The 72,089-nt window shown below is 37.8% G+C and overlaps 2 protein-coding genes across 2 annotated transcripts; one reads left to right on the forward strand and one right to left on the reverse strand.

Moving 5' to 3' along the window:
• Positions 1 to 21,114: 21,114 nt before the first annotated feature.
• Positions 21,115 to 24,384, forward strand: LOC107779564 (heat shock cognate 70 kDa protein 2). The gene is made up of 2 exons (XM_016600015.2): positions 21,115 to 21,666; positions 22,485 to 24,384. The coding sequence occupies exons 1-2, from the start codon at positions 21,453 to 21,455 to the stop codon at positions 24,221 to 24,223; spliced, it is 1,953 nt and encodes a 650-aa protein (XP_016455501.1). The 5' UTR covers positions 21,115 to 21,452; the 3' UTR covers positions 24,224 to 24,384.
• A 932-nt stretch (positions 24,385 to 25,316) lies between these two features.
• Positions 25,317 to 27,774, reverse strand: LOC107779565 (uncharacterized). The gene is made up of 2 exons (XM_016600016.2): positions 27,647 to 27,774; positions 25,317 to 27,540 (listed from the first exon to the last, which is right to left on the reverse strand). The coding sequence occupies exon 2, from the start codon at positions 27,077 to 27,079 to the stop codon at positions 25,574 to 25,576; it is 1,506 nt and encodes a 501-aa protein (XP_016455502.1). The 5' UTR covers positions 27,080 to 27,540; positions 27,647 to 27,774; the 3' UTR covers positions 25,317 to 25,573.
• Positions 27,775 to 72,089: the final 44,315 nt, after the last annotated feature.

The raw sequence follows: 72,089 nt of genomic DNA on the forward strand, positions 1-72,089 counted from the left end.
AATATATGATTTACTTTACCTAAAATAATTAATTAAGAAATAGGATAGTACTGCTTGTTTGGATGGTTGTTACCTATTGTATTGTAATGTATTATATTGTTATTTTAAATATAATATTTGTTTTGATTGTTACTTAAATTTTATTGTATTGTAATATTATATCCTTCATTACACAACAATGAAAAATGCCAATTTGTGTAACGATCGATCGGTGTGACCGCATCATTACCTTATTTTTTTCCTCTTATTTTGCACTTTCTTATGATGAAATATCATATTTTATCATTTATTTTATTTTTTTATATAATAATTTTATCTCGTACCCTACTTTTTCTTTGTAATATTGCAAGTTTATTATTTATATTGTTGGCATAACATCATAAAGTAAACAAGAAACGAAACAATATATTCAAATATTTCATCAAAATAATATAGTACAATACAATATATTAATATGATGTAGTACGTCACATTATGAAATGATATATAACAACCTTACAAACAAGCTTTTAAAAGAACTAGTATCTACGAACGTGCGTTACACGTTAATAATGACACGCGATGGTTTAAACATTTAAATCATTTAAATGTCGAAAAATATTATTACATTAGCATAATACCTGAATTCAAAATGAAAAGACATCATCAGAAACTTACATAAATTATCAATTTAGTCATGTTAGTTAGATAACTATGTAATATAGCTTAAAAGTATTTAATATGATGGTATCTTACTGAATATTTCTTTGTAGACGATGTTTTTTAGTATACGTTTCCTTCTATTGCGGTAAATATAGTTCAATATTTAGGATTTTTGTCTTTGTGCTTTATTTATTACCGAAAATTATTTACACACAAATTTAAAGTATATTCTTTAGTTTAGGAAGACGAAAGTTGAATTAGGGGATAAAAATATACTTAGAGCACATGACCAATATCATAATTTTTGCATGTATGGTGTTATTGTCAAAACTTCTATATACTATTTGTGTGCTACTACATAACTATTCGACGGATCTAAGTCTTTCAGTACATGACAATCATATTTGTCTTCAAAATCTATCTATATGCAATAGAAGATCAATTTTAACTTAGTCTATTATATATACAGTGACACTAACATAGATAAGGAAAAATAAACTTGACAACAAACTTGTATGGTAAAAGGTCATTTCGTATTAAAGTATTCTTCTTGGTAGTAATTGTTGATATCATTTTCTGGTGAGTCAAAAACTAAAAACACTTTGTTTTTTATCATAAAACTTCGGAATCAACCTTTTATTTAGTTGACCGACATATTCATTTTTGCTAGCTAAAATAGTTTTTAAATTTCTATCATGCAATTTGCACAAATTGCGCTTAATCTAATGATGGAAATATTTCCGTTATTAAATACACTACTATTACCATTAGGGTTGATAACTAAGTGTTCTAGAAGAACCAATTAATCTTTTATGTGATGCTCTTCTTCGTTTCTGATACGAAGCAAGAAGTCACTGAATATTGGATTCGTTTTTACTTTATATTTCTTGTCAGTTGAATCTTTTTCATTTGATTCCATAAGTATAATTTTGGCAAGGTAGTACAATCTCTTCTTTTGTTGATTTTGGAACTACCGGTAGTACTTAACAAAAATCATCTTCCAAACCATTAGTTTTTCATCAAATGGTTTATTGATATTTAATATATCTCTAGAACTTTGTGCATTGTTTCGATCATTTGACATTTAAACATAAGCGCTTTATTCCATATTATCAATTATGCTTTCCTTTTAAATTTCACATCATTGCTCTGCTTTGTTATATTTGTGATGGTTATTTCAGTTGTTTGAAGAGGTATATCAAGTCTAAAGTGAGTGACCTCATAATAAAATCCTTATTGATACACCACTTGTTATTATTGTGAACAGTATCATGCCTCTTGATATGATATTTGCAAGTAATGCACGACATAGAAAAATTATTTCGATTCCGCCAGAGGCATCTACAAAGGATAATCCCCCTATACCAGAGTCGATTCTTTATAATATAGTCTTGAAAGCTTGTTCTTCTTCAAGATTTAGCTTTGATTGTGCTTCCTCAGGCACTTGTATGGCCGTTTGATTCTTAATAATATACTAACCTTTTTTACTATGTGATTAGTTTTTTTAATCTTTAACGCCCTTTTTTATGGAATAAATTTATGTACCCTAAGATTTTTTTTTAACTTGAAAAATAATTTTACTCATATTATGAATTTAAAAATAATTAAATTGGATTCTCTTGCTAAATAATTAATTGAAAGATTTAATTATTTGGTCTTAACATAAAAAAAAAAAATTATTTTTATGTTGATTAGATTCTTAACATTAGTTCATCTCTTCTTTTGAATATTTAATCTTAACTATAATTTTATCCACCATAAATTTTATTTTCAAAGAGTAAAAAGATCGATCTGACATTCCACTTTTAGATCTTTATATTTCCAGAATCATTAGTGCTATTGACTCTTACGAATCATTTTTCTTTCTCTTTCTTAAATATTCTAAAATAGTTTCTTAGTTGTTGTTTCATAATTGGTATATTTTTCAATATTACACAAAAAATTAATTAAAAAAATATTATTTGAGTAGAAAAATAGTTCAAATATAATATGAAAATATATCGTGGGAATTTTTTTCTTCTCAATTTCAAAGTTTTATGTACTCAATTTAACATTACTTTTATTTTTTCTTGCTATTGGATATTATGGAGTGGGAATGCATTGCCAAAACGGAGGATTCTTATGAAATTTATTTTATTAAACATTCCTACATATTTTTAATAAGAATGTAATAGACAAAATTTCACTAATTTTAAATATTATAAAACTTAACCTTCATGTTTCTGGACAAAGAGGGGCAGCTGTGAGCACGTGATTTTTGCCCTACAAGAACTACTCCCAAAAATTCAAAATAAAATAGTTTTGTGTTGCTTGTGATTTATTTGTACTTGTCTGTGCATGTTTATTTTTACTTTAATTAAGAAAAATACAAAAATATGTGTTGCATGTGCATTTAGGATTTAATTTTACAATTAGGAATTAATTAAACAATATTTGGATTTGCGAGAATGAAAATCACAAAAATATGTACTTTGCATTTAATCTTCAATTGTGTGATTTTATTTTAGTTGGTATTGTGTGTGATAATTGTTATTAGGAATTAATTAGTATTTTTAATTTGGTTTATAATTCAATTTAGAATTTTAGTTTTATTAATTAGGAAATAAAAGAAAAAGAAGAAAAAGAAACAAAATGGGAACCGGACCGGGCCAAATTGGCCACAGCCCAGTTCTTACCCAAAAAATCAGCCCAATACCCGCCCCAAATCCAGTCCACCTGCGACCAACCCAGAAAGACATCGTTTGGGCATTGTGAATCTGGACCGTCAATCTCATACGATCAAACGATCCAGTCCGTCTCCAGAATTATCCAAACGACGTCGTTTTAAGTCAGTCAATCTCAACCATTCGCTTGATTGGATCGAACGGTCCAGATCAACTCCTCCGTCACCCGACCCATTTCCACCAAAGACCAACCCAGTCTCAAGACAAACTAAGCGACGTCGTTCCGTTTAGTGATTTGATCCAAGTCGTCGATCTTAATTGATCCAACGGCCTGGATCTAATTTCGCCCCCAGTATATATTTTGCCAAACAAACCCCACCCCCCTCAGAACCCCCCCTCTCTCATCTCTTCAGAGACCAAAACACACACCACCACACACCACTGCCTTCCGCCCGCCGGAAATCGCCCACGGCGGAGGACAGTGGCCAAACAACCCCAGAAATACACCCTTGAACCACCTTGTTCCCCCCTCTACGATTCCACACTCCATTAGCCTCGAATCATACTATAACTCCTCGAATCTTCGATCGAAGATCCCCGTCCCAAACCCTAGCCTGTCCACTTAACCCCAAAATCATACCCAATAATTCCCTTGACCTCCTCGTCGCTAATCCCTAGCCAAATTGGCTCGAATCCGAGTAAAACTCGTCGAATGGCAGATCTAGGGTTCAACGGTTCGAGAATGTTTCGAAGCTGTCAGGGTGAAATGGGTTCTAGTTAGTATTATAAGCCTATTTCTGACGAAATAGACGTATAATACTAACTGGAACTCAAGTTCGAAAGGGCATGTTGGTGGGGTCCGAGAAAAGAGCAGTAAGTTCTTCTTAGCTTCTTCTTTTCCTTGTTCTATATGTTTATTTGTCTGTTTGAGTTGTAATTAGTCGCTTCTTTAGGTTTTCAGTTTAAGTTAATTCTTAATCCAGTAAATATTCTGCCTCTTTTTCTGATTCTGGTTAGATTAAATACTCCAATGTTCGTTTGAGTAGTTCAATCGATTATTGTTTGCCTAATTAGGTTTCGTTGTAATTTATCATTTTTGTCAAGTAGTTCTTCCTCCTCTTTCTGACCTTTTTCTTGGTCCAGTTTGCTTCTGTTGATTAACATATGTTATAAATAGTTTCGTCGATTAATTCATTCTCGTTTGTAGACCAGTAGCTTTCGTCAAATGGTTTGATGTCGAGTGTTGTATGTACTGATCCTTAGACACTTAGCTTCAGGTCTCATTGTCAATATACTGACAGTGATCCTGCATTTTGTATAGGTTTGACTTAGAATTGTGTTAGCTTAATCCCTGTATCAACGTGATTTTGATTCAGTTTCAGCTACAGCTTCAATAATTCTGTTGGGTTCTGTGTGGTGTTAATATGATTTTGATTTAAATTCAGGTCATTTGTTCCAATTAGAATTCAGCTTTAGTCATTCAGTTGTTAGGCATTTGATAGGCTGGATTGGTTATAGTTGAGGTGTTTAGAGTTTAAATTCAGTTCATTTAGATAATTGAATTAGGAATCAGTGTAGTTAATGATTAGTTGAATTGGTCATAACTGGGGTTAGGAAGTAATCACAGGGGTTCCATGGGGGTAATTTGGGAATTGAAAACTTGAAGAAATGGGTAGTTTGAGTGTTCTGTCCACTAAGTACTAATGTACCATTAAATAGACATTTGTTTAATAGTTAGTGGGAAACAAAATATAATGGTATGTGGAGGCTTAAAAGGAATTAATTAAAATATAGCATGACCCATACACCTTTGAATTAAACAATGAAATTAGACACTTACTAGTGGCTGTCAGGGAATGTGATGGAAGAAACACATTTCTTAATGATTTAAGTGTTAAAACAGGATGGAAAAGGGGTTTGTCTTAGGGTATAAAAAACAGGGCAGACCTTAGAATGAGGGGGGATCAGTTCAGAGAGTTTTGGAGAGTTCTTTGAAGAGGCAGTCTCAGACAACATTTTAAAAGCTAAGACATTCAGCTTTTTTAGAGTTCTGGAGAGTTTAAGAACAGAAAACCAAAAATATATTGTTTCATTGCATTCATAGGTGTAAGTCGAATTCTGGACAATGATTCTCATTGCTGAAGTGGTTCAGTAGTCTACTGATTAAGTTTTAGTTTAATTCAAACTCTATTGAGTCTGTTCGTTTTGATATTTGCTGTTGCTATTGGTTTTGTAACTTGTTCTGGGTTGTGGTTGAGTTGATTCTGGGTAAAAATTGGTCTTGAACTGTGATGGTTGCTGTTTGAATTCCTGGTTGCTGCTGTTTGTTCTTCTATTGCTAACTCCCCCTTCTACTCGATTATATTTCCAGGTACCTTGTTGTCTCTAATGCCTTGAAGTTTCATTCGATGTATCTAAACGATTATGAAATCAAATGACGAGGCACTGCTACCGTATGAATTCGCTTTTGTATTTCACTATTAGTATAGCTTGTAGTTATAGATTTCAAATACGCATTAGTAATTTCTGAAACTTGTCTTGTAATTAAACTAGAAAGATTGTGGATTAATGAATATATGACCATGAATCTGTACTGGACTGTATGAGCTACTCGGATTTGCTATAGTTAATTTAGTTAACTGTGACGTTAATGTGAAGGTGAATCTGGATCGTAATAGCCAATTTCTATAGCTTCCATATTTAGGGTGTTGGGATCACAAACGGGTATAAAATTAGACATGACTAATTGTACGAATAACATGATATAATATCTAATCACCTCAATAAGTTAAGTTTTTTTTTTCATGATTGTCCGTGTTAATTCCTAGCATGAACAACGTCTTTAAATCTGATAGATACGTGAACTCGAGTTGGTAATTTTGGTTAGCATAAGGGTTGGGTAAAGAATCAGAATAATTGTCCGTTTCATTGAGCTAGTTCATTAAACTTGATGGTTTAAAACTTTTAGTGAACACTTGTGCACATTGAACTGAAGCGTTGTTTAATTTAACGGCTGGGGCTCGATAGCCCCTTTGCATAAAGTGTAAGCTTCTGGGCCGAAATAAATGGCCCAGGCCTGGGTCTGACATGCATATCCGTTTGGGGCCTAGACCCATGTCTGCGATTGGTCCAGTTTGTGTTGGGTCTGGATTATGATTCCTTCACGTAGACTGTTTGGAGTTTGCAGATCTAGATGTAGTATTTCTTAAAAGATAATAATTAGTTAGGTTTTATTTTTACTATTAGAGACAAGTAAAAATAGAAAAATCACCATAGTTTTTAGGTTTGCCTTTTGAATAATAAAAATGAGATGAGCCTCGCTAAACAAACAAATAAACTACGGAGCCCTCATTAAATGTATATATAAAAATACTTAGATTTCGGGACGGGCCGTTAATGAATTTCACGGTTTTTCCCCAAAGTAATAGCGCGCTAGTCTCTGTAGGCGCGTATTTTAATAATGTTACCTTCCTAAACTCGGGTGCGCATTTATGTGACCCAAATCCAATTCTCAACGATGTTAAAATATGTCAAAAACCACAGGTGCATTTATGTGATGTGGTTCAAGACTTGCTTTAATGACGTTGCAATTTTCCTCAAAAAATAGATAAAAAGCGGTTGAAGTTAAAATTTGCGCATAGGTTCATCATGTATTAAAATCAAATAGATAAGATGAATATGATAGTTGAGTGACCGTGCTAGAACCACGGAACTCGGGAATGTCTAATACCTTCTCCCGGGTTAACAGAGTTCCTTACCCGAATTTCTGGTTCGCGGACTGTAATACAGAGTCAATCTTTTCCTCGATTCGGGATTCAACCGGTGACTTGGGACACCATAAATCTCCCAAGTGGCGACTCTAAATTAAATAAATAAATCCCGTTTCGATTGTCCTTTAAGTGAAAAAACTCCCTTACGCCCATGCGGGCACATGTGAAAAAGGAGGTGTGACAGCTCTGTTGACTCTGCTGGGGATCAGAGCCCAGAACTTCTGGTTCAGGGTTCAGAATTCGATCTTAGATAAATTGTTATATTTAGCTTTATCTGATTTTGTTACATGTTTGGGCCTAACGTGCTAAGTGATGCTTTTACCGCTTTGATATTATCTGAACTGTATATAAACTGTTACGAAACCCTTATCTTCTCATCTTCGGGGATGTGCTCGCTGGTCGAGACTCCCTATTCTGTTAGTGTCATACCTTGAAATAAGAAAGTGGCTCGGACAAGTTACTAAGTCGGATGGCCTTTTGGTTCCCGGTACGTAGCCCCCTCATCGACTCGAGTTGTCCGTTCGGGTATACAATCTAGAACAAATACCCCAGGTTATGAACCTAGAATAACTCAGCTTTATGCCGGATTCCTAGTAGGAACGTTTGTTTGCATCACGTGCATTTGACTTTGGAGGCTCAACACATGAGTTGGGTCTGTCTAGGACAGGTGTACCAAAAATGACAAAAGACCATCCTCATGCATCTTACTTGCTACTTGTGCATTTGTTTGTTTCGGACTTGCATGCTGACCGGCTTTTGAATATTTTGAGGAAAGAGAGATAGAGGTACGAGGGTTAAAAAGAGTTAATCGCCTGTTTTGAAAAAAACCAATGTCCAAATAGTGTCGAAAATCTGTCGAATTTTTGAGAAAATGAAAAAAAAAAAGAAAAAGAAAAAAAGGTTTTGTTTATGAAAAAATAGTTTTATTTGCCAATGAAAAAGAGTCTTGTTTTCAAAAGAAGTTTGTTTTATCTACCCGAACTACGCCAGTTTGATTCTCACAGGGTGTGAGATACGTAGGCAACCCCCATCGGGTCCAACTTCACTCTTTGCGAAAATAGCCAAAAGAACAAAAAATTTATTTGAAAAAAATTAGGGTGATTCCATTCTTGTTAGAAATAGCCGACTGTCCCTAAAAGGGCGCCGGAAGGCTATTTTTGCAAGAACAGCCGCCTATGGTCATGTTTTAGGCTTTCACAGGTTAGCCGACACAGCCTTAAAATCTTCGACCCCGAGGTGCTGAAAGGCTGTATTGGCAAAACCGGGTTTTATTTTAAATAGAAAAGTGTCCATGTTATCATTGAGTCAATTGAATCGTGATTTTTGCTTAACCACCCTAATAAATGTGCAGAATGAGCACAAGTCAGAATTTACATGTAACAATAGTGAACAAGATCCCTTTGGAGTTGCACATGTGGTGGGATGACTTGGGCGAATCAGGGCGCGACACGGTCAAACTATACCTGGGAGGCCTCACTGGGTTGCTGGAGATTAATACTAGGGGGATATCATAAAGGCTTTGGTTACATTTTGGGACCCGACCAATAATGTATTCCACTTCTCAGAGTTTGAACTCACCCCAACCTTAGAAGAGGTAGCAGGTTATATGGACTTTACTGAGGGGCTAAGGCACAAATATCTGATTGCTCCAAGAGCCGTCAATGCGCACCGGTTCATGGATCTACTGAAGATAAGCAAGGGAATCCCGTACTCTGAGTTGGATAGGGTTTTTTTTTTTACTCTGCAGTTCATGGGCATATAGGAGGGTTCGACGATTCAAAAAGCGGGGTTTGCAGCAAAGGAAATCAAACAAAATGGGATGAACATAGGCGGTTCGCCTTCATGGTAGCATTCTTGGGCATTGTGGTGTTTCCCCAGAAAGACAGAAATATTGATTTAAAGGTGGCGGGAGTCATCAAAACCCTGTTTACCAACAACAAAAGCACACTTGCCCCTATGATAGTATCCGAGATGTACCGAGCTCTCAGAGCTTGTAAAGCCGAGGCAAATTTCTTCGAGGGGTGCAGTTTGTTATTGCAGATGTGGATGATCGAGCACTTGTGTCATCATCCTCAGTACATAAGCTATAGATCTACAGACAAAAGCTGTAGTGAAGAATATAACAAGAGGGTTTCAGTGCTCAGTTTGCCGGAAGGGTTTGAAGACTAGGTATCCTATCTCCGTGCCATCACTGCGGTACAAATAGATTGGACATTGGGTTGGCTTCCTGTTGTGTATATGCCCGCCACTGGTCCTTACTTCCTCTTAATGGGACTGCGAGGTATTCAACCTTATGCGCCTTACCGGGTGATGAGACAATTGGGAAGATGTCAGGTGGTACACCCAGACGAAGATCTCAGTGTTTATGCAGTCGAGGTTGGCAACGACGGCCAATTTCATGAACAGACCGTTCGTTATATATGGAGCGAATGCCAGTATTTGCCGGCAAATACTCGAGTGCATGACCTATCCAGAGGCGAAGTCTCACCTGCTTATCTCGCTTGGTATTGAAAGAAGAGCATTGCAAGAGACAAACCAGAACGGCCAACCAAAAGACCTTACCTCCAAGATTTTGCTGAGTCATCGCAAGAACAGTGGGGTTGGCTTGCAAAAGAAGAAAACTACAGGGCAGAAATAGGCAAGCTGAAACAATAGATTAGGGACCTGGAGTTTGAAAACAGTGTCCAAGCTGCTGCCGACAAAGGGGAAAAGAACAAATTAGCCCAAGAAATAGGGGCGCTGAAGACCCAAAGCCGACAAATAAGAAAAGATGCTGACAACCAACAAAATAGTCGGTCGGACGAAAGGTTGATAAATGGGATAAAAAATCAAATCACTGAATGTCAAAAAGGTTTAGAAAGATCGGAAGCTAGCAAGAATCCGAGCCAGATGGGCAAGGGGTACAGAAGCGCGAGCAAAGAATATGCAGCAAATAAAGAGGGACTACGAAGGGAACATCACTATATTGAGAGAAACAATATCCACTCTCAAAGAGAGGATCTTTAGACAAGCCCGAGATGCCAGAACAGATAGGAAACGCTGCTATGATCTGATGGCCCGAATGGAGAAACAGATGAATGAGTTTCAGGATTAACTCTTTTACAATGCTCAAGTGCTGGGGATGCGGAATCAACAAATAGAGCGATTGCTAATGGAAAGGGACAGAATCAAGGGAAGAATCGACGATATCGGGCACTACATCACCATAAAGTGCCTAGCTTGTGAGGATATGTCCCGTACCACCTTTTGTTCTTCAATAATGATTTATGTCCACCAGATCATGGAAGATTTGAAAGATCTACAGAGGGGCCTTGCACCAAAGCCCGCGGCGAGGCTGAATGACGCCCCGCGGGCGCCAAAATTCAAAACTCTGAGACATTCACAGTTTGAAGTCTGTATGTTCCTTGTCTTCAGAGTCTGTTGTCCCTTGGAGTTTGTATTTCCCTTTTTGCATAAAGTCTGTAGTCTGTATCGAGTCTGTCAGTTTCCTTTCAAAAATGTTTTGCCTTGTAATAGAACGTTTTGCTAATGAAGATTAAAAAATCAAAAAATGGTGTCTTTATTTTTTGCACTTGTGGTCAGAACTACACACGGTCTGATTCATGCGGGGACATGATACGTAGGCAATCCACATAAGATTCTACCACCATCGAAAAGAAAATATATATATATATATATAGAAAAGAGAAAAAGGGAGAAAACAAAGAAAATAAAGGAAGGCGTTCAAAAGGAGCACAATTATAAGAAGCCGGAATGACGCACGTAACTGAAGCAAATGCATGATAGAAAGGGTTAACTGCCTAGTTGCATTGCATCCTCAATGTGTGTTTTCCTATCTGTTGAAAACCCTAACGCTAACAGGTTGCTCCCATTTTGTTCTCTTTCAATCTCCAGAAAGGTGGTTGGTTGTGGTTCTAAAGTAACGCTTCCCTGCAACACAAAAGCAAAAGACAATGGCAGAGAACAATAGAATTAAGTGGGTTGGTACCGATGCCTGAAAACAGCTGGTTGAACAGGACTACGGGTTTGTAGAAGAGGTAAAAATATTGAGACAGCATGTGGCAGACATGTATCGGGCATGGATGACTGGGAAAGCACCACCCCCACCACCACCTAGCTTCCTGAACTCTATCCTTACCCAAACACCTAACACAATAACGGATGATCCTCCATACCCTCCATATCTACCCACTTATGACAGCTTTCCCAGCCACCCGAGTAGCTCCATCACTCGTCGTCCAACTATATTTTTCCAACACTACTCCCCTCCCCAACGCTATTTCTCTCCACGGTACTCCCAAAGACATGCTTCACTTTCCAAGTACCCAGCTCCACAAAATGTCTATCCACCCCCACGAGCACACCAGAAACCCCCTGGATCAGGTTTTAGGCCAAATCAGGCATTTAGGAACGAGAGGTTGCTGAAACGAGAAAAGTCTCTCACCCCTATCGGAGAATCTTATGCAAGTCTGTTTGAAAGGCTAAAGCATGCTGGCCTGATTGAGCCGCTCCCCGGATATACTCCAGATCCATGTGCAAGAAGCTTTGATCTTACTGCACGATGCGCATACCACTCCAATGTCCCAGGGCATAGCATTGAGAGTTGTCATTCGTTGAAAAGGGAAATAGAAAGAATGATTCACGAAGGAGTGATTGTGATCGACGACAGTAATAAAGAGCATGTGAACCCGCTTGGGATATTGACTAAAGCTGAAGATGTTGAAGCGGATAGTGGTCTTGGCAATATTGATGCGAAGCTTAGTGGCTAAGATGTCGTGCTTGGTAATTGGGAAGACGCTTCATTCCTTGGTCAGCCGGAGTAGAGCTTTTGGTGGTTTATTTTGTTGTCATTTATGTTATCCGGGTTATTCTAGGGTTGTGATACGGATATTGTCTTGTGTCAAACCCTCTTATCCTTCCATTTTGTCATAGCGGTTTGCTTAGTTTTGTCCAGGTTTGTTCCAAGATTTCACTCTAGTTGCTTTACTTGTCTTGTTGTGCGAATCGTTTCACCGATTGTCTAATGCAAATTCTGGTCTTTTGTTACCTCCAGTCATCTTCTTTGTTTAGTTCTTTTTTATCCTTTTGTGTTTTCTTTTGTTCAAACGTCGATTCTAGTAATATGACATGCGCACACAGTTTAGGCCTAATCTTAAAAGTTAATTATAAAGCCATTGGGAGATGATCGGGACACTTAAGGGAAATAGGAACAACTTGAGATCATTTGAAGCCCGAGCCATGTGAAACTGGGGCAAGTAAAACATAAAGAAAACCATAGAAGCAAGTTAGCCATATTGGCAAGGGGGTCGTTCATGGTAACGAAAGTGAGAGTTTTGCCCAACGGTGCTTTAAAAATGACAAATGAAAAGGCGAATGTATGGATATGGTTATCAAGTCTGGCACAATCAGAAGATGTGGCGAATGTTTAATTCTGTTGTTTGTGCTTGGTATGTTTTGAAGATTGGAATTATGAAGGCATTTTATTCTTATATCTAAACACTTTATCCTTCGTTAACCCTTTGAGCCTTATTGGTTTTCTTTCATACCCCTCGTTCGGAATCAGTAGCAAAGATTAGAAAACACAAGCATGGAAGATAAAGAAAAAGGAAAAGGAAAAGAAAACAACATAAACAACAAAACAACAAAAGAGAAAGGAGAAAGGAGAAATGAGAAAAGAGAAAGAAAAAGAAAAAGAAAAAGAAAAGAAAATAATAAATAAGTGAAAAGGAAAACAAAAAAGGAATTGGGAACTACGTCTGACCTGATTCCTCAAAGAGGATACATAGGCGCTTCTCGGCTCGGTCATAGTGTAACAAAAAATCAAAAATCCCCAAGCAAGAAACTGGGGCAGAAGTTGTGTTTGATGTAAAGAAATCTGGTTCCGAAGGTTGTAAATTTTGAACCTAAATTGATTCGTTTTGAGCCGCTAATACCCTTTTTTTTCTAGCCCTATCCAAAATCCCATGTTACAGTTCCAAGAAAGACCTTTTGATCAGTCTTCGAAAGATGCCAAGTCATGCAAATGGAAGTCGAGAATAACACTCTGATCCCCGACAGAAAAGTAATAAAATGAGAGAGTTTTATCGGTGAAAACCTTCACGGGCACCTTGAGGCGGCTATAAGTTGAGAGAAAAACCAAATGAGAGAGGCTTGATAGTGAAAACCCTTCGGGCACTACAAGTTGAAAAAAGATTGAGAATCAGATAGGAAAGCACCAGACGAAGATTGTTAAAGGCGATTAACGACGGAGGATAGGCCACGTGTGCATGTCATGGCCAATAGAGTTGGTATCCACATCTGATAGGTTTTACTTTGTAGTTTTCTTGTTAGGAGTCATCTCTTTCTTTTGTCTTTTACTCCGTTCCTTTTACCTTTGTCATTTCCTCTTCTTGAGTCTCTTTGGTCAGAACAAGTGAGAAATGATTTCAAAATTTGCCATCAGCTTTCCAATTATGCAAGACGAGATCTGACTAGTACATCAAAGTGGTATAAGTCAGGAAAGAACAAGCGCAATGAGCTGGTAATAGTCAACATGCTTTGAGGTTCGCGCAAAATACCCAAGATTGGTCCATATCAATTCAGGGACAATGCAACAAAAGGAGGGCCAGGGGGATTGAACCAAGGGTATATTCGATGATGAGATTGACAAAAGGGTGGACCAGTGTCAAGAAGGATATCCCCAGCAGAAAATGAAGGTTATAAGGCCAAGGCCAGCGGAGAAATCAAGAAAGAACAACGCGGAAAGCGATGAACATAATTTGGAAATTCATAGGAGACTCAAAGGTTGGGGAAATGCTAGTTCACGAACAGTACCACAAAAGAAGATATTGGGTCTGCACGGGAAAAAGGTATTTCAGTAACACAGACGATGGAGAAAGTGGTTAATCAATAAACATGCAAGATCTTCAAGTGAAATCAGCTGTCATGAAATATACATGGGGTCAGATAAGGAGACTGGAAAAATGGTTGAGAGGTTTGTGAATAAGGAATCGTCAAGAAGGTCGGAAGGTATCAGCCAAGTTTCAAAATGGTCAGACAACGCATAACATGGAAAAAAAAGGAAACCCATCCCCAGCAGGAGTATCACAACCAACCACCACATTTTAAACTGACCAAATTCTTTCTTTGATTTGAAATAGGGACAGGAAATGCTATTGATGATGGAAAGGTATGATATAAGGAAAGTTATCAAATTGGGGCAGAAAAATTTTCGTTCATTTTTGAAAATTTTCCTGATGTCAGGTACCCACTTGAGGAAGAAGGAAGATAACACAAGTTTTAAGGGAGGTAGTCTTTGAAGGAAGAAGATAACAAAAAAAAAGGAAAAAGAGGGAAACAGTTTGCAGAGGAATGAAACACCAGTCTTAAGGGAAGTAGTTTTGAAGAAGGAAGACAATACAAGTTTTAAGGGAAGCAGTTCTGAAGAAAGATAATTCAAGTTAGAAGCAAAATGGTTCAGAAGGCAAGAGGGAACAATGGCGTTTTATTTTCTAAGTTGTTGTTGAAGTCAGGAGCCCGCCTGAAGAGAGGAATGACGTTTTATTTTCGAAGTTGTTGTTGAAGTCAGGATCCCGCTTGAAGAGAGGAATGACGTTTTATTTTCTAAGTTGTTGTTGAAGTCAGGAGCCCGCCTGAAGAGAGGGATGGCGTTTTATTTTAAGTTGTTGTTGAAGTCAGGAGCCCGCCTGAGGAGAGGAATGGCGTTTTATTTTCGAAGTTGTTGTTAAAGTCAGGAGCCCGCCTAAAGAGAGGAATGGCGTTTTATTTTCTAAGTTGTTGTTGAAGTCAGGAGCCCGCCTGAAGAGAGGGATGGTATTTTATTTTCTAAGTTGTTGTTGAAGTCAGGAGACCGCATGAATAGAGGAATGACATTTTATTTTCGAAGTTGTTGTTGAAGTCACGAGCCCGCCTGAAGAGAGGAATGACGTTTTATTTTTGAAGTTGTTGTTGAAGTCAGGAGCCCGCCTAAAGAGAGGAATGGCGTTTTATTTTCTAAGTGGTTGTTGAAGTCAGGAGCTCGCCTGAAGAGAGGAATGACATTTTATTTTCGAAGTTGTTGTTGAAGTCAGGAGCCCTCCTGAAGAGAGGAATGACGTTTTATTTTCTAAGTTGTTGTTGAAGTCAGGAGCCCGCCTGAAGAGAGGAATGGCGTTTTATTTTTAAGTTGTTGTTGAAGTCAGGAGCCCGCCTGAAGAGAGGAATGGCGTTTTATTTTCAAGTCTTGAAGTTGGGAGCCCGCCCATATAACAGAGGAATACATTTCAGTCTTTACATTTCAAGTTTTGAAGTTGGGAGCCCGCCCATATAACAGAGGAATACATTTCAGTCTTTACATTTCAAGTTTTGAAGTCAGGGGCCCACCCGTATAACAGAGGAATACATTGAAGTTTGAAGTCAGTAAAGCGGAGGGTTACAACGAAGATCCCCAGCATAAATTAAAGTTCAAAAGTCGGAAGGAAGGCAACACTAGTCAGAAGAAGGCAGTTCGAGCTTCGAAGGAAAAATAATTCGAAGCTCACAAGAAGGAAATAAGCAGTTAAAATTCGGCAATCAAGAGATAATACAAGTCAAGTCATAAGTAAAGAAACATCAGAGGAAACACAAGGCAACGGCAAGGCAATAAGGCAACAACGGTCACATGACCAAGTTTGAGAATAAATCTTTGTAATTCATAGACCATAGCTCAGTATAACTTCTTTACTTTTTATCAAGGTGTAATAAGGAGTTCAGTAAGCAGTATCAGCAACAGCAGTAACAGTGAAACCACAGTTCATGGTAGTCCCAGCTACCGAAACTTCCTGAACTATATTGACCTGATTCCCTTTTTAGCTAGGGATATGTAGGAAATCTTTGAAGCAGCGGTTCGGTGAAATCTTTCAAAAATGCTTCACACGGAGTAGCTGAACGGGCAAAAATCGCTCGTATCCGCTCACTTTATCTTTGCGCGAAAACTCTTCATGTTTCCGGACAAAGAGGGGCAGCTGTGAGCACGTGATTTTTGCCCTACAAGAACTACTCCCAAAAATTCAAAATAAAATAGTTTTGTGTTGCTTGTGATTTATTTGTACTTGTCTGTGCATGTTTATTTTTACTTTAATTAAGAAAAATACAAAAATATGTGTTGCATGTGCATTTAGGATTTAATTTTACAATTAGGAATTAATTAAACAATATTTGGATTTGCGAGAATGAAAATCACAAAAATATGTACTTTGCATTTAATCTTCAATTGTGTGATTTTACTTTAGTTGGTATTGTGTGTGATAATTGTTATTAGGAATTAATTAGTATTTTTAATTTGGTTTATAATTCAATTTAGAATTTTAGTTTTATTAATTAGGAAATAAAAGAAAAAGAAGAAAAAGAAACAAAATGGGAACCGGACTGGGCCAAATTGGCCACAGCCCAGTTCTTACCCAAAAAATTAGCCCAATACCCGCCCCAAATCCAGTCCACTTGCGACCAACCCAGAACGACATCGTTTGGGCATTGTGAATCTGGACCGTCAATCTCATACGATCAAACGGTCCAGTCCGTCTCCAGAATTATCCAAACGACGTCTTTTTAAGTCAGTCAATCTCAACCATTCGCTTGATTGGATCGAACGGTCTAGATCAACTCCTCCGTCACCCGACCCATTTCCACCAAAGACCAACCCGGTCTCAAGACAAACTAAACGACGCCGTTCCGTTTAGTGATTTGATCCAACGGCCTGGATCTTAATTGATCCAACGGCCTGGATCTAATTTCGCTCCCAGTATATATTTTGCCAAACAGACCCCACCCCCTCAGAACCCCCCTCTCTCGTCTCTTCAGAGACCAAAACACACACCACCACACACCACCACCTTCCGCCCGCCGGAAATCGCCCACGACGGCGGACGGTGGCCAAACAACCCCAGAAATACACCCCTGAACCACCCTGTTCCCCCCTCTCTGATTCCATACTCCATTAGCCTCAAATAATACTATAACTCCTCGAATATTCGATCGAAGATCCCCGTCCCAAACCCTAGCCTGTCCACTTAACCCCAAAATCACACCCAATAATCCCCTTTACCTCCTCGTCGCTAATCCCTAGCCAAATTGGCTCGAATCCGAGTAAAACTCGTCGAATGGCAGATCTAGGGTTCAACAGTTCGAGAATGTTTCAAAGCTTTCATGGTGAAATGGGTTCTAGTTAGTACTATAAGCCTATTTCTAATGAAATAGACGTATAATACTAACTGGAACTCAAGTTTGAAAGGGCATGTTGGTGGGGTCCGAGAAACGATCAATAAGTTCTTCTTAGCTTCTTCTTTTCCTTTTTCTATATGTTTATTTGTCTGTTTGAGTTGTAATTAGTCGCTTCTTTAGGTTTTCAGTTTAAGTTAATTTTTAATCCAGTAAATATTCCGCCTCTTTTTCTGATTCTGGTTAGATTAAATACTCCAATGTTCGTTTGAGTAGTTCAATCGATTATTGTTTGCCTAATTAGGTTTCGTTGTAATTCATCATTTTTGTCAAGTAGTTCTTCCTCCTCTTTCTGACCTTTTTCTTGGTCCAGTTTGTTTCTGTTGATTAACATATGTTATAAATAGTTTCGTCGATTAATTCATTCTCGTTTGTAGACCAGTAGCTTTCGTCAAATGGTTTGATGTCGAGTGTTGTATGTACTGATCCTTAGACACTTAGCTTCAGGTCTCATTGTCAATATACTGACAGTGATCCTGCATTTTGTATAGGTTTGACTTAGAATTGTGTTAGCTTAATCCCTATATCAACGTGATTTTGATTCAGTTTCAGCTTCAGCTTCAATAATTCTATTGGGTTATGTGTGGTGTTAATATGATTTTGATTTAAATTCAGGTCATTTGTTCCAATTAGAATTCAGCTTTAGCCATTCAGTTGTTAGGCATTTGATAGGCTGGATTGGTTATAGTTGAGGTGTTTAGAGTTTAAATTCAGTTCATTTAGATAATTGAATTAGGAATCAGTATAGTTAATGATTAGTTGAATTGGTCATAACTGAGCTGAAAGAAGTAATCACAGGGGTTCCATGGGGGTAATTTGGGAATTGAAAACTTGAAGAAATGGGTAGTTTGAGTGTTCTGTCCACTAAGTACTAATGTACCATTAAATAGACATTTGTTTAATAGTTAGTGGGAAACAAAACATAATGGTATGTGGAGGCTTAAAAGGAATTGATTAAAATATGACATGGCCCATACACCTTTGAATTAAATAATAAAATTAGACACTTAGTAGTGGCTATCAGGGAATGTGATGGAAGAAACACATTTCTTAATGATTTAAGTGTTAAAACAAGCTGGAAAAGGGGTCTGTATGAGGGTATAAAAAACAGGGCAGACCTTAGAATTAGGGGGGATCAGTTCAGAGAGTTTTGGAGAGTTCTTTGAAGAGGCAGTCTCAGACAACATTTTAAAAGCTAAGGCATTCAGCGTTTTTAGAGTTCTGGAGAGTTTAAGAACAGAAAATCAAAAATATATTGTTTCATTGCATTCATAGGTGTAAGTCGAATTCTGGACAGGGATTCTCATTGCTGAAGTGGTTCAGTAGTTTACTGATTAAGTTTTGGTTTAATTCAAACTCTATTGAGTCTGTTCGTTTTGATATTTGCTGTTTCTATTGGTTTTGCAACTTGTTCTGGGTTGTGGTCGAGTTGATTCTGGGTAAAAATTGGTCTTGAACTGTGATGGTTGCTGTTTGAATTCCTGGTTGCTGTTGTTTGCTCTTCTGTTGCTAACTCCCCCTTCTACTCGATTATATTTCCAGGTACCTTGTTGTCTCTAATGCCTTGAAGTTTCATTCGATGTATCTGAACGATTATGAAATCAAATGACGAGGCACTGCTACCATATGAATTCGCTTCTGTATTTCACTATTAGTATAGCTTGTAGTTATAGATTTCAAATACGCATTAGTAATTTCTGAAACTTGTCTTGTAATTAAACTAGAAAGACTGTGGATTAATGATTATATGACCATGAATCTGTACTGGACTGTATGAGCTACTCGGATTTGCTATAGTTAATTTAGTTAACTGTGGCATTAATGTGAAGGTGAATCTGGATCGTAATAGCCAATTGCTATAGCTTTCATATTTAGGGTGCTGGGATCACAAACGGGTATAAAATTAGACATGACTAATTGTACGAATAACATGGTATAATATCTAATCACCTCAATAAGTTGCGCTTTTTTTCATGATTGCCCGTGTTAATTCCTAGCATGAACAACGGCTTTAAATTTGATAGATACGTGAACTCGAGTTGGTAATTTTGGTTAGCATAAGGGTTGGGGTAAAGAATCAGAATAATTGTCCGTTTCGTTGAGCTAGTTCATTAAACTTGATGGTTTAAAACTTTCAGTGAACACTTGTGCACATTGAACTGAAGCGTTGTTTAATTTAACTGCTGGGGCTCGACAGCCCCTTTGCATAAAGTGTAAGCTTCTGGGCCGAAATAAATGGCTCAGGCCTGGGTCTGACATGCATATCCGTTTGGGGCCTGGACCCATGCCTGCGATTGGTCTAGTTTGTGCTGGGCCTGGATTATGATTCCTTCACGTAGACTGTTTGAAGTTTGCAGATCTAGATGTAGTATTTCTTAAAAGATAATAATTAGTTAGGTTTTATTTTTATTATTAGAGACAAGTAAAAATAGAAAAATCACCATAGTTTTTAGGTTTGCCTTTTGAATAATAAAAATGAGATGAGCCTCGCTAAACAAACAAATAAACTACAGGACCCCCATTAAATGTATATATAAAAATACTTAGATTTCGGGACGGGCCGTTAACGAATTTCACGATTTTTCCCCAAAGTAATAACGCGCTAGTCTCTGTAGGCGCGTATTTTAATAATGTTACCTTCCTAAACTCGGGTGCGCATTTATGTGACCCAAATCCAAATCTCAACGATGTTAAAATATGTCAAAAACCACGGGTGCATTTATGTGACATGGTTCAAGACTTGCTTTAATGACGTTGCAATTTTCCTCAAAAAATAGATAAAAAGCGGTTGAAGTTAAAATTTGCGCATAGGTTCATCATGTATTAAAATCAGATAGATAAGCCGAATATGACAGTTGAGCGACCGTGCTAGAACCACGGAACTCGGGAATGCCTAATACTTTCTCCCGGGTTAACAAAGTTCCTTACCCGGATTTCTGGTTCGCGAACTGTAATACAGAGTCAATCTTTTCCTCGATTCAGGATTCAACCGGTGACTTGGGACACCATAAATCTCCCAAGTGGCGACTCTGAATTAAATAAATAAATCCCGTTTCGATTGTCCTTTAAGTGGAAAAACTCCCCTACGCCCCTGCGGACGCAAGTGAAAAAGGAGGTGTGACAGTTATTACAATTATATCCTTTCCCTATGAGTTCTTTTGTTTAATATTTTATGGCTAGTTTGGTCTATTAATATTATATTCGTGCTTTTATAATAGTATACAGAAGATATAGACTCTCTTTATTTCTAAATGGATTTGAACAATATAATACATTATCAAATTATATTAGTAATAGGACATTATAATATGTTTTCAAATTAAATTAGTAATAGAAACTTCAAAAATACCTGAATAATATATATATATAGTATTGATCAAATTAGAGCATATTTCTTTGACGTGTTTTTGGTTTTCATGTTTTAAATGCTTAGGAAATAAACTAATGCATATACATCAATTTGATTTTTTGCTTGCTGGTAGTTTTTATATTCTAACAATATTTGTGAAGTCCAAAATAATAGAATATTATTTCTTTGAAATATTTGTCGTAAAACTACTAACATTTTTTAATAGTGCCAATTTAATGCTCATAGGTTAGGTGAGATCGTGAGATTCATCATGAAGGATTTCTAACGTGTAGTATATGTCCTAAAACTAATAGAATTATAAGGCTAATTAATGTCTAAAATTCTGATTATACTCTTTTACTATAAATTATTATGCTTAATATTATAAGGTTATTTTTGTAAACCGACATTGTATTTATGCTTTTATAATAATATAGATAAGCTAGAACATTAATCCAAGCATGGTGAACGTAACACGTGTAGTAGTATAGAGAAATTTCCAGAACTCACGAGAAGAGAAACTCAATTCGCCACCTCTCTGCCAAAAAAAAATTCATTCCAATTGCACCGTCTTTAATCTCCAATCGGTGGTTTTTTCATGTAAAATCAAGAAACTTCTAGAGACTCTCCAAACGGAACCAATCAATCAACTATTTATACCCTTCTCTCTTTTCTATCTCCATATTCTAATTACTTGATTTTTCTCTGCAAAAAATAAAATAAAATACCAGCTCTCGTCTTACTTAATTATTTACTCTTGTTTGTGTGATAATTGTTCGTTTTGAGCTCAGATTAATGGCTGGAAAAGGCGAAGGACCGGCGATCGGAATTGATTTAGGGACGACGTACTCGTGTGTTGGTGTATGGCAGCATGATCGTGTTGAGATCATAGCGAATGATCAAGGGAACAGAACGACGCCGTCTTATGTTGCTTTTACTGATACGGAACGGTTGATTGGGGATGCTGCTAAGAATCAAGTTGCCATGAATCCTACTAACACTGTCTTTGGTAAGCTCGCCTTCACCTTCTCGTATTTTTATATTTTACTAGTATTTCAGAGGTGAAAAGGGATTCTAGTTCTTTTAAGTTACGAGGTTCTAAATTAATAATATATATATATATATATATATATATATATATATATATATATATATATATATATATATATATATATATATATTAATGATTTTTAAAACAAATACAAGTTTCGAATCAAAGCTATTGGGTGAATCAAAGGCAAGGGATTATATCGCTCACAACACTCTCCGTCCCCGAGTATTTCGATATATTGGAAGTAACATGAATGTTAAACTTTTTGCGAAGATGTCAAATTTGTGTGGTTTGCGAGTTATAGAGCCGTATATATGATCATTTGATTTGAGCCTGCAGAAATTCTATTTTAAAGAAGAAAAAAAAAGTTTATCGAAATAAAAATGAATGTTGTATGTGCCTTAAGAACCATTAGTAGTGTTAAATTTAGCTCAAATAAATGCAATCTTCCTAATCCGGACATGGATTGGTGGAAATTTTGTAAGAAAATTTTGCTGAACAATTTTATTTGGAACTGAAAAAATTATTGAAACAGAATGAACTAATAAAAAGATAATTTTGAGTTAGGGTGTATATTGTTTGGTATTGATATATACTTTCAATGAGATGAATCATTGTTTGGAATACTGTAAAATTTATATTTGCCATTGTAAATGCCAAGTTAAATTTAAATCCTTACTTTTATGAATTAGATTCTGTCTGTCTTTTAACTATTACGGCTAGTACAATTTAATCATCCGTGCATTCAGGCTAAGCTCTGTTGTATTTGGTTCCAGATGCCAAGCGACTGATTGGTAGGAGATTTAATGACCCCTCAGTACAAAGTGACATGAAACTGTGGCCTTTTAAGGTCATTCCCGGCCCTGCGGACAAGCCCATGATTGTTGTCAATTACAAAGGCGAAGAGAAGCAATTTTCTGCTGAAGAAATCTCCTCTATGGTCCTTGTTAAGATGAAGGAGATTGCAGAGGCCTTTCTTGGAACAACAATAAAGAATGCTGTTGTTACTGTGCCTGCCTACTTCAATGACTCGCAACGTCAGGCTACTAAGGATGCTGGAACTATTTCTGGCCTCAACGTTATGCGTATTATCAATGAGCCTACTGCTGCTGCGATTGCTTACGGACTTGACAAGAAAGCAGGCAGTTCAGGGGAGAAGAATGTGCTTATTTTTGACTTAGGTGGTGGTACATTTGATGTCTCACTTCTTACTATTGAAGAAGGGATTTTTGAAGTGAAGTCTACTGCTGGTGATACGCATCTTGGTGGGGAGGATTTTGATAATAGGATGGTTAATCACTTTGTCCAGGAATTCAAGAGGAAGCACAAAAAGGATATCAGTGGAAATCCTAGAGCTCTTAGGAGGCTAAGAACTGCTTGTGAAAGGGCTAAAAGAACACTCTCATCCACTGCTCAGACTACTATTGAAATTGATTCTCTTTATGAGGGTATTGATTTCTATACGACTATTACTCGTGCTCGGTTTGAGGAGCTTAACATGGATCTTTTCAGAAAATGTATGGAGCCTGTCGAAAAGTGTTTGAGGGATGCCAAAATGGATAAGAGCGGTGTTCATGACATTGTTCTTGTTGGTGGCTCGACTAGGATTCCGAAGGTGCAACAGTTGCTGCAGGACTTCTTTAACGGGAAGGAACTTTGCAAGAGTATCAACCCCGACGAAGCTGTCGCCTATGGTGCTGCTGTGCAAGCTGCTATCTTGAGTGGTGAAGGAAATGAAAAAGTTCAGGACCTGTTGCTGTTGGATGTCACTCCGCTTTCACTTGGTCTTGAGACTGCTGGAGGTGTTATGACCGTCTTGATTCCGAGGAATACCACAATTCCAACTAAGAAAGAGCAAGTGTTTTCTACCTATTCGGATAACCAGCCCGGAGTCTTGATTCAGGTGTACGAGGGTGAGAGGGCAAGAACTCGAGACAACAACTTGTTGGGTAAATTTGAACTCTCCGGTATACCTCCTTCTCCTAGGGGTGTGCCTCAGATCACAGTCTGCTTTGATATTGACGCGAATGGTATCTTGAACGTCTCTGCTGAGGATAAAACCACCGGACAGAAGAACAAGATTACAATTACGAATGATAAGGGTAGGTTATCAAAGGAAGAAATCGAGAAGATGGTGCAAGAAGCAGAGAAGTACAAGGCAGAGGATGAGGAACACAAGAAGAAGGTAGAGGCGAAAAATGCGTTGGAGAACTATGCCTACAACATGAGGAACACTATCAAGGATGAGAAGATTGGTTCTAAGCTAAGCCCAGATGACAAGAAGAAGATTGAGGATGCTATTGATCAGGCGATCTCGTGGCTCGACGCCAACCAGCTGGCGGAGGCCGATGAATTCGAAGATAAGATGAAGGAGCTTGAGAGCATATGTAACCCCATTATTGCAAAGATGTACCAGGATGGAGGTGCTGGTCCTGATATGGCTGGGGGCATGGATGAAGATGGTCCTTCTGCTGGTGCAAGTGGTGCAGGTCCTAAGATTGAGGAAGTTGATTAAGTTGAAATCTAGTTCGTAGTAGTCAATAAAAGATGTAGTTTTAGAGGTCTTTGGTTGTCTGTCTATATTTTGTTGGTGTATCTGTGAGCGTTCAAACTTTTCTCCTGTTTGTTTTTGGGGTTGTGTTCGACTTTCTATCAAAATTTATCGCTTTTTTGGTATATCGACTGTTTTTATATTTTTGGTCACAGCTAAAAAAGTTAAAAGTATCAATTGTAGATACTGCAACCAGCAACGATGCAAATATGCATTTAGAGTATGCACAGGAACAAAATTAATCATAAAAATTTGTACCAGAAACTATTACCAGCACAAGAAACCACAAATAGCTAAACCAATACAGGAGAGTAACAGAAGTTGGTATGGCTTGAATGCACAGAAAGCATATTAAAGAGCAACAACAACAACCCATAAGTGGGATTTGACCTTTGGCTCAAGAAGATAAAAAGAAACAATAGAACAATAACAAGATAAAGAAAAATCGAAGATATAGTGATCGTAAGACCTTGTTCCTTTCTACTTGACTAAGTAGTATACCACTCGTGCAGTGGGTGTATGGGCTAGCCCATGGTGCGGTCAGCTATGATATACTCAACTTCTTCTTTAGTAGGTTTATCTACAACATCTGGTGGTGCCCTCGTGGGCACATTCCTCTCCGGGGCGGTCTGGTCTAATCGAAGTCAATAGGATCCGAAAAATAGATGGAAAAAGCAGTAGCAATATCCAGTAACAATGGCAAGATACTAGGAAACAAAGCATATCCCAAAATTTCTACCTTGTTCAAATTATAAATGACTTAGGCTGTGGCCTTGTTCTGTGAGATGTGGTAGAGAAAGAAAGTAATTTCTAAGCTTCAATGAAGTTTTTATTTAATACTGGAAAAACAAAGATTATTGTACGTCGCTACAATTCCAGTTATCTTGATAAAAATTGAACTTCTTCCTCTCAGGTTACAAAAGATGTATCACATGAATCTTAATGCAGTATGACACTCGTCAGTACTCGGAACGAGAATGCAAAACAAGCTAAAGGTTGGATTCATGCAATGGTTAGTATGTCACAGAAACAGAACACAAGACCTGAAGAATTGAGATAGAGATTGAAACACAAATATCATTTAATGATAAAACAGTATGAAATTGTTAAAGATGCCAATAAAAGATCCAAGACTAGCAGGAACAAAATGGTGTGGACATTGAGGGCATGCAAAAAATCAGCATCTTGTGTCCCATATTGGCTGAAGGGCGGAAAAGAAAAGAATATTTCCTGAAGAATTAGAAGAAAATATAAATACCATTTTCATTGAGGTCAGTAAATAATGACTACTACCTAAGAGAGCTTCCACAAATTTCAAGCCATTGCTTCTGTCAGATCAACGTATGCATGTGTAGTCCAAGGAGAGGGGCGAAGGCACACTAGAACCTCGTGCTCTTCAGGTCCTACACGCTGCTTTGGCACGAGAATTTCAAGCATAGTTCCAGTCTCATCTCCATATGCTTCTAGTTTAGCGTCTTCTGGAATGCGAGTCCTAAGAGGGATTTCTCTGACAAATTCCCCTGAAGGGCAGTGCTCGGGAGCTGGATCTGCTAGCTTGAAAGTCCGGTTTTGCCTTTTAATGATCGGTATACATCCCGTGCTGATACAAGATATCTTCACAATGCCATGAGAGATAGTGTTTCTCCAAGTAACTTTGACACTTTTTAGATCGACAAAAGGCATGCTAACAAGTATCAAGAACGCCGTGTCATCTTCATAAATAGTCTTTGCAGCCGTAACTGGACCTGATGCCATATGCATTGCACCGGAAAATGCTCCTAGCCAGGGTTGGCTAATTGGATGTTGACTATTAGGCAAACAGCAATCGTCATTGTTTCCACCGGAAAATCCATTTTTCTTCCTCTTATTGCAGACAGACAAAATGTTTAATCCTTCTCCATTTACATGGTTTGAAGACCGAGTAGATAGGTTCAGGCCGGAGCCATTTAATAATCTTTCTGGACGGGGAATTGAGTTGCTCTTCAATGCAGGAGGATGCCGCTCAAGCTCAAATTCTGTATTTGGAAGGCATCTCCATGACTCAAAGTCACTGGCTTCAGAAGGAATTGAAAAGTTCATGTCTCGGCCAGTAAGCTCCATCCACTTCTTTTGCTCCTCTTTATCGAGACCTGTAAGATTGGGCGACCTAACAACTTCAATTCCGTGAAGGCACTGAGGGTTGGAAAGACCTCGGTAATGTTTCCTTTGCATTTTGTGAGATCTAACGAAACCTTTATCTGCAGTGAAAGGAAAGGGACTCTCCCCTTGACGTGAATGCCCGTTCATGTAACTCCTCAATTGCATCTTGCCAAGTGCGTTTTCAGGCCTGTCCTTGAAAACCCACATGTACATATTCTCCATATCATGCTGAACAAGGAAAACATCCTGCCTCAAATCTGATTTATCATACGGAGATGCCCCGTTACTCTCGCGAATAATCTTACCCTTCGACTTCTCATTCAGAGCTGGCTTAAAGTAAAAAGTGAAGAAAAACCAAGCGCCCCAAATACTATCAAGCCGCTTGGCGCACTTCTTCCCAACTTTTGTGATACTAATATTTGTCTCAACCTCATAATGTTGGGGACCAAGGCCTACATCTAGCATATCACATGTATCATTCCACGATGGAGGAGGAGGACTAGGCTCGAGTGGGAGATTGATATCAGGCGGTTGTAGATGGTTAACAGTCCGGATCAACTCTCTCTCCATTTCATCATGAGAAGACGAACCGGAATCCATGGACAAAAGGGTGGACAAATGATTGCTTTCTATAGTTAAGGTTGTGAGGAGATCTTCACCCATTTTCCCCTTTGTTAGCATTTCCTTTCCTATTATTAGAGGTGAAGTAAAGGCGTCTCTAGCCTTTAGCAATGGGTTCAACTGAACCTATTGCTTTCAGCTCGAACCAAGTATACATATGAAAAAGGATCTTCAAAATGTATATACATAACATCCGGTATCCACTTCCAACTAACTGATTCTAAATCCTGGATCCGCCTCTCTGGAAGTATAATTCCACCACAACTAATATTCAAAAACATGACCATGACCACCTCCTCAACATATCCATACAAGAATCAAACAACCAAGATTCAATAACCCTGACTCAATTCATATAAAGAACCATATATAGCATTTCTTTATGCATTTTAAAACACACCAAAATCAGAAAAATTACAACTTTATCAAACAATTCATTGTATACCCATTAAAGATTTGACCTTTGCAAGATGAAAGCACCAATTCTTGATTCCAAACAACCCTTTGAATCTTTAAAACATCTGTAGAATTTAAAAAATAATAATAATAAGTAAAAAAGAATCCCAGGAAAGTATATACATGCAGAAAAAGTAAGATCCAAAAGGGAAAATTTTGAAGAGTATGTACCTGAGAGAATGGTGTGAATCTGCAGCAAAAGATATGGGAATTGTGAAGTAGGCGGTGACGTAAAAGGAGAATGAAAAAGGGTATTCAGAGAGCTTAAAGATAATTTGTTAAGGGTTGATGAGAACGACCTGCACTAGTTACAACCGTTTCAAGGGAGCAAACGCCGTCAAGATAACGGTGACGGTGTAGTAGATACAGCATTTCAATTATTAACCTGTCAATTATTAAATTATTGAAAGATATAGTATATATTATTTTATCATGATAGATTTATTAGTATTCATAGATTATATATTAATTATTCATATTATACATATATTTATATAAACTATACATATATTATATATTCATTGATTATTTTAAGTTTAAAAAATTAAGTAAACGACTATTTGAGTTAAGTCTTCTAAACAGTGGCCTTTGGATGTTCTTCCTTTTCTCCTCTAGGGGTCGTTTGATAATTAAGATTATGATAAGAATAAATAACTTAATAATTTAGGCATATTAGTTAGAGCTAATATTCACAATCAAACATCGGATAAATTTAATCTCGAATTCTATTTTGGATTAACACCCTAATCCCCGTTACAAAAAGGCCTATAAGAAAAATGGTAATGAATAAATAATTATTTTTTAAGAAATTGAAATTTACCTTTTTAAAAAAAAATTACTCAAATATTGCGGTGTTATATTTATTTCTTGTGCAATATCATTTAAAATGTAAGACAAGGTAAATTTGATTTTGCAAAATCTTTTCCCACCATTGAGATTTGTTGTTAAGAAATAGGTTTAATATCCTTAATAGTACTTTCTTTTTTAAAAGTAGGAGTAGTACGGTAAGAAAGAATGTACATTTGACTTTGCCATTTTCGTTTATAATTATCAATTTTTTTGTTCCATTTCCTTTTCATGGAATTTAAAAATTAGTCAAGGACCGACAAAAAGTTTGGTAGCTAAGCTGCAAAATAATCCATAAATATGTTACTTTAACATTAAACAAAATGACTCTTAAGCCTGAAAACAATTTTGTTGTTGTTATTGTAATATTACGAAAATGCAAAATCACTTTTGCAAATATAATTCTCGAAATAACAAGAAATAGAATACTTAGATTATTGAAAAATATTATTGGATCGGGTCCACATATAAAGGGTGCTAGATGACTCATAAGCCTATTAATAAGTCATCTTCCTAAATTTTACTTACAACCTATAAATATACCATTATGATTGTGTAGAAAAAAGGTTTTTCTAACATTTCTTAACGAGCTCAATATAGACGGGTGTTATTCCATGAAATAATTCGAATTTCAAATCATTCACTTGAAACACGACTAGACTTTATTTTTTGCTTCTTAGAGAGGAATAACTAGGCCGTAGAAACAGGGAGTCCATCCATCACGTTTGGATTTCCCACAATAATTTGAGTCGGGTTGTTGCAGATAATCGCTTCCGCTAAGAAGGAAATTCATAAGAGCCTGTTTGGCCAAGCTGTCAGAAACTATTTATTTTGAAAAGTGCTTTTGGTTAGAAGTGCTTCTTGAAAAAGTACTTTTTGCAAAATAACAATTTGTGTTTGGCTAATTCGTTTGAGTAGTATTTTTTGCAAACTCATTATGTTTGACCAATTTTTTAAAAAAGCACTTTTAAATATCAAATTACGAAAAAGAACAGTAAAGGTTCTATTTGCGATCTGTATTATTTAGAAAAAGAAATATAAAATTAAATATTTATTATAAAAGAATTCAATTAAAATATAAACGTAAAGTAAAAATACAAATTAAAATTTCCAATCAATATAAAATATAGTTATTTTAAAGCAATAACATTGAGTATTTGGTATTACTTATGTTTTACATGATATACATCATTTAATATAAATTTAAAATTTATTCTTATAAATAGGAGAAAGAGAATAAAAATATGATTAAAATATAAAGGAGAAGAAATGCATAGTAGAAATAAAAAGAAAAAGGAAAAGAAAAAAAATTAATTATTTTGGATCGAAAGAAGTATTACACATATAAGATAAGTTTATACTAAGATAAATAGCAACTTGACAGTACAAGTTGGGGTTTGAAGATATGACGTACAGAGATGGAATTGAACTTATCAAGATAAGAGGGAGACTTGAATGAATATAGTCAAGAATTCAATGGACAGCTCAATGTGACAAAAGCAAAGGAAGCAAAGTGGAATGGTCCTCCAAACTTTATTGTGTTCCCATATGAATAAGTGGACTTCCCTATCTTTTCTTTTTCTTTTATTAATAATAATAACTAAAGTTCTCTTCTCTCTCTTTTTTTTTCTTTTCTTTTTTTAATTGAAAAAGGGAAATTTAGGCCCCATTTGTCTCTCTTTTTCTCTCTTAAAAAAATAATAAGATGTTGAATTTGATAAGTACACATATGATTATTAAGATATCATTTTTAATAATGGTTAATCAATGCTGTTTTTTTTGGATAGCATCTCAATTTATATTATATATCCTCAAACTGTGAGCTAATTTTATCTATGGTCATTGAACTTTTGTGTTTGTTACACAAAAATCTTTTTTTTTATTACGTAAAAACCATTCAACTTTGTATTCATTACACAAAAGTCACGTTTCTTTCTTTTGTTACACAAAAAAATTATTTTACTTTGCTCTAGTTATCACAAAAATCATATTTTTACTTGAAAAGTCTATTATGCCCTTGATTTTATATAAACCTTCATATTTATGTAATACCTTCTATATTATATACTATATTATATATTTTTAACTATGTATTTTATTTATAAATAAAATAACTTAATATTATTTTATTTATTATTTTTATAATATATTCGTATATTTAGTTTTTTCTTAATGTTAATTTTCACATATATTAGTAGCGTTATTAAATTTGTCAGTAACTTTAATATATATTAGTAGAGAAATAAATCAGCAAGTACATTTTCGTGAGAAAATTTGCAGGTAAACAAACAAAGAAAATGAGGAAAAAATTATATGTTAATCTGAAGGAAAATCCCTAGGTAACTCTACACGTGAATTTAGCTGGGGATATTTTCTTGAGGATTTACCTGGGCATGGTTATTGAAAAATTATACTACTAGAAATTCGGGAAAAACGTCCGAAAAAATCGACCAAAGTTGGTCGGTAATGGTCAATAACCATCCAAAACACAACCAATAATGTGTAGACGGTATTTTGAAGGCCGTAAGGGTATACCGACCAAAGTTGGTTAGAAATTATCGGCCAACTTTGGCCGGTCAACTAAATTTTAAAAAAAATTATTTTTATAACGCTACTAATATATCTTGAAAATTAAAGTTAGAAATTTTTTATAACGCTACTAATATATCTTGAATTTTTTTATAATATATTTGTATATTTAGTTTTTTCTTAATGTTAATTTTTAAAATATATTAGTAGCATTATTAAATTTGTCAGTAACTTTAATATATATTAGTAGAGAAATAAATCTACAAGTACAATTTCGTGAGAAAATTCGCAGGTAAACAAACAAAGAAAATGAGGAAAAAATTACATGTTAATCAGAAGGAAAATCCCTAGGTAACTCTACACGCGAATTTTGCTGGGGATATTTTCTTGAGGATTTACCGGGGCATGGTTATTGAAAAAATATACTACTAGAAATTCGGGAAAAACGTCCGAAAAAATCGACCAAAGTTGGTCGGTAATGGTCAATAATCGTCCAAAACGCAACCAATAATGTGTAGACGGTATTTTGAAGGCCGTAAGGGTATACCGACCAAAGTTGGTTAGAAATTATCGGCCAACTTTGGCCGGTCAACTAAATTAAAAAAAAATTATTTTTATAACGCTACTAATATATCTTGAAAATTAAAGTTAGAAATTTTTTATAACGCTACTAATATATCTTGAAATTTTTTATAATATATTCGAATATTTAGTTTTTTCTTAATGTTAATTTTTAAAATATATTAGTAGCATTATTAAATTTGTCAGTAACTTTAATATATATTAGTAGAGAAATAAATCGACAAGTACATTTTCGTGAGAAAATTCGCAGGTAAACAAACAAAGAAAATGAGGAAAAAATCACATGTTAATCAGAAGGAAAATCCCTAGGTAACTCTACACGCGAATTTAGCTGGGGATATTTTCTTGGGGATTTACCTGGGCAATTGGTTATTGAAAAATTATACTACTAGAAATTCGGGAAAAAATCGTCCAAAAAAATCGACCAAAGTTGGTCGGTAATGGTCAATAACCGTCCAAAACACTACCAATAACGTGTAGTCAGTATTTTGAAGACCGGAAGGGCATACCGATCAAAGTTGATTAGAAAATAACGACCAACTTTGGTTGGTCAACTAAATTCAAAAAAAAAAAAGAATTGCAGAAAAAAAATTGTTTTTATAACGCTACTAATATATCTTGAAAATTAAAGTTAGAAAAAATTAAATATATGAATATTTTATAAAAATAATATTAAGTTATTTTATTTATAAATAAAATACACAAGTAAAAATATATTATATAGTATATAATATAGAAGGTATTACATAAGTATGAAAGTTTATATAATATCAAGGGCATAATAGACTTTTCAAGTAAAAATGTGACTTGTGTGATGACTAGAGCAAAGTAAAATGATTTTTGTGTAACAAAAGAAAGAAAGTAACTTTTAGGTAACAAACACAAAAATTCAATGACCATGGATAAAATTATCTCTCAAAGTGTTAGAAAAAAAATCTTAACTTACATATTGTTGTAAAAAATGTTTGTTTGTGAATCACATTATCGGCAATAGTGATTTGCGATAAGAGTTGTGAGTTGGGATTGACCTTGGCAGGTGGTAGTTGGTGTCACACCTCCTTTTTCTGCTGAGCCCCCGATAAGGGGGCGCAAAAGGGAGTTTTTCCAATTAAAGGACAATCGAAACGGGATTTTATTTAAAGATTCAGAGTCGCCACTTGGGAGATTTGTGGTGTCCCAAGTCACCGGTTGAATCCTGAATCGAGGAAAAGAATGACTCTGTTTAACAGTCTGCGCACCAGAAATCCGGATAAGGAATTCTGTTAACCCGGGAGAAGGTGTTAGGCATCCCCGAGTTCCGTGGTTCTAGCACGGTCGCTCAACTGTCATATTCGGCTTGATTATCTGATTTTATACAATTATGAACCTACGTGCAAATTTAACTGTTTACCGCTTTTGTTATTATTTATTCAAAGAATTGCAACGTCGTGAGAATGCATCTCGAATTGCGCCACATAAATGTACCCGCAATTTTCGATATGTTCTAACTTCGTTGAGATTTGAATTTGGGTCACATAAATGTGCACCCGAGTTTAGGAAGATAACATTATTAAATACGCGCCTAAAGATACTAACGCGTTGTTATTTTGAGAAAAGCCGTAAAGTTCGCTATGCGGCCTGTCTCGAAATCTAAGCATTTGAAATAACTGTCCGTTGAGGGCCCCGCAGTTTGTGTATTCTTGTTTGTCGAGGCTCGTCTCATTCATCATTTTTTTAAAGGAATTTGCAACGTCATGGAAATGCATCTCAAACCACGTCACAATCAATGTACCCGTGATTAACGACACATTTCGACTTTGTTGAGATTTAGATTTGGTCACATAAATGCGCACCCGAGTTTAGGAAGGTAACGTTATTAAAATACGCGCCTAAAGAGACTAGCGTGTTATTACTTTGGGGAAAAACCGTGAAATTCGCTAAACGGCCCGTCCCAGAATCTAAATATTTTTAACATATACATTTAACGAGGGCCCCGCAATTTATGCATTTTGTTTTGGCGAGGCTCGTCTCATTTTTATTTAAAGTCAAACCTAAAAGCAACTATGATTTTCTATCTTTGTTTGTCTCTAAAAAATGGAACAAAGGTCCTAATTAACTTGTATGGGCCGGCATTGAACGTATTCCATCATGATATGAAATCAAGCAAACTCTAATATACATCACACGATCTTCAACAAATTGGTCTTAATAACAGCCTTAAAGAAAAAAAAATTATTCAACTGTACAGGGGAAAATGGTGCCCGAGGTCGGGCTTTAAAAAAGTTCAGGCCCAAGTCTTAAAAAAAACAAACTATCTCGTTGGGACTCCTAAGCGTCCAAATTCCTTACGGATTTTTTCCTTGTGGTTTTGGTTATCAGCAGGTCTGATTATTGGGGAACACATGAGATGTCATAGGCCTGGGCAAGAATCATTTGGGCCGTAGGAATTACAACAGCCCAGTTTAATCAACTATTGTATGAATGTAACTAATCGGCAAATTTAATCTTTATACTTGCGTCAATTCAGAAATCCTGATTTTTGCATTTGACCTTGACATCATTTTAACCCATAGACTTTAACACAAGTTCAATTATCATTTCCAGCACATAACTCTTCACTGTTTGCTTGTTCCTATCAGATATGAAGCTACACATTTACCCTTAGCTTTTGATTTCGCATCCTCACGTAGCAATTAGAACTTAGGATCTTAAACCCTCTCACATTACCACTACTAGATATGAAACCCCTACAATCATAAGAAATAATTACACTACTTCGACATTCCACAGTCCACTGGATTACAATTTGCAATGTTTTTAGACTAATTTATGACACACAGAAATCTGCTAAAAAACCTAACAGGCACTATTAATCCAATAAGGAGTCAATTACTACTAGTACCCCACTAAAACACATAAGTATCTCTAAATACACAAACACAACAATTAATAGTTCAAACGAGCAAACTCATGTTCAACAATCCATCAGTCAATACAGTCCAGAGTTTACACAAATTATAAATGTTCAAATCGTCTAAGTCCCTATCACTACCACTGTGCATTTAATTGACTACTAAATGAGCTGAAATTAGATTAACAGAAGCCTTATGCCATTTCTTCAAATATCAACTATACATTGGCCTGATCCAGTCTTTCATACATCAATGGAGGTTGTAGAAAGATACCTGGAATTACAAGGATATAGAAGAAAGAACAGGGTCAGCAGCAGTTTTGACAGCTAACTGGAACAACTCAGCAAATCTCAACAACAATAACCAGCAAATAACCCCAGAATTAGCTCGGATAGACCAGTTTAGACTTGAAGATACCCAGCAAACACTTGAAAATGTCAACTAAACACTACTCGTACCAAAACTAGTTTAATTGGACCCAAGGCTACTTGAAATGAAACTCTGAACTTCAACCACCAGTGATTCAACTCAACAAACAACGAGTTATGGAGAACAACTAGCAAAGTTCACAATTTCTCAATGGAACAGTCTTTCTCAATAGAACAGTACCTCCCTCACAACTGAAAAGAACTTAAAGCACTTAAGAAAACAAACTCTAAAATCTGATTAAACTTTCAAGAACTGATCTTCAACTCTCAAAACTTACTTTTTTTTGTCAAGCTCAAAACTGATTTTTAAAGCTCTCCAAAGAACTCCCTTAGATTGATTAAAGAAGCCCCCTTCACTCTGTCCTCTCCCCCCATTTTATACCATAACAGACCCCTTCTCAGCCCTTATGAGTATTAAGACCAGTTAATTAAGTCATTCTCCCATGATATTCCCTGGCAGCCCTTATGAGTATTAAGACCAATTAATTAAGCCATTCTCCCATGATATTCCCTGACAGCCCATTACTCTGTGTCTAATCTCTTTTTTAATTCACTTGTTCCCCACTAACTCATGTCCATTCTTATTTTACTTCCTAGTATGGGCATTCTTTCCCTTTTTTAAATCAAACGTGACTTGACAACCATGCTGTCCTATTACCCTCCATTCTACTTTCAAATTAAAGCCCCCCTGAGTTTCTACCTTAAGCTCTCGATTAATTTGTAACTCAATGAATTAAAAATGCAAATGGATTCAGGTAGCAGAATCAAACTAACAATGAACCTCTGAAGTTGAGAATAATAGATCAGAAAAATAAAACAACTAACATCAAATAACTCGAAGAGAACAGCTAAACTACAAATATGAACGAACTAATCGATGAAACTATTTAAACGATTAAACAGTTCACAACATATGCTAATCAACCAAATGCCAAACGTTTGTTCTTGATAAACAAAGATGGTCGAATAAACAAAACGCCAAAACAGAGGACTGGTCGAGTTTCAGAATGACCAGAGAAAAGAAGAAAAGACGGGGAGAGATTGACAATAGAATAAACACAATTAGAAAGACTCACCGGCTAGGCTCGAACTTAAACTTGATATTCGATGCGCTTTGGTCCGATTCAAAGGAAGTCCATGATAAGTACGGTATGAAGGAGTCACGGGGGTCATATGGTGTTGATTTGGGGTCAATTAGACGAACCAAGGTTCCGGACAGATTTTTCGATCTAATATTCGAAGGGCTCAGGGATTATTCGAAGAAAAACGAGTGTGGATTCGGAGAGGGGATGGCATTGTGGTTCAGGAGTGTGATTTTGGTGGTCACCGGCGTTGTTGCCGCCGGCTTTCAGGCGGTGGGGTATGAGGGCGGCTAGGGTTTGGTGAAGGGTCGTTTGGTCTCTGGTTCTTGGAGATGAAGGGATGAAAATGAGGTGGGCGAGAGGGGGTTTGGGTGTTTTGATATATTGGAATCAGGTGATTAATCCGGGCCATTAGATGATGGGAAAAAACGGTCCGGATTAAGCCACTTAAACCAAACGGGGTCGTTTAGGCTTAGCTGGGGCGGGTGTGGTTCGGGGTAAGCGGGTCGGGCCAGGGAATGGGTAAAGGGGATTGATCTGGACCATTGATCCAGTGAGATCAACGGCCCAGACTGAGACTAGCAAAAATGACGTCATTTGGACGGTCGTGTTGCCAGCCTAATTGGACCGGGTAAACAGGGTATTTGGACTGGGTTGCAAAGGGATTACTTTGGTTTGGGCCTGGTCTACTTAGTTCAAAATTGGCCCATTCCGACTTTCTCTTTATTTCTTCCTTTTCTTCTATTTTTCTTTTAATTCCTAATTACCAACTAAAAATCCTAATTATAAAATTGACAATCACATGAAATTAAACATCAAATAAAGATAAAATCACACAATTCGGACATTAAATGCAAAGTACATATTTTTTGGTAATTTTTCCATTTTGTAAAACAAACCAGTTTAATTAATTCCTAATCGTAAAATTAAATCCTAAATGCGCACTCAACAAATATTTTTGTATTTTTTTTAATTAAAGTAAAAAAATAGACAAAAAGACACCTAAATTACAAACAACACAAAAACCATTTTATTTTGAATTTTTGTGGGAGCAGCTCTTGTAGGGCAAAAATCACGTGCTCACAGCTGCCCCTCTTTGTCCGGAAACATGAAGAGTTTTCGTGCAAAGATAAAGTGAGCGGATACGAGCGATTTTTGCCTATTCGGCTACTTCGTGTGAAGAATTTTGAAAAGATTTAACCGAACCTTTGCTTCAAAGGTTTCCTACATATCCCTGGCTAAAAGGGAATCAGGTTAATGTAGTTCGGGAAGTTTTGGTAGCTGGGCCTACCATGGGACTGCAATGTTACTGCTGTTGCATGCTGTTATTACTGCTTACCGACCTCCTTATTACATCATGTTGAAAGAAAACAAGAAGCTAGACTAAACTATAGTCTATGAATTACAAAATCTTATCTAAATCTTCAGTCGTGCTCTTGTATCTCTTATTACTTTGATGTCTCGGTGATTCCTCTGGTATTTCTTACTTCTGATTTGTCTTGTATTCTCCCTTGACTACCGATCTCGAACTGCTTATTTCCTTCTCGGGAGCTTCGCATTATTTTTCCATCGAATCTTGAACTGTCTTCCTCTGCTGGGGATTTTTTGTTGTTTCCCGCTGGGGATTTCGGTTGTATTCCTCTGCTTTACTGACTTCAGAACCAATTACTTCTTAGAATATAAAACCTTTATTCTCCAGGCGGGGCTCCTGACCTCAACAACAACTTCGAAAAATAAATCGTCATTCCGTTCTTCAGGCGGGGCTCCTGACCTCAACAACAACTTCGAAAAATAAATCGCCATTCCTTTCTTTAGGCGGGCGAGATTTCAACAACAACTTCAAAAAATAAATCGTCATTCCGTTCTTCAGGCGGAGCTCCTGACCTCAACAACAACTTCGAAAAATAAATCGCCATTCCGTTCTTTAGGGGGGCTCCTGACCTCAACAACAACCTCGAAAAATAAATCGTCATTCCTTTCTTTAGGCGGGCGAGACTTCAACAACAACTTCGAAAAATAAATCGTCATTCCTTTCTTCAGGCGGGCGAGACTTCAACAACAACTTCAAAATATAAAATGCCATTCCGTTCTTCAGGCGGGGCTCCTGACCTCAACAACAATCTCGAAAAATAAATCGTCATTCCGTTCTTTAGGGGGGGCTCCTGACCTCAACAACAACCTCGAAAAATAAATCGTCATTCCGTTCTTCAGGCGGGGCTCCTGACCTCAACAACAACTTCGAAAAATAAATCGTCATTCCGTTCTTCAGGGGGGGCTCCTGACCTCAAAAACAACTTCGAAAAATAAATCGTCATTCCATTCTTTAGGGGGGGCTCCTGACCTCAACAAATTTCTTAAAATGTAACTATTGACGTTGCTCCTTCCTGCCTCCCGAACCATTTTCCTTCTGACTTGAATCATCTTCTTTCAACTGCTTCCCTCAAAACTGGTGTCTTATTCCTACGAAAACTGCTGGGGATAACACCTGTGTTTTTTTTTGTTTTTTTTTTAAAATATGTCATTTTCCACTTCAAAGACTACTTCCTTTAAAGCTGGCGCTTTCCTTCCACTGGAATTGCTTTCCTCAAGCTAGTGTTTTCACTTCTCTGAAACCTGCCGTGGATAACACTGTTGGGGAATTATCTTCATTCTTTAAGACTAGTTACTTTCCTCCTTTTAACAATGGTGGGTACGATACTGATTCAAAGACCACTACCCTTAAAACTTGGGTTATCTTGCTTCTTCCAAGATTGCTTTCTTTAAAACTTGTATTGCCTTCTCCCGTAAACTGTTGGGGATTCCACTTCCTTCAAAACTTGTGTTATCTTCCATCTTCCCCCAAGTGGCTATCTGATTTCAAGAAAATTTTCGCAATGAGAGAAAATTTTCTGCCCCAGTTTGATAATCTTCTTTGTGGCCATGTCTTCCCATTGTCAATAACATTTCCTTTCCATGCTTCAAATCAAAGAAAAATTTGTTAGTTTAAAACGTGGTGAGTGGTCGTGCCACTCCTGCCGGGGATGGTTTTTCCCTTCTCCCTTTCCCTGCTTTGCGTTTTATTATAAAACTTGCTGGGGATGATATTATTTGCTGGGGATGATATTATTTACTGAGGATGATACTCCTGCTGGGGATGGTTTTTCTTTTCTCTTCCTTCCCCGCTCTGTGTTGTTCGACCATTGCGGAACTTGGTCGAGAATCTGTCGGAGTTGTTCCTGTATCCCGAAAATCTGCTGGGGATCCTCATGACCTTTTAACTGTTACTTTTCTGTTTTTCTCCAACTTCCCCTGGAAATTTGGTCCTCTTGGGATCTAGACCCATTCATCATTTGGTCTTGCGACCAACTTCTTTTTGCTTTTGTTGCCTTATCTTTGGCCTGTCCTATTCGCATTTTTCTTTGCACCATTTTGGCAACTGGTAGCAAGCTCTGAAAATCCTTTTCAAAAACAAACTGTTGGGGAGGTAAAGTCTTCAAACCAAGAAATAAAAAAGTGATGATTTCAAAAATAGAAAAAGAAGAAGTCTTTCTGAACAAATGCTGGGGAAAAAGAAAAGAACTTATCTGAATGATATAACCGATTCCAACGATCATGTCGTGCATTCCGGATTAATCAACCAAGTCTATTTGTATCAATCAATCTTTCGGACGGCCTCATCTTGTTGGGGATAAACAAGCACTCAACTCTTTGCCAAATGTGGACCCTTTCCGCCAATCTTGTCTTGTCGCCTCATAGTGCCCTTCGAGGGGTTTTCACTAATAAGACTCTCTTATTTCTCTCAACTCTCGTCGTCTTATGGTGCCTGTGAAGGTTTTCACCGATAAGACTCTCTCGTTTTATTTCTCTCAACTTACGTCGCCTTATGGTGCCTGTGGAGGTTTTCACCGATAAGACTCTCTCATTTTATTTTATTTTTTTCAGCTGGGGATCGGAGTGTTACCGATATGACTCTCTCTGCTGGGGATTCTTTCGGCTACCAATTCATTTCCAGCTTATTATCCTCTCTGTACTAGGGATCAGAGTGTTATTCCCGACTTCCGTTTGCATAACTTGGCACTTCTCGGATACTGATCGGGAGGTCTTTTTTGGATATCAATATGGGGTTTTGTGTATGGCTAAAAGAAAAAGGGTAAAAGGTTCAAAATAATTTTGATGGGTAAAACATTACAACTCTTGGAATCAACTTTCTTTCCCAAAATTATAAACACAACTTCTGCCCCAGTTTTTCTTGCTTGGGGATTTTTTTTTGTTACATTATGACCGAGCCGTGAGGCGCCTACGTATCCTTTTGAGGAATCAGGTCAAACGTATTTCCCAAATCCTTTATTTTATTGTGACTTTCTTTTGTCTTTATTATCATTATTTTTCTCTTTTCTTTTTCTTTCATTTTAATTACTGATTCCAAAAGAGGGATATGAAAGAATAAATAAGGTTCAAAAGGGGAAGCAAAGGTTAAAGTGTTTGGATAGAAGAAAGAATTGCCTCCGTCATTTCATTCTCGATAAATGCCAAGTACAAACAAACAACAATTACAATTAAAAGAAGTCATACATAATATCTCTTAACTGCGTCAGAATTGATAGCCATGTCGACGCATCTCCCTTCGATATCTGTTAAACATAAAGCGCCATTGGACAACACTCTGGTTACAATGAATGACCCTTGCCAATTCGGGGCGAACTTTCCCTTTGCCTTAGCCTGATGTGGGAGGATGCATTTCAGCATTTGCTGGCCCACTTTAAACTTCCGGGGACGCACCTTTTTGTTGTATGCTCTTGCCATTCTCTTTTGATATAACTGGCCATGACACACAGCCTCCAATCTCTTTTCATCAATCAAGTTCAACTGCTCCAAACGGGTTTTGACCCACTCGTCATCATCAATCTTAGCTTCAACGACAATCCGAAGGGATAGAATTTCAACTTCTGCCGGTATTACTGCTACAGTTCCATATACCAACAAATAAGGAGTTGCCCCTACTGAAGTACGGATAGTAGTGCGATAACCCAACAATGCAAATGGTGATTTTTCATGCCATTGCCTCGAACCTTCTACCATTTTTTGAAGTATCTTCTTTATGTTTTTGTTGGCCGCTTCTACTGCTCCATTCGCGTTGGGACGATATGGGGTGGAATTGCGGTGTGTAATCTTGAACTGCTGACATACTTCTTTCATCAAATTGCTGTTAAGATTAACACCATTATCCGTGATGATAACTTTTGGGATCCCAAATCTACAGATGATATGGGAATGAACAAAATCTACCACTGCCTTCTTAGTTACCGACTTGAAGGTTTTAGCTTCAGCCCACTTAGTGAAGTAATCGATGGTCACCAGAATGAGCCGTTGGTAGCTGCCGGCTCAATAGGTCCAATGACATCCATGCCCCAGGCAACAAATGGCCATGGTGCTGACATTGTATGCAATTCTGTCGGCGGAGAATGAATCAGATCTCCGTGTATCTGACACTGATGGCATTTCCGCACGAAACTGATACAATCACGCTCCATAGTGAGCCAATAGTACCCTGCTCGAAGAATCTTCTTCGCCAATACATATCCGCTCATATGTGGACCACAAACTCCAGCATGTACCTCTATCATAACTGTTGTGGCTTGACTAGCATCTATGCATCTCAGCAATCCCAAATCTGGTGTTCTTTTGTACAACATTCCTCCACTGAGGAAGAAACCATTTGCCAATCGCAGAATGGCTCTCTTTTGATTTCCGGTGGCCTGCTCCGGGTATATCCCCATCCTGAGGTACTCCTTGACATCATAAAACTATGGCTCACCATCCATTTCTTCCTCTATCATGTTGCAATAGGCATGCTGATTACGAACCTGGATATGCAACGGGTCAACATGAATTTTGTCTGGGTAATGCAACATCGATGCCAAAGTGGCCAAAGCATCGGCAACCTCATTGTGAACTCTTGGGATGTGTCTGAACTCCACTGATCAAAATCGCTTGCTCAGGTCAAGCAAGCATTGTCGGTATGGTATGAGCTTCAAATCCCTTGTTTCCCATTCACCCTGAATCTGATGCACCAGGAGGTCCGAGTCTCCCAAGACCAAGACATCCTGGACATCCATGTCTGCAGCCAACCGTAAGCCCAAAATGCATGCCTCATATTCAGCCATATTATTGGTACAATATAAATGTAGTTGTGCCGTAACAGGATAGTGATGTCCTATTTCAGAAATAAGTACCGCTCCTATTCCAACTCCTTTCGCATTTGCGGCTCCATCAAAGAAGAGCTTCCAACCTGGTTCCTCAGATAATTCCAACTCATCTATATGCATCACTTATTCATCAGGAAAATACGTCCTCAATGGCTCGTATTCTTCATCAACAGGATTCTCAACCAAGTGATCGGCCAATGCTTGGGCTTTCATGGTCATCCTCGTCACATAGACGATGTCGAACTCTGTGAGTAATATTTGCCATTTCGCTAACCTCTCTGTGGGCATAGGCTTCTGGAAAATATACTTCAGTGGATCCAAGCGTGAAATGAGATAAGTAGTATATGATGACAGATAATGCTTCAATTTCTGGGACACCCAAGTTAGGGCGCAACATGTCTTCTCGAGTTGAGTGTACTTAACCTCATATACTGTAAACTTCTTACTGAGATAATAGATGGCTTGCTCCTTCCTTCATGTAATGTCGTGTTGTCCTAGTACACAACCAAACAAATTCTCCAGGACCGTTAGATAAAGAATTAACGGCCTCCCCGGCTTAGGGGGAACCAACACAGGTGGATTTGATAAATATCCTTTGATTTGGTCAAATGCCTCCTGACATTCTGCCGTCCATTCTACCGTAGTATCTTTCTTCAGTAGTCGAAAAATGGGTTCACAAGTTGCTGTGAGTTGAGCAATAAACCTGCTGATATAATTCAACCTTCCCAACAGACTCATTACTTCTGTCTTGTTCTTCGGCGGTGGCAAATCTTGGATGGATTTGATCTTTGACGGGTCCAGTTCAATACCTCGCCGACTGACGATGAATCCCAACAGCTTTCCAGATGGAACACCAAATGCACATTTGACTGGGTTGAGCTTAATATCATACCTTCGAAGTCTTTGGAAAAACTTTCTTAGGTCTGTTACGTGGTCTTCCTGATGCTTGGACTTTATGATCACATCGTCCACGTATACCTCAATCTCTTTGTGTATCATGTCATGAAACACAGTAGTCATTGCTCTCATGTACGTTGCCCCAGTATTGTTCAAACCAAATGGCATTACCCGGTAGCAATAAGTCCCCCCACGGCGTAATAAATGCCGTCGTTTCCGCATCTTCTTCATCCATCAGAATCTGATGATACCCAGCATAGCAATCTACAAAAGACCCGATCTCACGTCTGGCACAATTATCGATCAAGATATGGATGTTGGTTAATGGAAAGTTGTCCTTGGGGCTAGCCCTATTCAAATTGCGGTAATCGACACACACCCTGATCTTTCTTTCTTCGGCACTGGTACCACATTAGCCAACCAATCAGGATATCGAGTGACCCGAATAACCTTTGCTTGCAGCTGCTTGGTTACTTCCTCTTTAATCTTCACACTCATATCTGTCTTGAACTTCCTCAATTTCTGCTTGATCGGAGGGCACGCCGGGTCAGTGGGCAATTTGTGAACCACTAAATCCGTGCTTAACCCCGGCATGTCATCATACGACCATGCAAAAACATCTTTGAACTCAATAAGTGCTTGGATTAGTTCTTCCCTAATATTCGGTGCAATGTGGATGCTTATTTTAGTTTCTCGGATATCGTCTGCATCCCCTAAATTGATGGCTTCTATGTCATTTAGGTTGGGCTTGGATTTCTCTTCAAACTGGCTTAACTCTCTGTTTATCTCTTCGAAAGCTTCATCCTCATTGTATTCCGATTCATCATTATAATCGACCTCTTGTATGATTAGTTCGGAATTAGATTGATTTTTTGGACTGAGTTGAAGATTCGTTGTGCATGCCATGTCATTAGAACCAGTATAAAAAGAATAAGACTCCCTCTGGGTAGGAAAAGAAGTAGCCATCCAATTGTTGACATTGGCCCTAGGCCCCACAAACTATATGTCTGCCTTACTGGAACCCTCTCCAGCTTCTACCATGTTGACATCAACGAACAACCTTTCAAATCCCTCATTCAAATCTCCTTCTGGCCCAATCAGCGGTCCGAAAACTTTCGGGGCCGACAACTTTCTGAAACCTGCTTTGACAAATGATCTGGATAGGGGCGGGATCGGCTTAGGAAGGACCCAGACTCTTTTCTTCAAATTGCGGGCCCGCTTTACATCCGCTGCGGTAGGCTTGAATCCTAGACCAAAAGTATCCAGGTTCTTGGGTAAGGAAACTGGCTGGACAATACCCTGCAAATCAACCCCCAAACCCTTTCCTGGTACAAACCCACTGTTTAACATTTCCGAGGCTATCATGAAGGTTGCAGCTGCTATTTTGGGCAGTGGGAGGCCCCCACCCTCAGGAATTTTGTCTACTGAGACTGCGTCAAAAACCTGATAAACCCATGGGCCCTTGTCATCGTCGGTTTCTATGAAGGGCACAATGGCATCACTAACGGCATGTGTACCGTCATCCCCGTGTACCACAATCTCTTGTCTATCACATTCGAATTTGATCATCTGATGCAGTGTAGAAGACACTGCTTTGGCTGCGTGGATCCAGGGTCGCCCCAACAGAAGATTATACGACACCGCCACATCTATCACTTGAAATTCCATGGTGAACTCGACCGGACCAATTGCCAATTCCAGTATGATATCACCTACTGTGTCAGTACCGCCCCCATCAAAACCTCGGACGCAGACGTTGTTCTTGTGAATCCTATCATCATCCACCTTCAGTTTGTTCAGAGTGGCCAAAGGACAGATATTGGCACTGGACCCGTTATCAATCATTACTCGTGTGACCACCGAGTCTTCGCATTTCACAGTCAGGTAGAGTGCTCTGTTGTGTTCTGTACCCTCTACTGGCAACTCATCATCAGAAAATGTCACCCGGCTTACCTCGAAGATTTTGTGCACTATTTTCTCCAAATGGTTCACTGAGAGCTTGTCCGGAACATGGGCTTCGTTCAGAATCTTCATTAATGCCCGACAATGATCGTTTGAATGGATCAACAAGGATAGCAACGAAATCTGGGCCGGGGTCTTCCTCAACTGCTCTACAATGGAATAGTCTTGTGCCTTCATCTTCTTCAAAAACTCTTATGCTTCCTCCTCCGTTAGTGGCTTCCTTATTGTTACAGGATTGGCCCTTCTCAATTCTGCGGGAGCAAAACACCTTCCCGAACGAGTTAACCCCTAGGCCTCGCATACTTCTTCCACAACCTCCTTCCCCTTATGCATCACTGTCACTTGACTGTAGCTCCATGGCACAACTTTCTCACTTGTTATCGGCAACTGCATTACTGGCCCGATAACAACTGGTTCTATGCGGGCCCCCTTCACCACCAACACTGGTGTGCTTGATACTCCCTGTAGCACTACCTTGACCGGCTCTGGCTTCTTTGCAATAAGAGATGAACCTTTCCCCATTACCATAACTGGCTTGTCATCCACCCTTCCCAACTATACCACTGTCTTTCCACTGGTCGGCTTTTCGTTTGGACTGGCACGAATCATCATTACCGTTTGTGAGGGCTTCTTGGGCTTTCCTCTTTCGTGCACTAGTTCGATCATGTGGGCCTCATGGTGCACCGACAATAGGTTCTCATTGATATTGGGTGCCTTTGGTGCTTGAACCTCGATCCTATTTGTGTCAATAAGATCTTGTATGACAGTCTTCAACTTCCAACACTTCTCAGTATCATGCCCGGGAGCCCCGAACAATATTCACATCTTACCAAGTGGTCCAGATTTTTGGGAAGGGGATTTGGCAATTTGGGCTCAACGGGACTCAATAGGCCTAATTGCCTCAATTTGTGGAATAGAGTAGTATAAGTTTCTCCCAACGGAGTGAATGTTCTCTGCCTGTGCACCCTGTCATTCCTGAAAGCCTGATTTCCGCGGAAGCCTGGCCCTGAAGGATTCCTATAGGCCCTTGGTGGTGGATATGTGCTTTGCGGAGGTGGATATGTATTTTGGGGAAACGGCACACACCATTGCGGGCAAGCCGGAGGCTGGTTGTAAGTTTGGGCATGATGGACGGAGAAATATGGCTCTTGTGGTGGATAATAGGGTTGTGGAGGGTTGTATGGAGTGTGTGGGTAATTTGGGTAATAGGGTGTGGGTTGGTAGTGAGGGGAAGAACCTCTTGATTTGGACCAAGTACCTGCTTCGACTGTTGCAACCTCCTCTCTCTTCTTTTTCCCGAGCGCACCTCCCGTGACGCTTTGGATAGACTCAGTTGTGGCCTTGATTGCCGAATAACTCATTATCTTATTGGACCTGAGTCCCTCTTCAACCATACCACCCATTTTTACTACTTCATTGAAAGATTTACCAACTGACGTCACCAGGTGACCAAAGTAAGTTGGCTCCAAAGTTTGTAAGAAGTAGTCCACCATTTCACCTTCCCTCATTGGTGGATCGACTCTTGCTGCTTGTTCTCTCCAACGGAATCAGAATTCCCTAAAGCTCTCTCCAGGCTTTTTCTCAAGTTTTAACAGTGTGAGACGGTCGGGGACGATCTCAAGGTTATACTGGAAATGACCTGCAAATGCTTGTGCTAGATCGTCCCAGGTATACCACCTGCTAGGATCCTGCCTCGTGTACCATTCTAATGCGGACCCGCTTAAACTTTGACCGAAATAAGCTATCAGCAGCTCATCCTTTCCACCTGCCCCTCTCATCTTACTACAGAAACCTCGTAGATGCGCCATGGGATCGCCATGTCCCTCATATAGATCAAACTTTAGCATCTTAAAACCTGTCGGCAATTGAACATCGGGGAAGGGACACAGATCTTTATAGGCCACACTAACTTGGCTGCCCAATCCATGCATATTCCTGAAGGATTGCTCCAGGCTTTTCATTTTACGGAGCACTTCGTCCTACTCCGGATTCTTAGCTGGCCTCTCAGTTTCTACCGGGAGTTGAAGGTGAGGGGTGTAAGTGTATTGCTCGGGTGCTTTGAAGGTGAGTTCAGGGGGGTAATACTAGTTATCGTGAGCCTGAAACAATGGCTCGTTGGATGATCTTTGTAGCGTGGCTGGTGGAGGTGCCACGAAAACAGGAACAGTTGGAGGAGGAGGGTTTTGTTTGGGTGGTGGATCTTGAGGATTATAGGAAGTTTCCCCTTGATAGTATTGGGCAATGGGGAAACTTGGTGATGGACCAGTGGGAGGGTGTTACAGAGCCCGAGCCGGTGAGAAGGTAGGAGTAGGGGGAAGGGTTGGTGATGTTTGTCCCCTAGCCCAGGCTAGGTGCATCCCAACTATCTTTTGTCTCAACCTGTCTACTTACTCCTTCATCATTTGTATCTCAGTCTTTTCCTCCTCAACACTTTTGTCCGAGCCAGACATACTTTCTGGAATGGGCCCTTTTGATCTTGTGTGGTAATGGTAATCTGCCAGAACATTCTAACGAGCTAACTGCTTTGAAATCTCTCTCTGGATAAACAATAAACTTGTTAGCGTTAGAGTTTAACACATATTGTAATTTCACGTTGGGGAATGAATGTTCCTAGGCAGTTTAACCATTGCTAACATGTCTTTGCTTCGATTGCATGCGTCATTCCGGCTTACTTTCTTTATCTCTCTTTTATGTCCTCTTTTTTTTTCCTTTTCTTTTATTCATTTTACCTTTCCCCCCTCTTTTTTTTTAGTGATGGTCGAATCTTATGTGGATTGCCTACGTATCATGTCCCTGCATGAATTAGACCGGGCGTAGTTCTGCCACATAAATGCGAAAAGAAAAAAAAGGAAATTTTCGATTTTTCACTAATAAACATTCTATTACAGACCAGACGCTTTTTTTTTGGAAAGGAAAATAACAGACTCGAAACCAAACCAAGTACGAACTCAGTAACTACTAGCATACTCTGATGTAAAATAAAGACAGACTCCAACAGATAACAGACTCTAAGAAAAAGAAAATGCGGATTCAAACTATGAATACATTAAAGTTTTAAACTCGGGTGCCCGCGGGGCGTCATTCGGCCTCGCCGCGGGTTTAGGCGTAAGGTTCCTTTCCAGCTGTTCCAATTCATACATGATTTGCTTCACAAATATCAACACCGCCGAGAAGAAAGTAGTATGGGTCATGTTTTCACACTCCCGACATTTCCTGGTGATCGCACGAGCGATAGTCAGAATCTTGTTCCCGGTTTGGTCTTTCTCTAGGAGTAGGTGTTCTATCTGATCCCCCCTAACCTTCAAAACCCGAGAATCATGTAGATGTTGTTCCCGTAACTGCTGCTTTTCATCTTCCATTGAGGCCATCAAATTACAGCAGTTTTTACTCTCGGTTTCAAAAGCCTTGACTTGTTTAACCTCCTTGCTCTCTAGGGTGGTCACCTTCCTTTTTAGACTGACCACGGTCTTTTCATGATCTTTCCTTGCTTGTTGTAAGCACTGTGTGCGCTCTTTTGTTTTCTTTGCCCATTGTGCCCGGAGTTGTGCTATGGTATCCTCAGATTGCTTCACATCATCCCGGCACTCACCAATTTCCTTTTTCAACCCTTTTATTAATCGCTCATCCGACCGACTCCTTTGTTGTTTGTCAGCATCTCTCCTTATTTGTCGGATTTGGGCTTTCAGTGCCTCATTTTCTTGGGCCAATTTGCTCTTTTCTCCCCGACCGACATCAATCTGTAGACTATTTTCAAATTTTAGGTCTCTAACCTGTTGCCTCAGCTTGCCTATTTCTGCCCTGTAACTCTCTTCTTTATCCAACCAATCCCATTGTTCTTGTGATGCCTGGACGAACTCCTGGAGATGGGGCCTTTTGGCCGGTCTCCCAAACTCAATTTCTTTCCTAAACCAAGCAAGGTATCCCGGTGAAACTTCACCTTTGGACCGATCACGTACACATGTATTGGCTGTTAAGTATTGACACTCGCTCCAAATTTGCCGGACGGCTGCTTCAGGAAACTGTCCGTTGGGCCCGATCTCGACACTTGGCCACTAAGATCTTCATCTTTCGGAACTATTTGGCATCTCCCCAACTGTCTCAAGACTCGATACGGGGCATAGGGCTGAATACTCTAGAGTCCCATCAAAAGGAAATGGGGTCCAGTAGTTGGCATATATATGATTTCATCAGCAGACAACCATCCAAATGTCCATTCTATTTGTCCCGCATTGACAGAACGGAGGCGGGCTATCCATTCTATGACCCCTTCTGGTAAGCCAATTCCGTCAATCCTTGTGGAAAATTCCTCTATGCATGTTTTCTCTGTCGACCCATAACTCATAAATTGAGGACGACGATATAGGTGTTTTATCATCCACATCTGCAACAACACATTGCATCCCTCAAAAAAGTTTTCCCCGGCTTTGCAGGCTGTGAGAGCGCGGAAGATTTCAGCTACTATCATGGGTGCGAGGGTGCTGTTGGCCTGAGTGAGTAAAGTGCTGACAACCCCCGATACTCGTATGTCAATGTTCCCGTCTTTTCTAGGAAACACCAGGAGTCACAGAAAGGCTACCATGAACGCAAAACACATATGTTCTTCCCACTTAAGGCGGTTTCCTTTGCTATAGATTTTATTTTCTGGCTTGTTGAACACCCCTATGTGGCCATATCTGTTGTATATAAACCGCAAAGTACAAAAACCAGCTGCCAAGTCTGGATTATGGACCCCCCTGCTCATTTTCAAAGAGTCTAGGAACCTGTGTACGGCTACGACCCTTGGAGCAATCAGGTACTGGTGTCTCAAAGGAACTTTGGGATTCCCGATGTACCCGACTATTTCTTCCAATGTTGGGGTGAGTTCAAAATCCGAGAAGCGGAATACGTTGTGAGCCGGGTCCCAGAATGCGACCAAGGCTTTTATGATATTCCCTCTAGGATTAATCTTCAGCAACCCAGTGAGGCCTCCAAGGTATAGATTGACTGTGTCGCACTCTGATTCGCCCAAGTCATCCCACCACATGTGCAACTCCAAAGGGATCTTGTTCACAATTGTTACGTGCGAATTCTGACTTGTGCTCATTCTGCACATTTATTAGGGTGTTTAAAATTTAAGACTTATTTGACTCAAAATAAAATTAACACCTATTTTTCAAAAATAAAATAAAACCTGATTTCGCAAATACGGCCTTTCAACACTTCGAGAACGAAAATTTTAAGGCTGTGTTGGCTCATTGATGAAAGCCTTGCAAAAAAATGACCACAGGTGGCCGTTCTTGCAGAAACGGCCTTCCGACACCCCTTTTAAGGACATTCAGCTATTTTTGACAAGAACGGCATCACCCGATTTATTTATGTTGACAACTAAAATTTGACATTTTTGGCTATTTTTGCAAAAAAGGGGGGGTTGGACCCGATGAGAGTTGCCTACGTATCTCACATCCGGTGAGAATTAAACCGGCGTAGTTCGGGCCGATAAGACAAACTTCTTTTAAAAACGAAACTCCTTTTTTATTGGCAAATAAAACTATTTTTCTCCTTTTGTCTTTTCTTTTCAAAAAATTCGGCAGAGTTTCGACACTATTTGGACATTGGTTTTTTTTCTTTTTCTTTTTCTTCTTTTTTTTTCTTTTTTTTTTTCAAAACAGGCGATTAACTCTCCTTAACCCTCATACTGCTATTTGGATTTCCTTGAAAAGTCGATCAACATGCAAATCCGAAGCAAATAAATGCACAAGTAGAAGCAAGTAAGATGCATTAGGATGGTCATTTTCATTTTTTGGTACACCTGTCCTAGACAGGCCCAACCCCTGTGTTGAGCCTCCAAAGTCAAATGCACGTGATGCAAACAAACGTTCCTACTAGGGATCCGGCATGAAGCTGAGTTATTCTAGGTTCATAACCTGGGTATTTGTTCTAGACTGTGTACCCGAGCGGACAACTCGAGTCGAGGAGGGGGCTACGTACCGGGAACTAAAAGGCCATCCGGCTTAGTAACTTGTCCGGCCTCTTTCTTATTTCAGGTATTGACGCTAACATAATAGGGAGTCTCGACCAAAAGGCACATCCCTAGAGGTAAGAAGAAAAGGGTTTCGGCACGGTTTATATACAGTTCAGATAATATCAAAGCGGTAAAAGCAGCATTTAGCACATCAGGCCCAAACATGTAACAAAATCAGATAAAGCCAAATATAACAATTTATCTAAGCTCGAATTTTGAACCCTGAACCAGAGATTCTGGGTTCGGGTCCCCAGCATAGTCGCCAGAGCTGTCACACCTCCTTTTTCAGCTGCGCCCCCGCTAAGGGGGCGCAAAAGGGAGTTTTTCCAATTAAAGGACAATCGAAACGGGATTTTATTTAAAGATTCAGAGTCGCCACTTGGGGGGAGATTTGTGGTGTCCCAAGTCACCGGTTGAATCCCGAATTGAGGAAAAGAATGACTCTGTTTAACAGTCTGCGCACCAGAAATCCGGATAAGGAATTCTGTTAACCCGGGAGAAGGTGTTAGGCATTCCCGAGTTCCGTGGTTCTAGCAAGGTTGCTCAACTGTCATATTCGGCTTGATTATCTGATTTTATACAATTATGAACCTACGTGCAAATCTAACTGTTTACCGCTTTTGTTATTATTTATTCAAAAAATTGCAACGTCGTGAGAATGCATCTCGAATTGCGCCACATAAATGTACCCGCAATTTTCGATACATTCTAACTTCGTTGAGATTTGGATTTGGGTCACATAAATGTGCACCCGAGTTTAGGAAGATAATATTATTAAATACGCGCCTAAAGATACTAACGCGTTGTTATTTTGAGAAAAGCCGTAAAGTTTGCTATGCGACCTGTCTCGAAATCTAAGCATTTGAAATAACTGTCCGTTGAGGGCCCCGTAGTTTGTGTATTCTTTTTTTTCGAGGCTCGTCTCATTCATCATTTTTTTAAAGGAATTTGCAACGTCATGGAAATGCATCTCAAACCACGTCACAATCAATGTACCCGTGATTAACGACACATTTTGACTTCGTTGAGATTTGGATTTGGTCACATAAATGCGCACCCGAGTTTAGGAAGGTAACGTTATTAAAATACACGCCTAAAGAGACTAGCGTGTTATTACTTTGGGGAAAAACCGTGAAATTTGCTAAACGGCCCGTCCCAGAATCTAAATATTTTTAACATATACATTTAACGAGGGCCCCGCAATTTATGCATTTTGTTTGGGCGAGGCTCGTCTCATTTTTATTTAAAGGCAAACCTAAAAGCAACTATGATTTCCTATCTTTGTTTGTCTCTAAAAAATGGAACAAAGGTCCTAATTAACTTGTATGGGCCGGCATTGAACGTATTGCATCATGATATGAAATCAAGCAAACTCTAATATACATCACATGACCTTCAACAAATTGGTCTTAATAACAGCCTAAAAGAAAAAAAAATTATTCACTTGTACAGGGGAAAATGGTGCCCGAGGTCGGGCTTTAAACAAGTTCAGGCCCAAGTCTTAAAAAAACTATCTCGTTGGGACTCCTAAGCGTCCAAATTCCTTACGGATTTTTTTCTTGTGGTTTTGATTAGCAGCAGGTATGATTATTGGGGAACATATGAGATGTCATAGGCCTGGGCAAGAATCATTTGGGCCGTAGAAATTACAACATTTCCAATTTAATCAACTATTGTATGAATGTAACTAATCGGCAAATTTAATCTTTATACTTGCGTCAATTCAGAAATCCTGATTTTTGCATTTGACCTTGACATCATTTTAACCCATAGACTTAACACAAGTTCAATTCATTTCCAGCACATAACTCTTCACTGTTTGCTTGTTCCTATCAGATATGAAGTTACACATTTACCCTTAGCTTTTGATTTCGCATCCTCACGTAGCAATTAGAACTTAGGATCTTAAACCCCCTCACATTACCACTACTAGATATGAAACCCCTACAATCATAAGAAATAATTACACTACTTCGACATTCCACAGTCCACTGGATTACAATTTGCAATGTTTTTAGGCTAATTTATGACACACAGAAATCTGCTAAAAAAACCTAACATGCACTATTAATCCAATAAGGAGTCAATTACTACTAGTACCCCACTAAAACACATAAGAATCTCTAAATACGCAAACACAACAATTAATAGTTCAAACGAGCAAACTCATGTTCAACATTCCATCAGTCAATACAGTCCGGAGTTTACACAAATTATAAATGGTCAAATCGTCTAAGTCCCTATCACTACCATTGTGCATTTAATTGACTACTAAACGAGCTGAAATTAGATTTACAGAAGCCTTATGCCATTTCTTCAAATATCAACTATACATTGGCCTGATTCAGTCTTTCATACATCAATGGAGGCTGTAGAAAGATACCTGGAATTACAAGGAGATATAAGAAAGAACAGGGTCAGCAGCAGTTTTGACAGCTAACAGGAACAACTCAGCAAATCTCAACAACAATAACCAGCAAATAATCCCAGAATTAGCTCGGATAGACCAGTTTAGACTTGAAGATGCCCAGCAAACACTTGAAAATGTCAACTGACCACTACTCGTACCAAAACTAGTTTAATTGGACCCAAGGCTACTTGAAATGAAACTCTGAACTTCAACCACCAGTGATTCAACTCAACAAACAACGAGTTATGGAGAACAACTAGCAAAGTTCACAATTTCTCAATGGAACAGTCTTTCTCAATAGAACAGTACCTCCTTCACAACTGAAAAGGACTTAAAGCACTTAAGAAAACAAACTCTAAAAACTGATTAAACTTTCAAGAACTGATCCTCAACTCTCAAAACTTACTTTTTTTTTTGTCAAGCTCAAAACTGATTTTTAAAGCTCTCCAAAGAACTCCCTTAGATTGATTAAAGAAGCCCCCCTTCGCTCTGTCCTCTCCCCCCCCCCCCACCATTTTATACCATAACAGACCCCTTCTCAGCCCTTATGAGTATTAAGACCAGTTAATTAAGCCATTCTCCCATGATATTCCCTGACAACCCTTATGAGTATTAAGACCAATTAATTAAGCCATTCTCCCATGATATTCCCTGACAGCCCATTACTATGTGTCTAATCTCTTTTTTAATTCACTTGTTCCCCACTAACCCATGTCCATTCTTATTTTACTTCCTAGCATGGGCATTCTTTCCCTTTTTTAAATCAAGCGTGACTTGACAGCCATGCTGTCCTGTTACCCTCCATTCTACTTTCAAATTAAAGCCCCCTGAGTTTCTACCTTAAGCTCTCGATTGATTTGTAACTCAATGAATTAAAAATGCAAACGGATTCAGGTAGCGGAATCAAACTAACAATGAACCTCTGAAGCTGAGAATAATAGATCAGAAAAATGAAATAACTAACATCAAATAACTCGAAGAGAACAGCTAAACTACAAACATGAACGAACTAATCGACGAAACTATTTAAACGATTAAACAGTTCACAACATATGCTAATCAACCAAATGCCATACGTTTGTTCTTGATAAACAAAGATGGTCGAATAAACAAAACGCCAAAACAGAGGACTGGTCGAGTTTCAGAATGACCAGAGAAAAGAAGAAAAGACGGGGAGAGATTGACAATAGAATAAACACAATTAGAAGACTCACCGGCTAGGCTCGAACTTAAACTTGATATTCGACGCGCTTTGGTCCGATTCAAAGGAAGTCCATGATAAGTACGGTATGAAGGAGTCACGGGAGTCATATGGTGTTGATTTGGGGTCGATTAGATGAACCAAGGTTCCAGACAGATTTTTTAATCTAATATTCGAAGGGCTCAGGGATTATTCGAAGAAAAACGAGTGTGAATTCGGAGAGGGGATGGCATGGTGGTTCAGGGGTGTAATTTTGGTGGTCACCGGCGTTGTTGCCGCCGGCTTTCAGGCGATGGGGTACGAGGACGGCTAGGGTTTGGTGAAGGGTCGTTTGGTCTCTGGTTCTTGGAGACGAAGGGATGGAAATGAGGCGAGCGAGGGGGGGTTTGGGTGTTTTGATATATTGGAATCAGGTGATTAATCCGAGCCGTTGGATGATGGGAACCAACGGTCCGGATTAAGCCACTTAAACCAAATGGGGTCGTTTAGGCTTAGCTGGGGCGGGTGTGGTTCGGGGTAAGCGGGTCGGGCCAGGGAATGGGTAAAGGGGATTGATCTGGACCGTTGATCCAGTGAGATCAACGGCCCAGACTGAGACTGGAAAAAACGACGTCGTTTGGACGGTCGTGTTGCCAGCCTAATTGGACCGGGTAAACAGGGTATTTGGACTGGGTTGCAAAGGGATTATTTTGGTTTGGACCTGGTCTACTTAGTTCAAAATTGGCCCAGTCCGACTTTCTCTTTATTTCTTTCTTTTCTTCTATTTTTCTTTTAATTCCTAATTACCAACTGAAAATCCTAATTATAAAATTGACAATCACTTGAAATTAAACATCAAATAAAGATAAAATCACACAATTCGGACATTAAATGCAAAGTACATATTTTTTGGTGATTTTTCCATTTTTGTAAAACAAACCAATTTAATTAATTCCTAATCGTAAAATTAAATCCTAAATGCGCACGCAACAAATATTTTTGTATTTTTCTTAATTAAAGTAAAAAGAAATAGACAAAAAGACACCTAAATTACAAATAACACAAAAACCATTTTATTTTGAATTTTTGTGGGAGCAGCTCTTGTAGAGCAAAAATCACGTGCTCACAGTTGGTCGTACGTAGAGGCGGCAAATGAGCGCGTCAAGTCGGTTATATGACGGATTAAAAATGGGTAATGAAAAAAATGGACTAATTATTCATTTGTGTGAAGGACCTTCTCTTAAATTAAGGAAAAAAGGAGGACATTTAGCTCTATTGAATGTTAGCGCAAATTACTAGTAATAAAATGGTGTCACGCAGGGTGAGGGCTGCACTATGAGCAGCGGCGGAGCTACATGCACAAAAGGGTGTCAATATATCGACACTCTTTAACCGGAAAATTACACTGTATAACTCAGTTATATTTTTGTTAAATATGTACATATGCTATATAATGATACCTCTTGATTTCTTGATGAATTTATTTCTTTATATTTTGACTTCCCCTAATAAAAATTATGGTTCCACCATTGACTAGTCTAGGATTAATTAAGAAACAATATAAAGAGTTTGTTTGGTTTACATACTAGTTATGCCGGAATTTTAAGACAAAAAAATTATAAAGAGATTATTTGGTTTACATACTAATTACGTGGGAATTTAATGCAAGAATTATGCAGAGATTGTTTGGTTAACCTACTAATTAAACGGGAATTATAATACAAGAATTGCTTATGCGGCTTATATTTAGGGCTTTTTCATATTACCTACTCTTATAATTCAAACATGTTTTCTTATGTCACACTCTATTCACATAAAATAATACAAGAAATTACGCATAGTTCAATAAAGCCAATCAAACGTCGCAAAAGTTATGTGATAGTTATTTTTTCTTGTACGATCATAACCAAATATTTTACTATAATTTATATGGAATTTTATGTTGGAACTATTTGCTAAAAAGTTAAATTTATGAAAACATTGTATAACCGCTCTCAATATATATATATATATATATATATATATATATATATATATATATATATATATTCGTTTATGTATATTGTATATAAAAATACAAATTTTATACGCTTTTCAATTAGTAGATATAAATAATTTCTGGCCAAGCTAAAAGTGATTTTTGCCCTTAAATGAGCTCATGTCTATTACTAGTAGAGAGAAACGGGGCAAGCTTATCATCATGGTCAACTTTAAGTAAAACCTTAGCAACACCAAGTTATGGTACCAAATGTTTGTTTAATTAATAGGAAGTCTAATTAATGAGATAATTAATGACGTTTCGTTAAAAACTCCTTATCAGGCATATCTGGACACCACTTATCTGGTTCAGGCACTTTCCGTTTTCGTTTCGTATAATAAAATTGTCCACTTTTTTAATGGATTATTTTATATTATTGCAAAGGTGTCGGATTTTAGAGGCAGCTGTTACTGGAAAAAGAAAAGGTTGTATAATAATAAAAAAGAGAAAAAGAAGAAGGGAATCTTTAGAGTTGGAGATTATTATAATTGTTTAAAGGTCTTTAAATTAAGGATTTTGGTTACATGGCTTACTGCATTGTTTAGTGTTATATTCAAGACTAATAGGATGTCTGAAGAGTGGAGGTGGAGTACAATGGTCCCGTTGTATAAGAACAAAGGTGATGTCCAGAGCTGTAACAACTATAGGGGCATCAAATTACTAAGTCATACCATGAAAGTTTGGGAGAGAGTGGTAGAAATGAGAGTGCGAAGGACGGTGTCTATTTCAGACAACCAGTTCGGGTTCATGCCGGGGCGATCTACCACAGAAGCTATCCACCTTATTAGGAGGATGGTGGAACAGTACAGGGATAGGAAGAAGGATCTCCACATGGTGTTTATTGATCTGGAGAAAGCGTACGATAGGGTTCCTAGGGAGGTCTTATGGAGCTGCTTAGAGGATAAAGGGGTCCCGGTTGACTATATTAGGGTGATTAAAGACATGTATGCTGGAGCTAAGACTCGGGTTAGGACAGTAGGAGGCGACTCTGAACACTTTCCAGTTATTACGGGGTTGCACCAAGGGTCTGCGCTCAGCCCATTCCTATTTGCCCTGGTGATGGATGCACTGACTCATCATATTCAAGGGGAGGTGCCATGGTGCATGCTATTTGCTGATGACATTATTCTAATTGACGAGACACGAGGCGGCGTCAACGAGAGGCTAGAGATTTGGAGACATGCTCTTGAGTCTAAAGGTTTCAAGTTGAGCAGGACGAAGACGGAATACCTCGAGTGCAAATTTGGAGTTGAGTCGACGGAAGCGGGAGTTGAAGTGAGGCTTGACTCTCAAGTCATTCCCAAGAGGGGTAGTTTCAAGTACCTTGGATCGGTTATCCAGGGGACCGGAGAGATTGACGAGGATGTCACACACCGTATAGGGGTGGGGTGGATGAAGTGGAGGTTAGCGTCGGGAGTCTTGTGTGACAAGAAAGTGCCACCGTTACTAAAAGGTAAGTTTTATAGAGCAGTGGTTAGGCCTGCCATGTTATATGGAACTGAATGTTGGCCGGTAAAGAACTCACACATCCAGAAGATGAAAGTAGCAGAGATGAGGATGTTGAGGTGGATGTGTGGGCATACAAGGATGGATAGAATTAGGAATGAAGATATTCGAGAGAAGGTGGGCGTGGCCCCCATGGAGGACAAGATGCGGGAAGTAAGACTCAATGGTTCGGGCACATTCAGAGGAGGAGCATTGATGCACCGGTGAGGAGGTGTGAGCGACTGGCTGTGGTGGGCACGCGGAGAGGTAGAGGGCGACCTAAGAAGTATTGGGGAGAGGTGATCAGAAATGACATGGCGCGACTTAGGATTACTGAGGACATGGCCCTTGACAGGGAATTATGGAGGTCGAGCATTAAGGTTGTAGGTTAGGGGAAAGTTGTGAATATTTCTACACCACAATAGAGTGAGACTAGCCAGTTAGGAGTTAGACTAAGAATGTCATTGGTCGTCTATTGATACAGGGCTTTACCTGCTAGTTTTACTATACCAGCCATCTATTTCGTATTTCGTATTCTGTATTTCATATCTCTTATATTGCTGTTATTTTATTATGTATTTTTATGGTACTAATATATCGGCTCCTGTTGCTTTTTTGAGCCGAGGGTCTCTTGGAAACAGCCTCTCTACCCTTCGGGGTAGGGGTAAGGTCTGCGTACATATTACCCTCCCCAGACCCCACTTGTGGAATTATACTGGGTCGTTGTTGTTGTTGGTAAAAGCACACAAGGGCGGAACTCGAGTGTCGGCTACGGGTTCGACTGAATCCAATAATTTTAATTCAAATCTTGTATTTGTCTAAAAAAATTATTAAATATGTACAATTTATTAATATGAAACCCAATAACTTAAATGGATTAGAATTTCGAACCCACTAACTTAAAATTCAGACTTCGTTTTTGAAAGCACAACACGGTGAGATATACTTGAGTTGGGGTTCTTTTACTGATTAAAAGACTGATATTTCAATAAAGAAATATTAAAAACAATAATTAAATTTATTATCGATCGAGTTTCGAACTACGTATCAACCAGTACTAATCTTGAGAGATTTCTCATTTAATTTATAGATAAAGAAAAATAATACTAATAGAGTGTGGCCTACACCAGCCCTAGATACAGCCTACTCCATTTGTAAATAATGCTGTATTTTGTCCCGGGCCCGGGCCTTAGTGGGTCTAACGGGCCGGGCCTCGCGGTCCCGGGCTTCGTGGTCCCGGGCTCTTGCGGTCCCGGGCCTGGCGGTCCCGGTCTTCGTGGGCCTAATGGGTGGAACCGGCCCGTGACGGGCCTAAGCTCACATGGTCCTGTGCTTAACGGGCCGGGCTCGTAGGCTTCGCGGGCCTAGCGGGTTTTTTTTTTTAAGACAATTTCTTGTAGTATCATGGCTATATTAATATGTAGTATATATGTATATCTAATTATTAAAGTGCTTGACGAAAAAGAAAATAACAAAACAATAGTAAAACACTAAATTGTCATGCATAAATATCACTTCTTGAAGTATATTATATTGTATCTTATGTATATATATTCTCTTATATATTTTCTTTTAGTATATGTATTGTATCTTATGTATATATATTCGCATAATAATATATTTTCTTGTAGTATATATATTGTATATTATGTATATATTGTAGCATAATATATTTTCTTGTAGTATATTATATTGTATCTTATGTATATATATTCTCTTATATATTTTCTTGTAGTATATATATTGTATCTTATGTATATATATTCGCATAATATATTTTCTTGTAGTATATATATTGTATCTTATGTATATATTGTAGCATAATATATTTTCTTGTAGTATATTATATTGTATCTTATGTATATATATTCTCTTATATATTTGCTTGTAGTATATTATATTGTATCTTATGTATATATATTCTCTTATATATTTTCTTGTAGTATATATATTGTATCTTATGTATATATTGTAGCTTATAAATATATTTTCTTGTAGTATATATATTGTATATTATGTATATATTGTAGCATAATATATTTTCTTGTAGTATATTATATTGTATCTTATGTATATATATTCTCTTATATATTTTCTTGTAGTATATATATTGTATATTATGTATATATTGTAGCATAATATATTTTCTTGTAGTATATTATATTGTATCTTATGTATATATATTCTCTTATATATTTTCTTGTAGTATATATATTGTATCTTATGTATATATTGTATCTTATAAATATATTTTCTTGTAGTATATATATTGTATATTATGTATATATTGTAGCATATAAATAATTCTAAGTATAGACAAAGAAATATTGCGAAAAGAAGCTCATGGGTAGAAGCAATAAATTTTATTACCAAAAAATGACATATCTTTCTTAGTCATCCTTCCCCCAATGGAATGAGCACAACAAGGTACTAATACCACCATTAGAAGGAAAAAACTAAGGAAGATGTGCCAAAATACAAGTTACATATTATTCTATGTATTATCTCTAACAAATCTCATAAATCCTTCAAGGTTCGGAGGAGGTTGCGTTGGTGGTGGTGGAAAAGAAGCTTGTTCATCACCACTTCCGGGCGAAGCCGAATCCTCCGTAAGTTCCGCTATCATTTCTTCATAAGCTTCATCTATCGCCGGTTGTGCTTCTGCAATTCCAAAGTTTCTTCTTTCCGAGCGGATCCAATCTCTAAACAATACTGATTTTTCCAAGCTATCCCTCATAGACGCTCTATGATCACCTATTTGCAGTCTTGCTTGACTGAAAGCGCTCTCTGATGCAACAGTTGAAGCTTGAATTGATAAAATATCCCGAGCCATCCTTGCAAGAACAGGAAAATGTTTTTCCCTTGCCTTCCACCATTCCAAAAGATCAAAAGAGCCGTCTGGATTCTCCTTTTCAAGTCCCTGAGACAAATAAACTTGAAGCTCATTTAGATGTGAAGTTTCATCATAATTTTCACCTTGAGACCCCCTGAACTCCGTCCAAGATTTAAGAGCTTTTAAGCCCGCAACTCTTTTAGAGGATTGTGAGCTAGACGAAGTAGGGGTTGGAATAGTTGGCCTAGCATGCTCTAAGGCAAGTTGATAAGCATTATAAACTGTTTGAGCGTTAATCTTAATTGAAGCTTTTGCATCTGCAAGTGTCGCAATTTCCTCATTTGAAAGATCTAAAGCCTTATAAATATTTGAATACCAAAAATGAGGACCTCCCAATTTCATTGTAGGATTTAGCATTGCAGCAAGACCATAAATAGGAGGGATAGGAAAAAATATTTTTTAAACTTTTGTTTCATTTCATTTATAGCAAGTTCATAAATATCCCCACCCTCACTAAATTCAACAAACAAATCAGATAGTGCTGCAATATAAACTAAACAGTTTGAAATAGTAGGATAATATTGCCCAGAAAATGCATTTGTTGCAATTTGAAAATGTTCTAAAAAATCTAAAAGAATTTTAACATTAGTCCAATCTTGAGTGGTAAGCATTTCATCATCATCTTCACCACCTACCCGAGAATTAAACGTTGCATTAATTGGGTTTCTATATTCATATGCTACTACTAAACTTTCGTACATACAATTCCATCTAGTCGGGCAAGGTTTAGGAACCTTTCTTTCTCTAAGGCCATATTCATCACATTTTTTAAAATACTCTCTAAGTCTACTTCTACGGTTTGAATAAAAAAGCCAATTAAGAGCCATTCTAACCTTTTCAATTTCTATGTTTAATATTCGCATACCATCACCGACAATTAAATGATAAATATGACAAATACATCTAACATGGAAAATATTAGTAAATGCAGGATTTAGTGTTGTTGTAAGCATGCCTATAGCACTGGTGTTACTAGAAGCATTATCCATTGAAATTGCCATTATTTTATCGCTAAAGCAAAAATATCTACAAATATCTGCAACAGTGTTAGCTATAAATTTACCTGTGTGACGCGAATTAATTATTCTATATGCAATTATGCGTTTTTGCATTATCCATTCTTCATCTATCCAATGACTTGTAACAGTTAGGTAATCACAATCATTACCACTTCTACCAATATCAGTAGTAATAGAAATCCGATTAGGTATATGAGTAAATAAATAACGCAAATATTGTTCATATTCATGTTTGAATTTATAAATATCACTCTTAACTGTTGCGCGAGGCCAACCTTTATAAGTAGGATTAAACACTCTTCTAATATAATGAACCCAATTAGGATTAGAAGCAAAAGTATAAGGTAAGCACATAACAGTAATAATCTTTGCTAATTCTTCACGATCTCTATTTGGATCGTAATATAAAATACCTCCAGTGACAGTGTTAATTCCTGGTTGAACTAGATTTGAACCTGTACTAGGGTTAATCGCAGAATCTACACTTGTCCCCTCTAGATGCGCTTTCATTTGAAAAAATCTAGCCTTATCTCTAGGGTGTGTTTTTATGTGCCTAGTCAAACTACCTGTGCCGCTACGGTCTCCTACATATTTATGCGACATTAATTTCCCACAAGTTTTACACTTAGCCTTATTTTTTTCTCTTACTTGAGTAAAAAAATTCCAAACTAATGATGTTTCTAAGCGTTTAGCAGGTTCTCTATTAAAAGTAGGAGTTTCTACAGGTGGGTCGACCGGTGCATCACTTGGGTTATTAAGAGGACTAGTAGGTGTATCATCTAAATCCGGTGCTTGAGTTTCATCATCATCCTCATTTTCCTCATTATTTTCTAAGATGGTTTCATTAGGATAAAGAGCATTCATAATTTCATCATCTAATCTATCACCTGGTGCAACATTATGATAAAATTCACTATCGGTAAATTGAAAACAAGGGTGATCACTATCAAGAATTACGGAAGGAGGAGGACGTCTAGGTTGGCGACTACTTTCAACTTGCTTATCTTTTCTAGGTCAGGGAGCCGGGGGAAGGGTAGTTGGTTGGCCACTACTTTCACCGGTTTTATCTTTTCCTTTACCAAACATTTTTTTCAAAGTAAATGCCATATTAATTATAATTATGCAAACTAAACCACACAAAAATATATTCTAAAAACGTAAGAGTTGAAACGAGTTTACCGGATTGCCGAACAACTTCTTGAAAATTGAAAATCGTTGAACACTTGAAAACTTCAATTCAACAACTTCACAATTTTTCACGAAATTTCAACAATAAATTAAGTAATTGTAGTAGAGAGATTGAGAGAGATTGAGAGATATTGAGAGATATTGATGAATTGGTGAATAAAAATGAAAGAATGAGGGGGTATTTATAGTTGAGAAATGGGGAAAAGTGTAATTATATAAAGTTTGGGGTTAAAATAAAGTTTGGGGGCCAAATGGCCATTTTTTTAACTTAAAAAACGGTCATATTTTCAGCCCAAACGGCTAGATTTTAAATATGGCCGTTTGATTTTTTTTTTTTTTTTTTTTTTTTTTTTTTAAAATAGCCGTTGGGCCCGCCAGGCCCGCCAGGACCGGCCCAGGCCCGCCTGCCGGTCCCGGGCCAAACGGTCCCGGGCTCGTGGGCTCAACCATGGAGACCAGCCCGTGACGGGCTCAGAGGCCCACCAAGACCGGCCCACCCAGGACCGGCCCACCAGGCCCACCAGGCCCGTTAGGACCGCGGGCCCGGTCCGGTTCAGTTGTAAATTATGTTTAGCTTATCATATTGATGTACTAACAGATCTCAACTTTTGCAAGGTTCCTTGCATCTTCTTTTAAATGTTATTAATTCAATGAAGGATAAGCAAAATTTCGTTTACATGTATAATAATAGTACCCGCTAAACTAGCATTGCTTTTATGTTAGAGAAACCTTTTCGGTAGATCTTCGACGCACGTTATATTCTTGCTAAAAAAGTTGATAAGAAATTTATCGTGAAGGGAAGAAAGATTTATATATGGTGTTCATTGACCTAAAGAAAGCATATGATGGAGTACCTTAAAAAGCCTTTTGATGGGTGATAGAGAAGAAAGAAATTTATATTAAACATATAAAATATCATAAAGAATATGTATGAAGGAGGTGTCACTGGTGTAAAAACATTAGTAGGAGAGTTCTCCATAATAGTGGGTTACATTTACACCAGGGTTCTGCATTAAACCTCTACTTATTTACCCTAACGATGGATGAGCTAACCAATGAAATACAAGATGGCGTCTCATGGTATATGCTATTTGTTAATGTGTTTAACCCAGAAAATAGTTTTCAAGATCAAAACAATAATTTTATATGACGGGCCACAAGCAACCGATTCAATCCGAAAGATATAAAATTTTGTTAATACAACGTGATAGAGAAGTGGGAAATAAATTCAATGACAGATAATATAATAAAAATAAAGTAGAGAAGAAAGAATTCTTATTGAATGATCCTTGATAGGATAATGAGCCGAACAGAGCTTGAAGGGCCGAATTATGGCTAACTTGAGAGCAATATGCTATAAATTACAATGTATAGAATTGTAGAGAAGAAAATTAGATTCCCCTGATGGTGGTAAAAGTATGTCTATTTATAGGGCTAAATCTAAGTAACTAGTCTCCTTGAATTATGGGTCCATTATGAGCATTTGCTTCGTCCATCCATTACTTTTGGAAGACTTGTAACAGTTGTGTAAATGCTGGAATTTCGTAACTGATGAGTTAATACCATAACTGATGAGTTAATTCCATAACTGATGAGTTAATTCTGTAATTAATGAGTCAATCTCGTGCCTATTGAGTCAATCCCGTGCTTGTTGAGTCAATCCGTGCTTGTTGAGTCAATCTCGTAATTGATTGCCTTGTTCTGACCGTTACAATCATTTATTGTATTTATTAATAATTGATTTGTAACTGATGGTATAATGATGGTAAATCCCATATAATCCGGGATTAATTTATTCCTTCCTCATTTGTAATTATGAGATATTCTCCCGCGCCTGATCTGGGCTATTTTATGATGATCCGTTCTGGGGCTAACAGGCACGGTATGAGTATGTTCGGTCCCGGAGGTGTTTCACATATCATCTTTACATGTCATTCTTCACCTTTCTTCAAACTTTACTGACATGTGTCGCCATTTAATAGACTCACATGGCGAGTCTAATTTTTACTAATACAGATAGTCCCCCTACTTTTCGGTTACTCACTATGATGTGACCGAAAAGTGGAAGATTTTATCCTTTTCATCCTTGCCTCTGCCTCATTAAGAACCTTGCCAGAAAAACCCAATAGGGCAAAAACTGGACGAAGGAAAAAAGAGTGCAGAACTTAGATATTCAGATGATAACTCCGTCGCTTATGTTCCTTTCGTCAAAAATCGGTTGATTTACCCCTGTCTTGTTTCGGGGTTTGAAGACAAATCTTTGTCTTATGTTTGCAAAGTTTGATATATATATTTCGGCCTTATTTTCTGCCTATTTTAATGTTTGGGTTTTTGTTTCACCCTTTAACTTTGCATTAAAAATGCTTCAATGCTCCGTGACTTTTTTGAATAAGCACGAATTATAAAAGAGGGCCCTTTTTTATGAATGACACTTAATGAAGAAGACGTCTCAACTTCATAATGGTGTAAATATACAAAGAGAGATAGGAAATTTCACATGTTTTTCTTTAACAATGTTTTGAAGAAAGTTTTTTAATTTTACTTTCATAACATTTCACATGTGTTTGTGTATCGTCTATAACTCATTTTGCAACTGTTTTTTCTTTTAACAGATTCGATATAAGCTTGCACTCGTAACTATTTTTCTTTTGCAACAGTTTTTTTGAATTAGTACAAGGAGATAACTATTTTTGTTCACAACAGTTTTAAATATAAGGGTATGAATTTTTACCAATAACTATTTTTATTGATAACAGTTTTCAAATAAATACAAGGGTAATGCTTTTTCATCCGTAACTGTTTTCAGTTACAACAGTTGTTGAGTAAGTACAAAGATGGGCATTTTTACCCGTAACTAATATTCTGCCGTTAACTTTTTATGAAACATTCGTTTATATTTACGAATATGTTTTCAAAGGTTTTCGAGTCAGGCTTGTGTTTTTGGCTCGTGACTTTGCTCTTAACTTTCAATTTGTTGGGTAGACCTTAGGCTTGACTTGAATTTTGATTTTTCTAGTCTCTTTGCCTTCCATAAATATAGTCCCCAAGTGTTAGAGCTTTGAAGTATGAAATCTCGAGCATTTGATTATTCCTTCCATGTGGTCCATTTCCTGAAAAGGAAAAACATACGGAACTCGGAGGTATATATTTATATGATGACTGCTTACCCCCCCTTTTTTTACCAAAAGGGTTGTAACCTAGACCGGAATTAATATAGTGTTCCTCGTGTCTTTCGGGTCTAATATCATCATTTGGTATTTTAGAGAATTTATCCGAGTACTAATTTTTCTTGGCACTTTAGACAATTATTTGAGTGCTCATACTTAGTCTTTTAGACTTAAAATATATATCTGGATGCATCATTACAGTGCAATGTCTTAATGTTGCACCTTTGGGTGTCTAACTTTTATATAAAAGAAGGCTCTTTTATATACTTTAAACGCTATGAAGAGGACGTCTCCTTTTCATTCAGGCGTAAAATATGATCGATTGATCCGAGTAGACTTTTAGTCTGAGGGAATATTAATCCTGGTAGGATTTACAAGAGTATTGACCCCATTAAAATTTATGGGAGTATTGACCCTGGTAAGACATTGAGTTTGAGGGAGTATTGATCCCAAATAAATATATATCTTAGTAGATTTGTCCTGAAGAGACATTTAATCTGATTGGATTTTGAATCTAAATTGGAGTATATGAACATACTTCTAAGTAGAGAGGGACACAGGTTCGAAATAATATTTGAGATTTACGGGATAATCGATCCGAGTCATAATACAATTAGTCATTAAGAAAGGCTTAGATATTTAGCTTGAATGGTCGTTATTGGACCGAATATAAATCGCATGTTTGTTCAAAGTGAACTTTATTCTGGTGGCTTATTTGTATACATTTATCTTGACTTAGATGTAACACTCGTTTTTATCGTGGGATTCTTGATTCTGGCATGAAGTTCTTGATCCTTTTTGTGTACGTGTAGTATATGTATTTTTGTAGAACTCATTCAACACTAGTTGAAGTGTTTATGCTTGATATGAGTAATACAACTAACTGAGTTGAGTTGGTAAATAGTGTCTGGTTAAATTGACTAATCTTCAAGTATGAGTAATTTCCCTAGTGTTTGAGTTTTGAGGTATGAGAACTCAAACACTGGAATCATAATTTGATAATCCGCGGTCTAATAGTCCCTGGTATGATAGTTAATTTCGATATTGATGGACTTTCAGATGGTCCAGTTCCAACATAGGGACGGTACTGAAGCTCTTTTTATCAAATATTTTGTACTCTGACCGGGAACTACGGAGGTTCCAAAATGTTGTCGAGGATCGTGCCATATCTTGATTTGAGCTATTCATACTGACTTTGATGAGTTTTTGATTTGAAGCCTTATTACCGGAGTAATTTTCACTGGTTTCTTTATAAATTTCTCGCATCATATATTTTGTTTGTTTGGTCCATGTGGCATTTTAGCTTTTGGAGCCTTGAATATTCTCAAATATAATTCTCCTCCAACAAGGCAGGTAGTACGGGATGAGACACACTCAGAGTTATCGAGAGCATGCTTATCTTTGGGTAAAGTCCCATTCTGCAAGTAATAAATGAATTTATTATGCCAATTCCAAATTAAATTAGTCAGGCTTACCTCATTTTTATTCTAATTGATGATCGATCAGGAATCGCCTAAATAAGAGATGGCTCGATCCCGAGACTGTTTGATCCGGAAACGATATTTCTCAATAAGTGCCCAGAGTTGCTTTCTAAGTCAGTGATATCAGTAGTAGATCTGAGACTAACACATCCGGCTCGATTTTCTTGGGGTGCATAGTTTTCTTGGATTTGATCAATCGCTAAATCAATATTTTTGCTCTAAGTCCCCAAGCTAATTTAAGCCATGTAGCATATGCTTCATACTCGGCTTTGTTGTTAGTAATAAAATAACTTTTATGAATTATCTAACTACTTTCCCTGATAGGCATTAAGCATTGCCCCTAACTCGGAAAGTTAGTACTTGTGGACCTAATTGTGTAGAAGGTCCATATCCCGAGAATTATCCCAGAAATAACATGTTCGGGTAATATGTTCGAGCTAAGATTAATCATGAAATCTGCTAAATTTGTGATTTTATAGTCGTACGTGGCTGATAAACAATATCATACTCACTTAGTTTGACTGCTCATTTAGCTAGCCATCCTGACAGTTCATGTTTATGCAAAATATTACGTAATGAAAATATAGTGACTACGGGAATTGAATGACATTGAAACTAAGGCCTTAGATTTAGAGAAAGTACAATTAATGTCAACTTATCAAAATGTAGATATGTAGTTTCCGTATCCAAGAGCATTTTATAATAGATAGGAGAATGTGTACCTTTATCTTCTTGAATTAAAATTGCATTTACCGAGACAATTTGGTGTACCGGCAATCATCTTTCTCCTCGAAATTTTGAAAGTAATGATGCATTGTTGTTAGATATCAAGTTCGAATGATTCGAATTTTCGGACTAAACCGATCTTTTGAAGATCTGTAACTTTATCTTTTATGATTTGACTCTAGTTTCTTCTTTTGCTTGGCCGGATTATACCGCGGGTCAATATTGAGCATATAAACCTTTTCCTCCGGTGGTACACCTGCTATGTTAGCATGGAGGCAAGCAAAGCAATTTTTGTTAGCATGTAAAAGTTTAATCACCTTACCTTTAAATTCGGTGTCGAGTCTCGACCAACGTAAACCTTCCTATTTGGGAAGTCAATGATAATTTCTAGTTCTTCAGCATTTGACCTCGTGGCTTATGATACCTTCGGTTCAATGATTGCTTCCGAAAATATTTGTATAATTGTCTACGGTTATTAATGAACCTTCCTTCCTCGTGTCTATTCCATCCCATGGCTATCTTTTTTTTTTCAGTTGTTAGGTGTGGTATCTTTGTAAGCAATCTCATGGGTGTTTTACCCATGTTCTTCCTAATCTTCATTCTTCTCCTGTGAAATTTTACAATTTAGCAAGGTAGTTCCTTGCCTGTTCGGGTAGAGCCGGATCTTTTCCAGCCCATGAAGAAAATCTCGTATCTCTTTGCTTGGACCTGTTTTTTAGATTTTTGCATTTAGATTAGAATCACCCAAGAATCACATCCGCGTGATCTTCGTACCTGTTTTTGACTTTCAATTGAATGAACGTGTCTTCCTCTATTCGAAGCTTTGTATTATATTGAATGTAAATTTTACTCCTCAGTTCCGGGGGTCCAGCGTTATTCTTCTGACTCCTTCAATCATATCCGGAATCACCTCGGTTTGGTTTTCGAACCTGTTTTTGGACACTTATTAGTGTCAATTCGACTTACCGTGTCTTCTTTTGTTTAAATTCCGGTGCTGCAACGGTTATGCATATCATTCTCGCAGGATAGATAGGAATTCCCTGAGGTGTTCTCCGCTCGTTCTGTTCCTTGATCTATTTCTGTAAGGTTAGAACTAAATTTTGCAAATTAAAATTACTTGGTGTATCTGAACCTCCTGTTCCGGAACTGTTTCGTACAGATCCGTTATAATCAGTTCTGGTACAGATAGTTGCGGTACCAATATATCGATGTACATTCTCTATTTTTCTCTCCTTGTTACTTACATGGATATTCTTCCCTTTTTATTTTGCATGGTACGCCATCTCCAACTTGGTTGTCCTCAACTGTGTTGATCGGTAAATTTCGGCCATGATGAAGATTTAAACTGAAAATAAGCGAATATTAACAAAAATTGTTACTATCTTTGGATGAATAGCAAATTTGCTTGAGTTTCCGATAACGGAACCAAACTGTTTAACCCAAAAAATAATTTTCAAGGTCAAAGCAATAATTTTCTATGACGGGCCACAAGCAACCAATTCAATCCGAAAGATATAAAATTCCGTTAATACAACGTGATAGAGAAGTGAGAAATAAATTCAATGACAGATAATATAATAAAAATAAAGTAGAGAAGAAAGAATTCTTATTGAATGATCCTTGATAGGATAATGAGCCGAACAGAGCTTGAAGGGCCGAATTATGGCTAACTTGAGAGCAATATGCTATAAATTACAATGTATAGAATTGTAGAGAAGAAAATTAGATTCCCCTGATAGTGGTAAACGTATGTCTATTTATAGGGCTAAATCTAAGTAACTAGCCTCCTTGAATTATTAGTCCATTATAAGCATTTACTCAATCCATCCATTACTTTTGGAAGACTTGTTGTCACACCTCCTTTTTCACCTACACCCACCGCAAAGGGACGTAAAAGGGAGTTTTTCCAATTAAAGGACAATCGAAACGAGATTTTATTTAAAGATTCAGAGTCGCCACTTGGGAAATTTGTGGTGTCCCAAGTCACCGGTTGAATCCCGAATCGAGGAAAAGAATGACTCTGTTTAACAGTCTGCGCACCAGAAATCCGGATAAGGAATCTGTTAACCCGGGAGAAGGTGTTAGGCATTCCCGAGTTCCGTGGTTCTAGCACGGGCGCTTAACTATCATATTCGGCTTGATTATCTGATTTTATACAATTATGAACCTACGTGCAAATTTAACTGTTTACCGCGTTTGTTATTATTTATTTAAAGAATTGCAACGTCGTGAGAATGCATCTCGAATTGCGCCACATAAATGTACCCGCAATTTTCGATACGTTCTAACTTCGTTGAGATTTGGATTTGGGTCACATAAATGTGCACCCGAGTTTAGGAAGATAACATTATTAAATATGCGCCTAAAGATACTAACGCGTTGTTATTTTGAGAAAAGACGTAAAGTTCGCTATGCGGCCTGTTTCGAAATCTAAGCATTTGAAATAACTGTCCGTTGAGAGCCCCGCAGTTTGTGTATTCTTGTTTGTCGAGGCTCGTCTTCTTCATTATTTTTTTAAAGGAATTTGCAACATCATGGAAATGCATCTCAAACCACGTCACAATCAATGTACCCGTGATTAACGACACATTTCGACTTCGTTGAGATTTGGATTTGGGCCACATAAATGTGCACCCGAGTTTAAGAAAGTAAATAATTTAAAGCGCCGGAAGTGACTTGCGCGTTGTTATCTTTTGGGGAAGGCCGTGGAATTGGCTAAATGGCCCGTCCCTAAGTCTAAATATTTTAAAACAAATATTTATTGAGGGCCCCGCAATTTTGTATTTTTTATTCGGCGAGGCTCATCTCATTTTTTATTCAAGTATATCCTAAATCGACTATGATTTTCTATTCATTGGTCTCTAAGAATAAAGAAAAATCCTAATTAATTAGCATTAAATGTTCGAGCTTCAAGTTCAAGTCCGGGTCCAAACAAAAGGAAACACCTTCTAGTTTGAACCCGCTACCTAACTTAAGATCCGCCGCCTGCCGTTGTAAATATTAACAAACCAGCTACCATTTCGAACCAGTTCAACTTTAGCTTTATTATATGAATTGGATTATTGGAGTTAACTATGTGGAATATAAAGCCATTTTTAAGCTCTTTTTACGATTTGTTGAAAATTGCATCAATGCTTAAAACTGACATCAAGCTAACATTAATCACTAACATTCGAGAACTAACATTAGTTAATAACCTTATTTACATTGCTATTTAAAATGATGTTATTTACTCAAGTGAACTCGCGATTTCAGAATTAGACCTATTAAACTAATATGCTGATTTCTATAAACTATTTGAACCTGTTTTGTGACGTAAAACTACTTGAAACTGTTTCACGACTATTGAACAAAAGAATTAAATACAGTATATTTCATAACTAGTAATCACCAACTAAGATTAATTACAATTGATATTCCATGTTTGTAGAAATAGATTCAATCAATCCAGTTTATGCATTTCAAAATCATTCCAATACATACTATGAAATATCAAATGAACTACTGCTTATACATCAAATTAAACACAAAGAAACAGTTATTTTCAGAAATCTATTCCAACAACTCTTTACTTCCTTTCCTTTAAATTTGAGAGCTGTAGAACATGTACCTGGATAATGGAAA

Source organism: Nicotiana tabacum, chromosome 16 (genome assembly GCF_000715075.1).
Source record: "Nicotiana tabacum cultivar K326 chromosome 16, ASM71507v2, whole genome shotgun sequence".
Taxonomy (NCBI): Eukaryota; Viridiplantae; Streptophyta; class Magnoliopsida; order Solanales; family Solanaceae; genus Nicotiana; species Nicotiana tabacum.

Bases quoted from the DNA above. Each gene is read 5' to 3' on its own strand.
- LOC107779564 (XM_016600015.2), top strand. From the start codon at position 21,453: ATGGCTGGAAAAGGCGAAGGACCGGCGATCGGAATTGATTTAGGGACG. The intron at 21,667-22,484 runs GTAAGCTCGCCT...ATTTGGTTCCAG, and splicing joins TCCTACTAACACTGTCTTTG to ATGCCAAGCGACTGATTGGT.
- LOC107779565 (XM_016600016.2), bottom strand. From the start codon at position 27,079: ATGCTAACAAAGGGGAAAATGGGTGAAGATCTCCTCACAACCTTAACT.